General features: G+C 37.7%; 3 protein-coding genes across 8 annotated transcripts; 2 read left to right on the top strand and 1 right to left on the bottom strand.

Moving 5' to 3' along the window:
* Positions 1-1405: 1405 nt before the first annotated feature.
* On the top strand, positions 1406-8728 carry auh (AU RNA binding protein/enoyl-CoA hydratase). Of its 2 annotated transcripts, XM_003439453.5 has the most exons (10): positions 1406-1678; positions 2255-2322; positions 2998-3085; positions 3519-3605; positions 3970-4062; positions 4836-4892; positions 5144-5331; positions 6073-6123; positions 6303-6350; positions 7417-8728. In XM_003439453.5, exons 1-10 carry the CDS (start codon positions 1450-1452, stop codon positions 7492-7494), a joined length of 987 nt encoding a protein of 328 aa, XP_003439501.3. In that variant the 5' UTR covers positions 1406-1449; the 3' UTR covers positions 7495-8728. The 2 variants fall into 2 exon arrangements, with proteins under 2 accessions (XP_003439501.3, XP_025764970.1); XM_025909185.1 differs by lacking the exon at positions 4836-4892.
* Positions 8729-23742: 15014 nt separating this feature from the next.
* On the bottom strand, positions 23743-43782 carry syk (spleen tyrosine kinase). 5 transcript variants are annotated; one of them, XM_005449417.4, is made up of 16 exons: positions 43579-43782; positions 42958-43029; positions 39283-39412; positions 35474-35946; positions 34513-34673; positions 29889-30027; positions 29670-29751; positions 29463-29518; positions 29069-29122; positions 28191-28260; positions 27141-27300; positions 26428-26637; positions 25864-26053; positions 24996-25136; positions 24392-24504; positions 23743-24285 (listed from the first exon to the last, which is right to left on the bottom strand). In XM_005449417.4, exons 4-16 carry the CDS (start codon positions 35873-35875, stop codon positions 24213-24215), a joined length of 1851 nt encoding a protein of 616 aa, XP_005449474.1. In that variant the 5' UTR covers positions 35876-35946; positions 39283-39412; positions 42958-43029; positions 43579-43782; the 3' UTR covers positions 23743-24212. The 5 variants fall into 5 exon arrangements, with proteins under 5 accessions (XP_005449474.1, XP_005449475.1, XP_005449477.1 ...); XM_005449418.4 differs by lacking the exons at positions 42958-43029; positions 43579-43782 and adding an exon at positions 39473-39628 and having other exon boundaries at positions 39283-39370; XM_005449420.4 differs by lacking the exons at positions 42958-43029; positions 43579-43782 and adding an exon at positions 39467-39601 and having other exon boundaries at positions 39283-39370.
* Positions 43783-44490: 708 nt separating this feature from the next.
* Positions 44491-71419, top strand: chd1 (chromodomain helicase DNA binding protein 1). Its single transcript, XM_003439452.5, has 36 exons — positions 44491-44924; positions 46317-46434; positions 48603-48810; positions 50654-50773; positions 50966-51156; positions 51329-51603; positions 51831-52056; positions 52659-52759; positions 52851-53029; positions 53136-53260; positions 53398-53614; positions 53736-53825; positions 53975-54165; positions 54633-54821; positions 54974-55136; positions 55818-55970; positions 57432-57503; positions 57575-57724; positions 58086-58234; positions 58354-58450; positions 59497-59592; positions 59700-59876; positions 60107-60267; positions 60372-60413; positions 60481-60614; positions 62106-62244; positions 63659-63809; positions 67174-67296; positions 67592-67735; positions 67843-68130; positions 68219-68350; positions 68491-68669; positions 69014-69113; positions 69200-69251; positions 69342-69588; positions 69901-71419. Exons 2-36 carry the CDS (start codon positions 46382-46384, stop codon positions 70160-70162), a joined length of 5376 nt encoding a protein of 1791 aa, XP_003439500.2. The 5' UTR covers positions 44491-44924; positions 46317-46381; the 3' UTR covers positions 70163-71419.
* Positions 71420-72089: the final 670 nt, after the last annotated feature.

The following is a 72089-nucleotide window of genomic DNA, read 5'->3' as shown; positions in this document are numbered from 1 at the left end:
GTGCATTCACCCATTCACACCCATTCGCACAAGCACATTTGTCTAAGTGCTTCTTTTAGCTAACATTCACACACATTCATACTCCGATGGATGCATCGGAGAGCAATTTGGGGTTAGTATCTTGCCCAAGGATATTTGGTATCCAGACTAGGGGAAGCCAGGAATCAAACCACCAACTTTCCGATCAGTAGGTGACCGGAACTATGAAAAATAGATTCCTAAATTGTGATTGCTGCAGTAAATGATGGGGAGATTTCATCCCCACTGTGAATTAAATGTATTGTAGAAGCAGGGGTGTCTGGACTCCGGGTGGGGGTAATTCCTGAGCACAATAATGATAATTTGAAGCTGGGGTGAACATAAAAGGTACTATTTCAATCTGTGAAAATCATAGAATTCAATGCAGTACACATACTGCAACTATCACAGTCAGATAATCAGACCCAACCAATATCACCCGCCCCCCCCCCCCAATAAAAATATGAATTATCTTGCATAAATAGGCTGTTGATTTTCTTTACTCATTTAACTTATTACAAGCAAAATAGTTGCATGTTTAATCATCTGTGAATTGACCCAGATTTATTTATTTATTTAGACAGAGATCTTGAGCCCCCCCCCCCCCCAATGTTCAGCACAAAGTTAGGCCAATGATGACAATACAGAAACAGTACAACTTACAAATGATTTGCTTTCCTGCTTTTGACAATATCTCTAAAATGAGAAGCATGCTGTCTCACAGGGGTGATGAAAAACTACTTCATGCATTTTTTAATTTCTAACCTGGACTATTGTAATTCATTATTATCAGGTTGTTCTAAACCCTCCCTGAACAGCCTTAAGTTGATCCAAAATGCTGTAGCGAGAGATTCCCAGCCAGTCGTGACAGATGCTGCAAATCCCTGAGCCTGGTTCTACTGGAGACTTCTTCCTTAAAAGGGAGTTTTTCCTTCCCACTGTCACCAAATGCTTGCTTAAGGGCCAGGTCTTTCTTGGAGATGAGATTTAAATCTCAATGACACTTTTTACTTGGATAAATAAAGGATACGAAGAATAAAGAGGGATGTCTGACTGCTGGAGTTTTCTCTGTGTTATTGTAATGTCTTTTGCCTTGCAAAATAAAGCACCTTCAGACAACTGTTGTTATCTTCCTCTATAAATAAAGTAAATTGAACTTTTATTGTCTATATAAACAGGGAATCGTATGAATCAAGTGTAAAAAAAAAGCGAGTTATTATTTTCATCATATTTACTATTGGGTTTTTAAATTAGTGATATATTTTGCACCACATTCATAAATTAAGACAACAATAAATTAATACAAAATAAAATTAAAAATTAAATTCAATATTTTTATTTTTTTCCCATGCAGACCGCAAATAAGTCATGTGATCTCATCACGTGACTGGGTTCAAAGTTGAAAGTCAAACAGCATTACAGCTCCTCGGTATGGCGGTCTTGGTAGGTTGCAGATCCTTTTGGCAATCTTTTCGCGTGCAGTCAGCGCATCGACAAAGTGCGTGTAGGCTAGCCGCTGCCTTCTTCTCCAGACGGTATGTTCTGTCTAACAGAGTCGTGCTTTGTCCTCGCCTGAACGGCCACGGTGCTGTTACGCGATACTACAGCTCCGACTCAAAGGATGACCTGCGCGTTAGATACCTGGACGGAGAAGACAGCGGTAAGTTCTTGTCACAGGCTGCATTACCTGGAATGCGAGTTTGTCAGGAGAAAGCTGGTGTTATTGTCGACACGGAATTCCAAAAAAGTCAAAGTAAAAGGTGGCATTCACATCACTGTGTAACATGATGTCATCCTAGACCGTAGCAAAAACCAGAAAAGGTTCAAATTAATTTAATGCAGGTACATTTCCAAAAATTAATTTGATAATCCCTTACCTTTAAGGCGAACAGAATGCAGTTTTGACATTGTTTACTGATAATGTTTAATAATTATGAGGAATTTCAAGTTAGTCGAATTTTCTCGAAAAGCTAGTGATAAATAAAAAAAATCATCATTGGTAATTAAATTGAAAAAAATATGTTCATAAGCTCTCTGACTATCTCGGCTATGTCTGGCAGAACATTTGTCTATTTAAAAATAACAAAAAACAATTAAGCCGTTTTATTTATTTTGGTATGTTCTTTGTAGTCATTTTATGTAGTCCTATGATGCGACTATATACGAGCGATTCTCTTTTGGTGACATAAACGTGTGTGTTGTGGTCAGTCAGCAGGATGTCACATCTGTCTTTCAGGTATTGTCGTCGTTGGAATAAATCGACCAAAAGCCAAAAATGCCATAAGCAAAAATCTTGTGAAAATGGTATGTATTGCTATGTTCCCTTTTTTTTTTTTTTCAAATTATGGTTAGAACCAAGCAAACAATTCCCAAGTTTCATCTAGGATTCTACTTACCTGCACTAGACATAGGCTTCTTTGTGCTTAGGTCATTCAGAGAGCTTGGCTACTTGGGTTATTCATTATATGTAGTTGTGGGTCATTGTGGCTCAGGGGTGGTGATCTTTCTTCATGTGTGAGTGAATCTAGTGTAAAAATCTTTCAAGTGGTTAAAGATTTAAATGCCAATTAATACTACAATTTCCTTTTCCACTTTGAATCTCCTCTAGTCACCACTTCTATAAATCAATTAACTTTCTTGATGTACAGTTTTAAAATTACACAACTTTAAGATCTGGAAGGAGTGCACACTTGTCTCTGTTCACCAATAACAGCCAACTATGACTAAGCTGTCCATGTTGTTTCTGTCCTCATATAACCCAGTAACAGAAAAATAGACTTCTGCTCTTTAAATATCTGCTGAGCCTAAGCACTCAGTAGAAACTGAAGAGCTCAAATCTATTTTTCTAAACTTTTAATATTTCTTAAGTACTAGTTTATCCTGAACTGTGCTTCAAGTTATTTATTTTCAGTTGTCATAATTTATAAAATGTTGACAGACATTTTTTTGTTGTTGTTGGAAAACTTTTTTGTCTTTCAGATGTTTGAAGCTGTGGAGGACATCAAGAAGAATAAAAAAGTGCGCAGTGTAATTTTATGCAGTTTGGTTCCTGGTATATTTTGTGCAGGTATACTGTCCTTGCTAATTGGGCTATTTTCTTTTTGAACCATAATTGGAATAATAATAATGATAACAATAAAAATGCTCTACGTTTTACGTGTCATTCTTCAGTTGTTGATAAATTCCCACATCACTATGATCCTGAATCTGAATTACCCATCTTGGGTCTTGTGAGCGAAATTCAGCTTTAAACTCAGAAACGGTAGCAGATGCCAAAACTCTGTGTGCTGGTAATGTACTCCGCTGCTGTATGCCTCACAGGGCTCGCAAAATCGCTACCAAAATCTATCTCAGCCCTGTCGGGCAGGGCTGAGATAGATTTTGGTAGCCCGACCGGAGATATCGCTAGCCCCGGGACGTCGGGCTAGCGATTTTGCGAGCCCTGCCTCAGGAAGCCACTTACCTCTGGCTGAACGCTTTTCTTTTGTGTCTATTGGCAGGTGCAGATCTGAAGGAGAGGGCCAAGATGCACCAGAGCGAAGTGGGACCATTTGTATCCAAAGCAAGAGCCCTCATTACAGAGCTAGGTAAAGTCTGAATCATGCAAAATGAGCTCGTGAATTGTTTATTTATTGAGTTGGAAGTGCTTTAATGGTTGTTTGAGGTTCATGCCACACTTGTGGATTTAATGGCTAAGGACTGCATTTACAAATAGCGCTATGCACAAATCTCTACTTAAACTGTGCACACAAATAATTTATGGACAAATCCTACATCCATCAATATTTATTTACCAAAATTTGTAAGTAATGTGAATACATTTTGTTTGAACCAGTACTTTTCTTAAATTCAGTTCACTTTTTGTTATATATGGCAGTTCCCAATGATGGTCTCTCCTGTATAAATACAGTGTGCATCTCCTTGATTGATAGAAGATCATTCTTTTCATAGGAAGCCTGCCAGTACCAACAATTGCTGCAATTGATGGTGCTGCCTTAGGAGGAGGTTTGGAAATGGCCCTTGCTTGTGACATCAGAATTTCCTGTAAGACTCAGAGGACTTTACTTTGAGCTTATAAATATGTCTGCCTGTGCCTGTGTTTACTAATATGACATTAGTAGGGCCCCATAGTAAACCTAAAAGGGCTACACTCAAAGGAATGTATGAAAATCAAATCAAATATATATTATGAAATGTGTTTGTAGTACTTCCAGCATTCCTCTAGTTTTACAAGTAAAGTAGATTTTTCCTTACTTGTGACAAATGGGTAATCATAGGTGTTGACCTAAAATTCACCAGTAGTATCAGCTCCTTGCTGCTCACCTCTTCCAGGGTGAGTGAGAACCTGAGTTATGGCATGCTGCTAACACGGATGCTAAACCTGCAGTAGAACATATTTTAACCAACTTTAAATTCGAGCCACAGTTAAACTGATTTTTAAGTTTACTTGGCACTTTAAGCTTTACTTTTATGAAGATCTGAAGCACTATTGGTCTCATTAAAAATAAAGATATGAAAAAAAAGTGTAATAAATGCTTTCTTTACCCGATGTGGTTGGGAAATTTTGCTGCACGTTTTCCAAAGCCACTAAATGCTACTAAGAAAAGTAGTAATTCTACTTCAGGATTGACCACTTGTGATTAGTTTATGTCACTCTTAAAATACATTAATATGCTGAGATATCTGGTACAGATGGAACAGAGTTGCAGTTGGGTTGCAGTTTTCACTGTTATTCACTTTAGTGGTTTTAATGTTGTGTGTTAAAAGCGTGCATCAGTAGTAGTGGTAGTAATAATTTTTCTCTTTAATCTTTCTAGCCAATACTGCAAAAATGGGACTAGTTGAGACTAAACTTGCAATTATTCCTGGAGCAGGTACAGCATGTTTTATTTCATTTCTTTGTAAATTTTGTAGTTTCATTTTAAATTATGGTGTCTATAAAAATGTAGTGTGTAGAGACAGACCACTAATTAGATTTAGAAACCTTGGGAAAATAACTTGGGGGATTGTTTCTACAACTTTATTCCTATAGTTTCTCCACAAGGTGGTCATTTTTACACTGAATTGCTACTGTATCAATGGGTGAGGCCATATCCTATCCAGGTTTCTCCTGTGTCCTGTGCAGGTGGTACACAACGTCTCCCTAGGGTGATTGGCGTCTCTCTTGCCAAGGAGCTCATCTTTGCTGCACGAGTGGTTGATGGAACACAGGCACAACAAATGGGTCTTGTCAGTCATTCTGTGGAGCAGAATGACAGTGGAGATGCTGCCTACTTGAGGGCTCTGGAGCTTTCACGGGAGATTAACCCCCAGGTAAAAAGATCATGTAACTGATAAGCAGATCTTTGTATCAGTAATTTCAAGACCCTATTTTTAAAATGTACCCTTACCCAACTGGACACTACTCCTTCAAGGTCTGCTTATTGCAATATGTGAGCACTCCATTGCGACTGTTATTTTTAGCTCTCTTTCATGATTGCTATAATAAATACCTGAATATTCACACTTGTGTTGCATGCCAGATTTCATACTCTCTAAAAACAGAATCTCTCAGTTTGACTTTGGGAAAGTGGACAGTCTCAGTGATTCAAATCACAGATAGTGAGCGGTCATTGTGCTGGCATGCAAAATCTTCTATTTTACTAATGTAGTGAGAGCAGTTCAGTTCAAGCTGTTTCACCCATAGTTGTCCCCTAGAACTCTCATCATGTTGCAGTGGAGCTCTTACAATGTGACCTGTGGGGATGAAATTATGGTGCACAACCCTATGAATTTGTAAGAAAACTGGTTGGGCTTCTGCTCAGTTGTACCTTCTTCAGGCTATGTCCCTGAACACAGCAGGTTAGACGTGGTCAAAAAAGGGCTTGAGGTGTTTAGTGCCAAATTGAAAGGATTCATTTTTGTTTGCTTTGATCGTTCATATTTTACAACAGAACATTTTGTGCAAAACAACCTGACTAAAAAAAACAGCAAAACATTTTCTCATATTAACCATTTCAACCATAACATATAAAACTTATATACATTTTGGATTTTTTTTTTTTGACTCCACAGGGCCCAATTGCAATAAGGATGGCAAAGCTGGCAATTAACCAGGGGATAGAGGTAAGTGTGGTCAGTGGAGGGGTGCCTTTACATATCTTTATTTTGTTGTAATTTTGTAATAAAATGTACATTTTCAAAACTTTACACCTTTTAAAGCTCTTCAGTTTAACTCTTTGTGGACAAAGATATTTTTTGGCTATATTGCAACCCTAACTGAGAATTGCAACATTCCCTTTCAGGTGGATTTATCTACAGGTCTGGCAATAGAAGAGGCTTGTTATTCCCAAGTGAGTAATGAAAAAGTGTGATTGTGGGGGTTGAAGATTGTTGGCATTAATGAAAGGTAGAATGTGAGGGTCAGGAAAACCTCACTTATGTTATTCATCTCAATTATATAAAGTAGAAGAGATCATTTTGAGGCTATATTGCGCACCCCTAACAGAGATGTCTCTTATTTGTTATTACAACCAGTCAGGTTATTTCATGCAGTAAACTGAGCAGTTTGCAATGTTACAGATTTTTAGTCACATTCGTACCTGGAGATCTGTCCATTTAAAAACAAAACAAAACAACAACAAAAAACAAAACAAAAAAAACCCAGTATAGAGCACAAAGATCTCTGTACCTTTATATACCAATACATTTTAAATTAAAAACAAATAATAAATAAAAAAGAATAATAATAATACTGAAACAAGTCATAAATCAGTCATCCATATAGATGCATGTGTGATCAGTGTGGCCTTGTCCAAAAACCCCCCCACAAGACTTCTGTTTATCTCTTAATCATTGTTTCATCATTGTAACTGTATTGTTATGATACTGTTTGTTTCTCTTTTTTTCATAATGTCTGACCTTTGCAATATTGTTTGGTTTCTTTTTCTTTCTTTGATCTTCTATAAAAATACATTAAGATCATTCATTTCAGAAGTAGAATTGGGTATCTTTATCAAATGTTGAAAGAATTTATTAACTGACCCTAGATCGTCCAATTAATCTTGGATATACAAATGTAGTTAAATAACAGCTTGACTACACAGAAGGCAGATCTGTTGTTTCTGGCAGAGCCATTGTGTCATTCACGTTTTAACCTTTGCAGGTGCAATGGGTTTTGCTTGCATACATGTATGACCCCAACTGCAATTTTTAGTTGTAATTCCTGCAGTTTTACATATTAACAGAGTGATGGTGTACTTGTTCTGAGTGTTGGCTAGGGAAGAAAACAACCTGTGTAACCAATAGGGTATTGTGAAACCATTGGGAGGGTAATTTGTGTCTTGTGTATATACAAGAACACAGTAGTGGCCACAGTGCATGGTTTTTACTACTCACATGCTTTGGGTGTTTTTTAAGGTGATACCAACTAAAGACCGTTTGGAAGGCTTGGCTGCTTTCAAGGAGAAGAGGCAGCCTCAGTACAAGGGGGAATGAAGTCATCGTTCCAGAATCGATCAGTTCTGCCTTCAGCTCTGCTACTGTTCCACTGCTTCCAACATAAATTATGGGTCAGACTGAACTCGCCAACACATTAGCCCATACAGTACCCATAGGATAGTTGACACCTGGACCTAAGGGGTTATTGTGGGCTGGTGTTTCAGGCTAAAGCACTTTCTGACTTTGTCAATTCAATTCACTTTTATTTATATAGTGACAATTTATGACAGCAGTCACCGCAAGGCGCTTTAAATTGTAAGGTAAAGACTTTACAACTAACTACATTAAGATTTGGAGAAACAAAGCAAACTAACCCAGCTAAGTTAAATGTGCACTGCTGTGTTCATGTCTGCATAAAACAGTTTTTGATTTACTTTACCAAAATGAAGTGAATGGAGATGGTTTGATTTCTTACTTTTGGGGCCTCAATGTGCTAGTAACAAAAAAATCCTTCAGATTAACTGGTTGAAAATCATTAATTGTTATTTTTCTGCAAGTCAGGTTTTGGTGCCAAATTAATCTGATTAAAAAACTTATGTCAACTCAACTATAATTTGACAAAAAAAGATCTGAGCAACTTGATTACTGCTCAGATCTTGATACGTTTCCTCATTTGTTTCATAGCAAACATAACCTAAACTATTTTGTTTACATGTCATCTTTACTTGCTGTCCCATTTTGTTATTTACTGAAGACAACATCATATTAAAGTTGTTGTTTTTTTGTTTTTTTTTAATATTTAATATAAACCTTCTTAAAACACAAGGGGTGCTTAAAGCTTACGTCGTCTGAAATGATCTGAAATCGGCTTGTCTCCCTTTACAGCAACTTTGTTCTGATTGGCTATTCCTTGAACAGCACAACAGTGGAATGTGCTTTTCTGCTGAGAGCCAGAGCCACACCTGAGATAACGATATAAGGATATCAGCTCTGGCATCATACAAAGCTAAGAATAGAGCAAAACTCCTCAAACCAATAGTTTTTAGTAGTCTAAAGCCTGATCTTTTGGCTTATATTGATTAAAATAATGGGATATCTGCTGTCCTCATTATTTGTAACTGACCATGTTCAATATGACTGTCGTAAGTAGTGAATATGACAGAAAAGAAAAAGCAGAGTAAGTCCCGTGGAGACCAGAGAAGCAGCATGTTGAATGTGAATTTAAATGCATCACAGAGCTCACTACGAACTCAAAGTCACTTAATTATTTTTAACGTATACTACATTGAAAGATGAGTGGTTTTTCTTGCAGTATACATCTGTCAATAGTACTGCTGGAAAGGTCAAAAGCGTGGGATTTGAATGACTCTACAAACATCACAAGTCTGTTTGGTTTTTAGTGTATCTGCAGAAATTGAATACATTTTCAGTTTGAATTGAGAAATGTGAACTACACTTAAGCTTTTTTTATTTCAGAATACAATTAAAAAAAGTTTTATCAGTGTAATTTGTGTTATTGTGGTTTTTTATATAAATGATATTCATTTTAAATGTGCATTAACACAGAGTTTTGTTAATCATCAACTTTTTGGCTGCTACCTTCAGGAGTTGTCACAGCGGGTCATTTGCTCTCATCTCACCTTATCCTTAGTATCCTTCCTTGTTACACCATCCTTCTGCATACCCGCTGTCACCACATCCATGAATCTTTTCTGTGAGCCCCCCCCTCCACTTGAGCTGTCATATTGATATACTCGCTTTAAATTTTGTAGGCTCTTTACCTTATAATATAAAGTGGCGTTAGGCAACTGAAAAAAATTGAATTGTCCTGTCCATCTTGATCGCTCACAGTGAGTGTCTTAACATTTTTAACTCTTGCCTCAAACTCTATCTTCTGACTTTGGGTCAGTGCCACCATCCCCACACCATGCATCATAGGTGTCCCTCCCATCTTGTAAATCTCCCTTTCACACTTGCTGCTATCCTTCTGTTGCAAATCATCCCTGCTGTTACTACAGATCAGAGTGGTGCTTATAAACACCTTAGACAATGGAGACTCCTGCCTGAGTTCATCTGTCAGCCTGTCCAACACCTTTGCAAATAAGAAGGGGTGATGATGTAATACCACCTAAACCCTGAACACTTATGTCACTCCTACCACACACCTCACCACTCTTTCACTGCTGTCCTCATACAAATTTCTCTGCTACTACTGATTTTCTAATGCGCCACTGCAGTTCCTCTCTTGGCACCCTATCATATACTTTCTCCAGATCAATGACAATACAACTCTTTCTAGCCTTCTCTATACTTCTCTATCAACACACTCCACCTTTCTTCTTAACATAGCTTCAACAATGCTTTCCCAAATTTCATCGTATGGCTCATCAATTTTATAACTCTGACCATTACTAGATCTGCTTTCTGGACCATCAGATGCTGCCTCTCCTATATGGTTTCAGTTTGTGAAATAGTATTTCTTTCTTGATTTCTATTTTTTTTTTTTTTTACATTTTTTTATACTTGCCTGTTTCAGTTTATCAAACAAATTTTAATATTAAACAGAGATAATTTAAGTTAATATAATGCAGATTTTAAATGATGATTTCATACATTAAGGGGGAAAAAAAGCTCTCCAAGCCTACTTGGCCATATGTAAAAAGTAATTGCCAACCAAACCTAATAACTGGTTCTGCCATCCTTCTAAGCAAGAACTGCAATCAAATATTTGCAATACCTGGCAATGTGACTTTCACAGTGCTATTGGGGAATTGTGGCAGACTCTTCTTTATTGAATGTTTTTACTTGGTGGTGCGTTTCAGGTCACTGTCCTGCTAAATAAACCAAGTTCACTTGAGTTACAGGGCATAAACTGCTGGCCAGACATTCTCTTTCAGGATTTTCTGGTAGAGAGGACAATTCATGGGATGCAAGTCATCCAGGCCCCATAGCAGCAAAGCATAGACCATCAAACAACCACCACCATGTTTAACCATTGGTGTGATGTTCTTTTTCTGAAATGCTGTTAGTATTACACGAGATATAATAGGACACAAACCCTCCAAAGAGTTCAGCTTTTGTCTCATCAGGCCACAGGATATTTCCCCACAAGTACTGGGTATTTTGAAGATGTTTTTGCAGTAGCTGTTGCCTTAAAACTCTCCCATGAATGCCATTTCTACCCAGTTTCTTACTTTTGAATCATGAACACGGACCTTAACCTGAGGCCTGCAGTTCTTAAGATGTTGTTCTTAATTCTTTTGTGACCTCCTGGATGAGTCATTGATTACTCTTGAAGTAATTTGGTAGGCCAGCCACTCAAAGGTTCACCACTGTTCCAAGAATTCTTGATTTGTCCATAATGATCTCACCTTAGTTCACTGGATTCCAAAGATTTAGAAAGGTTTTGTAAACCTTTCCAGACTTAAAGATTTCATTGACTTTGTATCTTATCTGTTCATACCATAATCTAAAGAAACTAATGATGTGTTACTTTGAGATGGTGTCAGTGAGTGTGGCTGGCCATCATCTGTAACCTGTTCTCTTTATGGCCACTCAGCGTACATCTGTTTTGCTTTCTTTTCATTTATGACCACCAACTTCTAAATATTTTAGTCACTGTTGAAGAGTAGTCCCAACTGGTCCCAGGATATCAGCAATTTTGTATTGAACTTGTGCTAGCAACCATACCTATGTGTATTTGCCGCAGTCCAGCTTGCCTTTCTTTCCACAACAAATACAGAAGATGGGGAAAACACTGCGTCATTATCCCCTGGAAGTCCCTGAGTTATCAATCGATGCCACCTGTGACTATGCATCTCATTGCCCAGCCTTCACAGTGTTATGTGCAATCTCGTGGTTGTTGGTCTGGTCCCTTGGCGGTTGAAGTCAGGGTGGGCTCCGGTCTCTTTAGTATGGGAGAGGGTGTCTATGCTGGGTGTCGAGTGATTCTCGGGCGCCTGGGGTCCTGTGGCCCTGATTTCATCTCCCACAAAGATGACTGGCCTGTGGTTCTCTGGTGCTCTTGCCCTTTGGCTGTGAGGGATCCATCTAGGGCCTCCCTTCCTCTAATGCTGGGGTGGACGTGCAGCTTTTATCAATATGTGTGGCCTGGGGTCTTCAGTACTCTGGGGGTGCTGTGGATGGCCCAGGTCTCTTGGGTCTTTTTTCTGTCTGCATCTGGCTCCTGGGGGGGCATTATTGTGGCCTCACATCTTGGTCAAGTTACTTGAAAAAAGTAATCAGTTGCTAATTACTAATTACTTCTCCAAGAAATTAATCCCATTACTTTACTGATTACTCATTTTCAAAAGTAGTTAGTTACTTTATTACTTCATTACTTTAAAAACATGATACACAACCTGAATAAGTTATAAAGCAATAGCCCTTTCAGGCCAATTCTATTTTTTCTGCATAATCCATAATCCATAGACTAATTATATTTAAGATTGAAGCATTAATTAATGGCAGGACTTCTTTGGGCAGTTTTGTAGGAATGGGGTCTAAAAGACACATTGATGATTTGGAGGAAGTAATTATTGAAGTTAACTCAGAAAGATCAGTTGGAGAAAAGGACTAAATGAATATCAATGGTACTGAAAGTAGCTGTAGATAATGTTACATCTGTGAGATGATTATGAGTAACTTTTTCTCTAATGGTTAAAATTTTATTTGTGAACAAGTTCATGAAGTCATTCCTAGTTGGTTGGCTCAACAGCCTTCTGACTTTTTGTCAGCCTGGTTACAGTGCTGAATGGAAACCTAGGGTTGTTCTTATTTTCTTCAATCAATGATGAATAGTAAGATGTTGTAGCCTAAGGGAGGGCTTTCTTATAAAGCAAAATACTATTTCTCCAGGCTAAATGATGATCTTCTAAATTTGTGATATGCCATTTCCTCTCCATTTTACGAGTTATCTGCTTTAAGCCACGTGTTTGAGAATTAAGTACTTGTGATTTGAGGCCCTCTTTTCCACAGCTGTGCCACGCAGTGTGAAAACCACACCTAACCACTGCACCAAACTATATGTTGCTTTATGAAGAAGAAACCTGGATCAGAAATATTTATCCTGGGACAGGTTATTGATGTTGTGGAGGAGTACCTGAGCATCCACAGCAGACTGAACTGGAAGACCAACACAAAAGTGGATGAGCAGGCTCTATTTTTTTAGGAACCTTGATACTTCAATCCTGCAGGAAAATGTGAAGATTTCCTATCAGTCTGTTGTAGTAAATGTGGTTGTCTCTGAAACAGGGACAACAGCAGATAGGAATATGAATAAACTGATTCGGCAGGGCAGCTCTGTCAACTGGCTGCATGAGCATCATTTGCACCACTTACTGGACTATAACTGGAGAACTTTCTCTAACAAACAGATTGAGCTCCTCTGCCAGAACAGATACAGGAAATCTGTCATGCATTATACAATATCTCTCTACAGTGCAGCAGATTATCATCTTGACTCCCACTTTAACCTTATTTTTTCCCTTTCTGATTTTAAAATATTTTGCTATGATGATAATCCTTATTATTACTACTATAGCAAGAGAATTTCCCAAATCTAGAATAAATGAAGTAGATCATATGTTAATTTCAGCTTTTGCGTACATATAAAAGGCACTGGTTTTTGTCCGCTAGAGTGGGATTTTCACAGCATATTCTGCACCACATCTCTGTGCATTCATCATTTGTTTGAAGCCAGCTCACCTCCTGCAACCACTTTTCCGAGAATACGCGCTTCTTTTGCGGTTCGGACTACTTCTGACATTTCTTTGGAGGTGGAGGAACACCAAAGTAATTGCTTAAAGGAGCTTGCTTCTTCGACATCTTTAAGAGTTCTAAACAAATGTCTGTCCTCCAGAAAATCTTATGTACGCAAACACGCGTTGCAACTTCTTATCTGGTGTGTGTCTTTTTTTTTGACAGCGGATGCACCCCTGCTTATAAATACATATGCCACAAGACCAGCCCCAAAAATACTCCTGCTCAGAAGAGGGGTCGCAAACCTGACACTGTGCCTTTTTAGCAAATCCAAGTAGCTTTTTTTTTTTTTTTTTTAAAGAAGGCTTTGCACTACTGCAGGTGTTAGTAAATCTGGCCCTAAATCTTTGTTTAAAAAAAAAAAAAACGTTGCACACTGTAGTTTCAACATGGCGGCCATCTGGGACTGCATTGTTAAGGAGACTAGTGCAAGGTTATTTGGATTCTTAGCACACGGCATGTTTGTTTTCCTAAATCCTTATCAGTTTTCTTACCTACCTTTCCTTGGTGACATTTTCATTCAAGTCATGGAAAAGAGGTTAGGAAAAGGAAGTAGGAGGGACTTTTGTAACATACCAGACTTTCTTTTACAGACTCTGACAAACATGTTAGACCTGTTTGTGCACCTAATGTTCTAAATAGAATAGCCCAACACCACTGCTGTGTTAGCTGAATCTTCTCGCAGCTTCTCAGTAGGGTTTGCCCCCTTCCTGATTTCCTGTTTTTTTTGGTCACACTTAAATGTTTCAGATCATCGAAAAAATGAAATATTAGACAAAGATAACACAAGTAAATTAAAATGCAGTTTCTAAATGAAGGTGTTAAAAGGGGGGGAACCTCTAAAAACCTGGAGAAAAAACTCCAACCCTACATGGCCCTGTGTGAAAAAGTGATTGTCTCCTAAACCTAATAATTGGCTGGGCCACACTTAGCAGCAACAATAGCAATCAAGCATTTGTGATAACAGGCAGTGAGTCTTTTACAGCCCTGTGGATGATTTTTGTCCCACTCATCTTTGCAGAATTGTTTGAGCACGAACCATCTTTTAAATTGTTAAAGGTCATGCCATAGCATCCCAGTTGGATTCACGTCAGGACTGCAACTCATCAGTCCACAGAGTATTTTCCCAAAAGTATTGGGGATCATCAAGCTGTTTTCTGGCAAAACTGAGAAGAGCCTTTATATTCCTTTTGTTCAGCAGTGGTTTTTGACTTGGAACTCTGCATGCAGGCCATTTTTGCCCATCTCTGTCTTATGGTGAAGTCATGAACATCGACCTTAACTGAGGCAAGTGAGGCCTGCAGTTCTTTGGATGTTGTTCTGGGTCTGGCTTTTGTGACCTCTTGGATGAGCTGCCATTGCCATTTGTGGATGATGGCTCTCACTGGAGTCCCACAGCTCTAGAAATGACTGTATAAACTTTCCCAGACTGAGAGATTTCAGTTACTTTGTTTCTCATTTGTTCCTGAATTGGATCACCACATGATGTCTGGCTTTCGAGGATCTTTTGGTCCACTGAACTTTGTCAGGCAGGTCCTATTTAACTGATTTCTTGATTGCGAACAGGTGTGACAGTAATCAGGCTTGGGCGATACACCACAGTTTATTTATGTTGGGGGCATTTCCTTTTTTACACAGGACCATGTAGGTTTGGACTTTTACCTTTTAATAATAAAGTCCTCCATTTAGAAAATGCATTTTGTGTTTATTTGTGTTATCTTTGTCTAATATTAAAATTTGATCTGAAACATTTAAGTGTGGTAAACATACAAAAAACGAAAACAGGAAGGGGGAAAATACTTTTTCATACCATTGTATATGGTGGTCTCGCTTTGCACAGCAGAATTTGTCATTTCCGGACCTGTAATCCATACTTTGCTGTCTGTCATGAAGTGCAGGTAAATTAAAACAGAACAAAACCTCAACAGGAGAACCATATATGAATCTACACAATCAATACATTTTTCTAGTACAATGATGCTGATCATCGGGCTCAGTCTAGGGGTGACATCACTGCACTTGCAGCCATGTCTTTTTTTCTTTTGCATCTTGTGATTAGGATTTGTTGTTTAGGGTTAAGTTAGGCTGAAGGTAGACATGCATTGCTTATGATATAGAATAAGGGTAGTCATTTGTGCAAGGCTGTGAACAGACTGTTGAGGCCCTGGCCAGCAGTTATGTGCAGACCTGGCCTGTGGCTTAATGCTGCTTGCTCAGGGCCTGACAACAGACTGAACATCCCCACTGTGGCTGGCCTCCTTCCGGCAGATGTCCCAACTCTAAGCCGGGGGGAATCCCACCACAAGTCAGAGTTGCGTAAAGAAAGACCGGTTCCCCAATACTGGAAACCTGCACCCCAGACGCTTCTCATGGGAAACATAGAAGGTGCAAGTGTAACGGCATCCTTCATAGATTTCTTTTCTTTTTTTTAAGGAACAATTTTTGTCACCGCAGGACAGTTTGGAAGATGTGGCTCTTCCTCCCTGAGCATGTTTTGTGGGGCTGTTTGCAACTGTTTCTTAACATGTGGTTTGGGCCTCAAATAGTTGAATTGAAGGCCATCTCAACAGTATTTACACTGAGCAAACACTTTAAAATTTTGTACAACCGAAGTAAAGCCAACATTAGAAAATATCTTTAGGTAGAACATAGTTAGGTTTGTCATGTTAAATAAAACTATCTGCACCAAATTTCTCTAGAGGGAAACATAATATTTGTAATTTTTAAAAATTGGATGAACTGAGTCCATAAAACTGGATTAACTACAGATTATATCAGTTGCCAAGTTATGAGTCATTAATAGGTGTGTCATGTATTATTGATGTAAAGGCAATAATAAAGTTATGAGGAGAAGAACTCTGGAGCTCCTATTAGAAGGAATTCAAAAATCAGGGCTCCTCTTTTCTAATAAAACAAAGGTAAATTTTAGAAAGCCACCTGCAGTTATAAAGGGCAACACACTACCTTAAAAGCAGTTATAAATCTTAATTGGGATCAGGCAGCTTCTAGAAGTTCACAGATGAGTTAAAAAGACAAATGAGTACATGAAAACCCTCAGTGACATTCATAGAGAATGAAGCAGTCCTAGTTCACTGGAATTGAAATGGGTCAGCAATCTGACATGACCGTCATTTCCGATGTGCAGCTTAATGAAGATGTTTAATCTGTGCAAAAACCTACTACTTAACATCCTGCTTTTGAAATCTCAATGACCTGATTTAAACAAGCAAAACAAAAACCAGTTGATGGATTTTTCAGAATTGCAAATTGTACACAAAATCCACACAATCTAGTCTCTCAGTTTAAATTCCTGTCTTCTTTAAGCTCTGTTTAAAATACAGAGTAGATCTGTCTAATCTACATTTCACCAAGTTTCTGGAACTAAACATAAGTAGCAGTGTCGCAACAGATGGGATAGCTTTTTACTCGCACCAGCTTTTTTAGTGGAAATGCATAAAATTCCTGTGACCTGATTTTCCATTTCACCATTTCACCCATCTTAAATGATCTTACCCATTTTTGTTTCTTTGACAGCTTGCAACAGCTGTGGTGTTCAGGTTGTCAGTTTAATCAAATTTGACTCAAGCATTTACTTGAATTGATAGAGTCAATAAAGTTTGATAAGAGGCAGTGTGTAACGGTTTTCTGTTTCTGGCAGAAAATGAAAACAACAACAAAAACAAACATATAATAAAAGGGCCAACAGCTGGGCTACTATACAACCTACATAGTAAATTAGTTGCATCTCATCACTGGTCATTTTGAATAAGTAGATTGTCAAATTTAAGTACACCATAAAATGTATGTGCTTTATCATTTTATTTTACAAGTGTTTGCCAGCTCTATATATGCCAGCTAAAAAAGCTTAACAAGTCCACCCTGACTATCTCCACTGAAAATCTATATTGAGTATTAAAACAAAACATATCTGAGTACATCCTGAGCAGAGACTAAACTGAGAAAAAATCGAGATAGCTTTAGTCACTGTGACCTATTGTTTTTTTTTAGAGCAGAAAGAAACCATACTGCTAAATCTCCAAAGTTGATTCTGTTCATCTGGACGTAGCGTTTTCAGTGGGAGAAACGTTTCGTCACTCATCCAAGTGACTTCTTCAGTCTCAGCTGACTGCAGGTTTCCCCAATCTTATAAACAGTACATTTGCATAATGACTGAAACCAGCCCACTGAAGGAACAAAGGGCTGGGAGGTCAGTTCCTTGGAGCTACTGACAGAATCAACTTTTGGAGATTTACTTACCTGGATGATTGAGCAGGCATCAAGACATACTGCTAAATAAACAAACAAATGAAGAGCATTACATAATTCCTAGTCCATTTTCAAAACTGACACACATTAAATCTTAAAGCAGGCCATTTTATTTGTCTCAATAATATCCAAAGGAGTGAATTATTAAAAAAGCAGAGGGCGTCAGTCTGTTGTCACCTTAATGCTGATTGTTATGAAGAAGTAATTTATCTATAGAAATCAATGGTGTTCCATTGGCACAATCAAGGTAACCAGTGCTTTCCTAGTTAAATTTAAAAATAGACACCAATTAAAATGTACCAAAGTGAAAGCTATCTATCTCCTCTCATCTCAAACAGTAGTCTGTCATCAAGCTTTTCGCCTGTTTTGGTCCGTTACATCACTCCATCTTGTGGTCGTAGTTGGCTATTGCGACTCGAATTACACTTGCCTTAGATCCCATTGGAAACTGTAGTATGTCTACTTTTCACAGGCATTTCAGTTTCACGTTATCAATCGCTTGTCAAGCTGAGAGCCAAGCAGCTTTTTCTGGTTGCTTGTGCAGGAGACTGATGGGAGATTAGCATCCTAGACACTAGACTTGTAGTCAAGACCACCTAAACCAAGACCGAGACCAAGACAAGACCAAGACCAAGACAGACCGAGTCAAGACCAAGACAAAGTCGAGACGATACCGAGACAAAAAAGTCTTTAAACTGCAGCCAGATGCTGCTTCGTTTACCTGTGTCAGGCATATTTATGTGTTTTTGTGATGCACTCACACAGCCCTCCTCACCGCTGTCTACTGTCTCACTCACTTACTGAGAGGACAGACACACGCTCCACTTGACTGTCGCGTCTCTCACCCTCTCTGTTTTTCACATAATGATATTATCCTGTATCCTCGCATGTGATTGGCCACAATATGGAGGGATTGGAGCATAGCTGAGCCACTGTGTGAGAGCTGAGCAGTGAAAGGAAATTACATGAGGATTCGGCTCCTGCTCAATGGGAGTCGACTCTTCTGATTCACTACAAAGCACTCTCTAAGCACGGCTCTTAGAGCTGATGCTTTTTCGCATGACACATTATCGAACATTACATTGTGTGTCATGGATACTGTTGACTCCAAATCTCCCGACCACTATGTCGATCTGAGAGAGCAAGACCGAGAGAGCGAGACCAAGACAAGACCGTGGGATCTGAGACCAAGACAAGACCAAGACCAAGACCAAAGTCCGTCGAGACCAAGACCAGTCTCGAGACTTCCAACTCTACTAGACACTGGCTCTACTTTTACTGCTCTGAGATCAGTTACAAGTAATGGAAACAGAACTACTCTTAGTAAATAGATGATCTTGTGTGATTTATCATAATAACAAATACGTCTTCTTTTACTTGGCCTTGCCCAAAATGTGTGTTATAAAAAACAAAATAGAGTGCAGAGTAAAAAAAAATATAGTGATTCTATTAGCATGTTAGCAAGAAAAGTCTTGATGAGGAGGAGAAGATGTCAGATCTTTAATAAAGCAGATAAGTGGAACAGGTGCAGGCACTCTGTCTTTGCTTGGCCTTCGGTAAAAGTCGTTGCATGCAAGCAATAGAAACCAGATCCATTTTTGTACCTGTGAGTCTGGGGATTAACTGGCTTTTCTGCCCATCCCCAAGTGTCTACTAGAGAAACTACAGGTTTTGGCTATTTTTCCTTTATTTAAGTTCTTGAGGTTGACACTTAGTTCTGAGCTGAGTGCCACTTAATGGCATTTTTTCAAGAGGAAAAGTGTGAAAAAATAGGAGTAATCCATCCATGTCAGCATATAATCTAACACTTTCCAAAACAAAAACAGTTTTATCTCATGCTGCTCATATGGCCTAACAGGAATGTGACTAGGGCAATGTGACTGGTTAAATAATAATGTAACTGACACATTTAAGAAGTTCAGCTGCATTGCCTGAAGATTTTAAAAGCTATCAGTGCAGACTGCAGCCTTCAGGTCATGGTGTTCTGGAAACTAATATTTTAATCCTTCAGAAGTGAGTCAGTGAGAAACTAAAATGTGTGAATGGAATTCAAGCTAATGACAATAACCACTTGGTAGCGGGTATGTTACCCAGAATATGTTGTGTGTGTGAGGTGTCCTCAGACACTTTTGTGGCTGCGGTCTTATCTGTTTCCAGTTGTCTTCAGCCTACAATATAATGGCACTTCTCTCTATAGGGTTGAGTGCTGTGTGACTGGATTAACTGTCAAGATCCAGAGATAGATTAAAAATTCAAATGAAAAATTGTATAACTAGTGTATTAGCAAAACACTTAATTAAAGCGGGGACATTTGGCCAACCAGGTAGGGCCTGCATCTTTTGAACTTGCCTGTTTGAAAACCAAGCATGGATTGAATGGGAATTGATAAGAATATAGCAATTTAAATTCAATTATCAAGATCACTTATTGATTTGATTCCATTATTGATTCTCTTATTGATTCTCATTGGGTTCTCATTAGCTCTGGTTTAAGTCACCACCATCATCATATTAAAGACATTACATTCATGCAAACTAATTACATGCTATGTGGTCAAATGTTTGTGTTGGTAATGAAATGTAGTGTACATATTATACAGAACACCTCTCTTAAAAGTAATGCAGTATGTTACTTAATCACGCCCAGGAGACATTAATTCATTGTACAACTTGTTATGTTACTTTTGCATTACTCTGTAAAATGTCCTGAAATGCACTGTCACATAATTACCATTTACCAATAATATAAAATAACACAAATCCCTATTATAATGAGGACACAGACATGATTTTTCACTCCAGTCGTTAGGTATGAACACAAAGCTGCCAGAGATGCAAAAGCAAAGCAAGGATGAAAACATGAACAGAGGCCTGACTGCTCATCAACTTGTTACCTGTCAAGGTCAAGCTCTGCTGCTGGTTTGGCATTTGCTCAGCTTTAGCATAGATCTGGCTTCTTGGCTAGCTTAGCTTTAGCATGCAGGTGTCTGTGCAGGTGCTTGCAAAGAGCCAAAGTTTTTCTGCTCTGGTTCTGTAATAAAAATGAAATTAATGTCCATATCCATACTGCAGACTGCAGGTGACACGCAAACTGAAATCAACTGACAGTAGCAAAGTCCAAGAACTGATACGTGTTTTCTGAATGCTTCTGCTATGATCATTTGTAATGTTTGGAGAGCAGCCAAACTGCGCTTTACACTTTGGAGTTGAAAGCACTGGAATCTTTATCTCTAATGGTGCCAGACTAATATAATGTAGTTTTATTATAGCAAAATACTACTTGGAGTGAATAAAACGAGGTAAGGACTTATATGTCATACTTGCTTTGGTCAGGTTTAGTTTATATGCGGATTATGAGCATATGCAGCACTGACTGCAGTTCACTTAGAAGGGGTGTCAAAGTTTTCTAGAGACTATACAGAGAGCACTGACAATGTTAAAATGTCCGGAGGTCTTTAAAAAAAACTTTTTGTCAGACTATATTGAAAAAATCTCGTTGTAGATTTGATCAAACCTTTTGATGTAAGCGCAATATTGACTTTTATTTCGACCTGATGGTGGCAGTGTTGCATCACCATTGCATTAGTTCCATCTAAACCCAGAATTCGTCTTTCACAAACAGTGCATATGCACAAATCTGTGTGCAAACTTTACATATGAATGTTTCATGCATAAATGCATGATTTATCAGTATTTTCTTATATTCATTTGTTTGTGCTCTACGAAGAACTCTGGAACTGCATTAGGCCATGTGTGCAAACAAATAATCATGAGCCAAGAGCTTTTGGGAAACAAAATCTCACAAGGACAAATCACTGCAAATAGACTGCATTAAATTCCCTTCCAGAGTCTCTGTCTGTGTGTTCTGCTGGGTTCCCTTTGAAGTCACAACTGTTATAGTGGCACAGTTAGCTCCCACTTGCCACATCCCTTAATTCTAGGAACAGTTTGGCCAATAAGTTAATAATAATTTAATGGGGTATTATTTAGGGATGCGCTCATAACTGCTAAGGACCTGTGATGTTTGTGCTGCACTCAGCTGTGACATGGGGTCGTCTGACACTGACTCAGGGGAGGAGGAAACGGTGAGCCCTTCTCAGGAGACCCCTGCTGATTCACTCCTTGGAAAATATTTCTACTGGACCAATCTCAGGACCATACTCTACACTCAGCCTTTGACTAAGTAATAATGATGGGCAAATTGTGCACCCTGATGTAGCACTGATATTTCCCAATTTCATAATGACTATATTATATATATTATTTTTATAGACTATATTAAGTGAGTCATGACACTCACACAGAGGAAGAGCATACCCAGTTGTTGGTGTCAAAAAGCTGCTGGGAAATTATTTTCCAGGTGGCTCACTAAAACCCAAAAGCAGTGAGCAGGGCATATGGAGTATGACAAAACTCTATGTTTAAGGTTAATGCCATTTTAAATATTTTATTTCTATTGAATGTTGAGCATCATATTCTATATATCACATTTGTGGTGACTGTCCTGTAAGGGCCAAATATCTGTGAAAAAGAATTAGTTGTTCATGAACTCAGAAACACAGGTCTACATCTTGATTTTTCAAAAAGTATATTAATATATAATTTTTTAAAAATCAGCTGAATTAAATGGCATGAGGAATGTGTGATGTGGTCAGTATTCACAGGTTAATATTCACAGGGAATTCAAAATATAAATGAAAAATGAGTGTTGCCAAAACAGCTGGTTAAGCTTATTACATTCAGCCATTCTCATTAATCTGCTAATCTGAAAGTGCTGATGAGCCTGGACCCACAACAGGTTTTTCCTGCTCCATCAGTGTGGTTAGCAAGATGAAACTCATCTGTTATGATGCCAGATTACTGAAACTTGTTTAGTTCCTACTGCTACTGTGTTTCCACACTGCTAGTAACTGATGACAGAACAGTGAAAGGAAACCAGCAGCAGCTTGCCTGGCACTCTGTTCTCCCATCAGTCTACCATAAAACACCAGAGGGTTATCCACAATGTGGATGCGCAAAAAAACCCAAAAACAAGCTGCTGATCTCTCAGCTTGCCTAGCTCCAGCTGTTGTTAACAGGAGACCGAGAGTGAGCCCTCAGAGGCAGAGATGACAGAGCTATGAGATGAAACGTAAAATAAATGCAGCTTTCAGCAACAATAGCCAAGTCTGGCCACAAGATGGCAGTATTGTGCATCCTCTTTAATGTAGTCTCCAGGTTGAAGCGATTTGTCAAGTCACTAACTGACTGCAGTAGATAGCTGCCTCTCCCTGAGCCTGGTTGCCTGTGTAAAATCAAACACCTAGGCATGCAGACTGCTTCCACAAACTCCTGTGTAAGAATAAGTCACTCTCAGGAGCTCAGGGAATTACAACATGGAACACAATAAAGTGTGGTTGCTTACTCATCTACCTCGTCTGACCATCTGAAAACAGTCATCTTTGTTGTTTTCAGGAAGATTACTTACCTTGAACCTTGCCAGATGTGATTTTGTAAAGCTATGCTGATATACTGCATAACTGCACACTGCATAATTCAACAAGTCAATGGTAAACTGCATACTGCATCTATTACAACAGCATGACTTCATAGTAGAAGAGCCTGGGTACCCAGCGTGCCCACCTCTGGTGTATCATGAAACAAAAATGGAAGAACTGGGATTGTTGAGCAGCTAGAATCCTATATCAGACAAGGACGGAACGATATTCCTCTGCCAAAATTCCAGCAACTGGTCTCCTCAGTTCACTGATATTTATAGATCAAGAGGAGGTGGAGCTAAAGATAAACATGTCCTTGACCTAGCTTTTCTCAGTTTAAACATTTGATATAGATAGAGAGCTTATCAGAGTTATCACCTTGATTTAATCAGAAGGGTTGTGTGATGTGTTGCTGCCATGTTTCATTTCCACCAGTTTTTTAAAGTAATTTGTTCTGGTTTGCCACAATCATCCGTACCAGGTATAGAGGCTTAAGTTTTTGGTGCCTAAATAGTTAGGTTTACTTTTGAAAAAGATTTGTAATGTATTTTTTACTAAGCTCTAGCTCTAGTCATTTGTTTGCCACTGTTTTTCTGTTCAGGAAGTGGCTCAACAATCCATTTGAATTGTTCTAGTTTATTGCTCTTAGCTGAGGTTTTTGTAAACAGCTAATGTTTCCTGACATCTCAATAACCAAAAGCTCAAAATAGCAACAAATCCTTTGTCAGATTTTGAGTTACTCTGTTTTAAATGTCAACCAACCACTTGGTCACTGACTTTGACAATGAATATATATAAAATAATTTGAAGGCACATGAATATAATTTATTCATCTTAGAATTGTTTATGCAAGTACAGAAACTCAGAGTGCTGAAGATGCTTAAACAAGATCGGATTGTATGTTTATATGTTTCATTACAATGACAATGTGATCAAACTACATTAAAACAGATAATGCCCTGATATTAGGAAGCTTATAGGAAAACAGTAAGTTATGTAGTTTTTAGGTATAACATCAGTGGTTGCTCATGAAATAAGATAGACTTGTAACAGTTTATTATCATTTTCATATGGCTTACATTCAAGAACAAATAAATGTAATAGGAATTATATTTGCATAATCAGAGTTTATATTAAAAGAGAATATATTCCAGTTAAAGTCTATATTTTACAGCATTTATTATCCATAACAATCTCTTAACCAATACGTGTAAAAGCTAATTTTCATCATCAGCCACTAGTTTGCATAGTCTCATAACATTCAAGTGAGCAATCACTGTGCAATGTCGTAGTAATACTCTCGTAGTCTTGGCTCAACAATATTAAATCCAGGCCTCTCATTTGCCCTGGAAGACATGAAAATAACATGCAATAATCACAAAAGATGTCCATAAAACATAAACCAGTTTGCTGTTTGTTCAGCTAATGCCTTGTGATGAACATGTCACTTACTTATATGTCCAGCAGGTCTTCATGAGCTCATACATCTCCAGTGGACACTTCTCTGGGGAGTCCATACGCTTACCACTTTCAATCATCTGCAGGACATCATTTCCTTTCATTCCCTGTAAAGAGTTAAATATTCAGAAAAAATAGGATGCCATCAAATAAACAAATGTAAAGGTGTAGAGATTATCAAAGTCATAATTTTTCATGAAAATTTTTTTTTTTCATGGTTGCAGCAATTTTTTTGTTGCAACCATTATTTTTTTTAATAACAATAAGAAGCTTAGTACATAATTCTAAAGTCACACACTAAGATCATTATGATACATGCAATTCATAGGTCAAGATTTCATGGGTGGACAATGAGTACACATTACAAAATTATTCTATAAATTACAACTAAACAAATCTGAAACATTTGTTTTGTAGTCATTTAGTATACATAAAACAGCAACTATAAAGAATAAAAATTGAAAAAGTAAAGGCTGCAACAGCTTTACATTTTTGACTGTAGCTGCTAATAGTCGAAACTAATGTTCAAACAAAAACACAATGTGTGAGTGAGTGAGGTGACATGTCTCATGTATTTTCAGTGAGCTATTATTAATACCTTGTATGGCTTCTGGCCATAGGAGTAAGCCTCCCACATGAGCACCCCGAAGCTCCACACATCACTTTTGGATGAGAATTTGAAGTAGTTTATACATTCAGGCGCGTACCATTTCACTGGCCACTTCCCATGACCTTTAGCCTAAAGGGAGAAACACACAAACATAACTTGTAATTTCGTGCCACACTTGTCATTTTGCAGCTTCAAATAACACAATGATTAGGACTGGTTCCTGGCAGTAGTGTTCACAATATGATAACAGATACAAGTAAGGCAGATTGATTGGTGTTAGTGTTACAGTTATTTTAATGCTTTACAGCAGGGGTGGGCAACTCCAGGCCTCGAGAGCCAGTGTCCTTCAGGTTTTAGATCTCACCCTGGGTCAACACACCTGAATCAAATGATTAGTTCATTACCAGGCCTCTGGAGAACCTCAAGACATGTTGAGGAGGTAATTTAGCCATTTGAATCAGCTGTGTTGGATCAAGGACACATGTAAAACCTGCAGGACAGCCCTTGAGGCCTGGAGTTGCCCACCCCTGCTTTACAGTAACACTTTCATTGAGATTGACTTACTTTTTTTTTTTAAAAATCTTAGAGTCTTGATGCATGCTCAGTCATGAAGATAAGGAAATCCCCAAAAGTTTGTGGGATTCTGTTCATGACGACAGCATTTTCAGTGGGAGAAACGTTTTGTCACTCATCAAAGTGACTTCTTTAGAGAAAATGTTTCTCTCACTGAAAACACTACGTCCTCATGAACAGAATCAGCTTTTTGGGAAAAATCTAAGACGTTCATAGAGATGGACCATCAAGGTTTTTTGAGAATATAAAGACAGATGACGTGTCATCCTATGCCATATGTTACCTTGTAGTAGTTTTGATCCTCAGCAACAGCTTTAGAGAGGCCAAAGTCACTGATCTTGGCATAGTGCTGTGTGACCAGCAGTACATTCCTTGCAGCAAGGTCCCTGTGGACAAAGTTATGCTCTTCCAGGTACTTCATCCCCATAGACACCTGATGGACCAGCTCTGTGATATTCTTTATGGTCGTTTGCCTGGAGATGAGGAGTTGTTGTTACTTTAACTCTGAGAACTGTATTTTGAAATCTTTGATTTCTTTTATATTCTGCTATTTTGAAAATAAAACCTATAAATAACTTCACATTTAGAAAAAAACAAAACAGAGTGATTTGTCACTTTAATCTCCTAAACTGGAAAGCTTGTGGAAAGATCAAAATTGGATTTTTGATGAGTCGGTTGGATGGCTCCATTCCATTGTAGAATAACTCAAGTAACTTACCACAAAACAGTACCTTTATAAATAAAAATTCAGACTCTATCACAATGTACTTGCATTAATGTGAAAAAAAAAAACAATGTTCAAACACACCAAATTGAAGAAAGAGCAAGGCCAAGTCGCAGTACATACTTATTTTTCTGCAGGAACTTGTGGAGGGGTCCCAGCTCAGCCAGCTCCATAACTAGCATGAGGTTCTCTGCTTCACAGATACCAATCATCCGGACAATATACGGATTGTCCAGCTGCTGCATTACATTGGCTTCCCGCAGCATTTCGTCACGTACTGACTGGTTGTTATCATCATTCTTCAAGATTTTGACTGCAACTGTCTTCTCTGTCCTAATATGCAGCATGGATTAGTGTAAGTATTAATGTTACTACAACAGAAATGCATTTTTCAGACATTTTGACTCATCCACAGTCAACATTCATCATCAGCAAAACAACATAGTGGTACGGATATCAATAGACACAACTGTCTGGGGGGGGGGTTGCTATAATGAAGCCATCTTTTAATGAATGCAGGGACCAAGACTGTGATATTTGTGTCATGTGGACTTTGCTTGGTTTTAATTTGTATGATATGAGCTGTGTGTTTTTGGAATTTGAATAACTGATTGAATATTTCTTTGGGAAAACAATGAAACAAGATGTGCTGAACTCATATTTTATTTTTTGGGTTATATCAGTGAATCACTGACAATAGAGTTTGCCTGCTGCAGTCAGTAAATCATAAATATCATTTATGATAGGGAGAATATTTTAAATTTGTAAGTCTGATCATTTAACAAAGCATTGTGGTGCAGTGTTTGTATGTAGTGATATGATTTAATGTAGCATACTTTCTCATCTTGTAGGTGCCTTTCATGACGGTACCAAAATTCCCAGAGCCCAGTTCTCCATCCTCCAAGAAAAGATGTGAGCGATCCACTGTAGAACTCCGCAGTTCATCTGGATCTGCATAAGGACTCTCATATACCTCTGTGTCCATTGGCATGGCCTCTGATGAAGAATTCAAAATGTCAAAATTAGGAAGCAGTGGAATATTAAATGAAAACGTGTAAATTTAGATTTTACAAGTGGAGAATGTTCTCTGGTCAAATAATAGCTAGATATTCTGGTAGATTTTCCCCATTCAGATTTATCATTGTTGTTAAGTCTATCTGTCTAGTATGTCCCCTATAGGAAAGCATAAAACTGATTTTACTTTCCTTTTGAAAAACTGTAACATTGTCCTGGAAAAAGTATTAAGGGAGGGCTGTACCTCTAGCATCACTCAAAAGTGAAAAGAAATGTATTTTTTAAATCAGATTACCATAATCCAAAAAATCTGTCATTCTGACAAATTAAAGTTCATCCTAATTTTCCTCGAAGACTGGTCATCTCTAGTTACATGTTCAGGGTAAAGGAATAGTCTTGGTTTTTGTTAAACAAACAAAAATTAACAGTATCCCTTGTCCTGTCTCATGGATATGCTAGAGATATTAAAATCATTATGTAGTCTGGAAAAATTGTTTGCTGCATTTTTTTTTTTTTTAAAAAAGCCCTCATCAAACTGGAACATCTTAATGCATGCTCAATCATCCAGGTAAGTAAATCTCCAAAAGTTGATTCTGTTCATCTGGACGTAGCGTTTTGTGGGAGAAATGTTTCGTCACTCATCCAAGTGACTTCTTCAGTCTCAGAAGAGACTGCGGACCCCTGATTATACATGCTTCCCTTAGGCATCAGAAGGCATAGCATACATTTTCTCTGCTATGCAGATGACACCCAACATGATATAGAATCTATGCTAAATAATATGCACAGTCTAGGGCACATGCACAAGCAAGTTCGCAATTGAACAACAGTACAACAATATAGGGTTTGACAATGCTATCTAAATAACTTACCTTTACCGGGTATCCTAGTTTCATAAGGATTGGAGCAACCTGTAGATCTGGTACGAGATGATCGGCCCTGCTATCATCAGAGGAGACAGTGTTAAAGAACATTCATTATGAGAATGCATAAAGTATATCTGAATAACACTTACTGCTGAAAGTAATCTGCAACAAGTGAACACATAATTTCAAAGAAGGGGTTTAGGTTTGGTAGTTGATTTACTCTCCACATATGACATGTCCCACACACCTGCTTTAAAAGTTTTATAAATATCCCAAATTGACTGTAAGTCAGGGGGTATTTTGACTCTCAAACATCTCAAGCATAAAATCTCAGAAAAATTTAGAAAGAAGGCAGAATTCAAAAAGGGAAGAAAAAAAGACATCTTAAACCTAACTGTGACAAAGCCAGGCAAAAAAACAAGAATAAAAAAGCAAAAGAAAAGAAAAGAAAAGACAAGACAAGAAAAGAAAAGAAAAGATGGCAGAGGGATTTTAAAGGATGGAACATTACATGTGGACAATAGACAAGTAGACAATATTATCACAAGCACATATAGAAAGCTACCAAATGGCTGCTTGTGGTTAGTAATGCAATTGCACTTGGTAACCTCTGGATGGTGTTAGAACATAGTTACAAATACACCAACTAAGATGTCACACCAATTCAACAAGCGTGTGTGCACTGACATCCATTATCTACTTGGATGTGAGATCTGTCATAGGGATTAGAAAGGACATAATTCAAAGGACCAATATTGCAAGAAAGAGTTAGTAAATAGCAATCCACATTCCATTAGTGAAGAAGTGCAGAGGGAGAAAGAAGTTGGAGGTTACACACTGCTGTCAGCGACTATGACTGAGGAAACAGGATGTGTGTAATGCACCTTTGTTATGCCAGGTATGTTGATCTTGCCGATTATTTTTTCTGCCGCACTTCCCTGAAAATCAAAATGTCAGAGAGGTTTTCATTAATGGTAATATTAAATTCATGCATGAAATTATTACAATAGGAAAAAGATTTATTGAAAAAATAGCTCCAAACAAGAATGTGTGAAGTCGTCTGACAGACTCATTCATCTACAAATTACAAGAAACATTTCCATGTTTGTTTTACCATACAGGGCTTCCTGAAGAAGCCATATCATTCTAATAATAAAAAAAACAAAACAACCCTTGTCGTAATGGTTAATGGTAACCCATACAGGCTGACTGCTGAGGCAGATTTAACCAGCGTTTCCGTTTCAGTTGAATGTATTAATGCACATAGACAGAACTTACAATGGTAGCAACAAATCTAGGATGGCCCGGTGGAAGAAGAGGCCGTCCTATCAGCCCTGTGAACATGGAATAAGACAAATGTTAATCGGCTGTGTATACAGTGTTATAATTTAGATTATTAGATATTAGTTAACATGCAGTGAAATTTGCTTTCAATGAAAGTCTTGCTGTAAACACATTTCGATTAGTTGCGTTTGTGTTTCTTACCAATATCTCCATCAGGCCTTGGACAGGGCTCTGTTAGCACTCGCAAAAGACCATCTGGTTTGTATGAGTAGTGCTCCACCAGCTGTGTTTAAGCAGAGGTGTAGGCAGAGTAAACACATAAGTTTTACCACCTCACCTTGTAATACATTATACAATTTCTAACAGATTAAGATTGTTGAAATGGTCTTAGCCCATAAATATAAAGCACACTGGGATAACCTGCCACAAGGTGTCAAATTTCTTGCCCTCTGGAATGGAGAGCTTGCCAGCCGAGTCCTTGTCAATACGATAATGCATGACTTGTCCTTCATGCAGTAAACACAGAGCATAGGATCCATTCGCATCTCTCTGCCGAATCCTTCACACAGAAGAAAAAAAAAGGAAGACTCGTTTGAAACAGTTTTTGTTTTTGTAGTTCATTATATACATATATACCATTAAATAACTACAAAAATGTTCACATCTCACTGCAAACTGTGAATCAGTGATTAGTATTCCTTGGTGGTTTTTCAATTCATCTGATAGCTATTACGGAACGCAAAAGCAATGAATATATTTTTTACAGTTTCAAGATGTATTAACATTATTCATGCACAATATTTCAAGGTCACAAGAAAAAACGTCTATAAATGTAAAAAAAAAAAAAAAATCATGTCATTTTCTTTTGAATAGGCTCAGTTCAGAGAAATGTATCTTCAAAATCCTACTTATTGTAGAGTCTTTACCTTATAATAGAAAGCACCTTGAGGCAACTGTTGTGATTTGAGGCTATACCAATAATACTAAACTGAATTGAATTAAAATCCTAGTGCTTTAGTGATAAGCACTCCAGTGTTATCACTGGATAACAATTTAGTTTAACTCATGAATTTGTATATTTTTCTGTTTGTTTTCATTTATTTATTTTGCAAATTTACAACTTGAATTCAGAAAATTATGAATATTTTCCACTGCTGCGTCTGTATTGCTTTTTATTTATCTATGATGGCTCACTAAGCACAATGAAACCAAATATTAGCCTGAATTTTCAATTGAGAAATCATGTTGCCCCGCCTATTACCACTTACTGTGTCAGATGTGATAAGTTGTGGCTAAGTGCAAATTTTTTCATAGATTAGCATTTGAAAAAAAACCCCATCACATGGAGACATTACAGTAAATAAGAAGTAAGGAGAACTAAACAGGAAGTAAAACTAATAGCCTGTGTGCTATTATCAATAACTGTGCTCCAGAATGCTATGTGTGCAGTATGTGATTCACTCTTAACAAAATTTCAATAAAATTTAAAGACATAAGCATAACATGATGATGTGTTTCAGTGGAAAGTAAGTTTCCTGCTAGATGTTACGTGAGAGAAGGGACAGAACAGTTACATTTTGCCCTGCTGTTAGTCTCCCTCTTGTTTGGCTACTTCAGGAAGTCCTTTGCAAACTGCCAGAGCGGAAACCACAGTGTGTGTGTGTGTGTGTGTGTGTGTGTGTGTGTGTGTGTGTCTGTGTGTGTGTGCATGTGTATGTTCCTCTCTCTTTCTTCAAGCGAGACCACAGCCTCTCAACTGAAGCTTGAGGTTCTATAAATACTTTACAAACTTTATTCAGTGGTTTCAAAGCAAAAAAGACATTTTACACATTTGACAAATAAAATGTAATAAGATGGAATGGAAGCAATACAGTGCTAACATAGCTGTGTTTGTTTAGACTGTTGCTTTTGTAGGATTTCATGTATTTCACTACTCACACAGTTACTTTATTTGTAACCTAGAATTCTGGAATCTTGCTACGTAGAGGGAACACAACACTGTTCTGCTAGGAGTCTGCTGATGCCATGGTCTGAATCTCAACAATCTTTGTTGGTCTTGAGAGTGTGTGTGTGTGTGTGTGTGTGTGTGTGTGTGTGTGTGTGTGTGCGCGCGTGTGTGCGCGCGCGTGTGTGTGTGTGTGTGTTAGTAACAATCAGCTTAAAACCACTCTTTTCATTTGCAGAACCAGCTCTCACTGAATACAAGTATTAATTAAATTACAAAACCATATTAGAAAATCAAATTTAAAAAATACTTTAACAACAAACAAATTGACAAAATATGTATCTTTCAGTCTATTCTCCACCTTTTTGAGAATAAAAGCTACATAAGAGAACTAGTCAATAGGAAATACTTACAAGTTCTGCCCCAGAGGAAAGGAAATTTCTAAATATCTTCTTTGCCCAACCTATTTCTCAGACACATAACTGAACTAAGTTTCATGTCATTTTGAGAGTTTAATCATTTACTATCTCTGAAAGGCAGAAGCTCCTGGAGGGAAAAAAGCTACTCTCAACTTTAATAATTTCTTTGTTTTTCTTTTTCTCACTTCACTGATCTTGATATAACACTCAGAAAATGCGCGAAAAAAAAAAGGATGACACTGCACAATCTTAGGAGTTTCAGTCCTGTACTTTGTACCCTGCTTGATCTTGTGTTTCTTCAGTATTTGGATGTTGTATGTTGTCTGAGACTGATGTATTCTTTTGCTCATTAATTTTGTAAAGCCGCAGAAAATATTACTATTTTACTTTTGCTGCTCACCATAGTCTTTCATTTGTCTCCTCTGAAATAAACATTTAGTTAAGTTAGGTAAAGTAAAGGCAAACCAAAAGCAACATTAAAAAAACACCTCATGAGGTTATTAAAATGTCAAGTTCTGAGAGGTTTGGGTTCTTGAAATAAATCCAGATCACTGTCTTTAAAACTGTGAAATAAAGAACTGACTCACTCCACTTCCAGCTGATGTAGCAGTGTTGTGTGTATAATGAATTTAATTTACTGTTTTGGCCAGACCTCAGCAATATGAATTAAGACAATGAATGTGAATAAGACTTCTACTGTCATTGAAACAGCTGAACTTTTGAGTCTGATTTCACTGTTTTACAGGGTTAAAAAAAACCAAAAAAAACAAAAAAAGCATCCTTTTCTGAATGAATTAATACATTAATATTAAATAATAAATTAATTTACTGTGCATGAGCCACTTCTAGGTTTTGTCACATTTCTCCCAATATGGTAATGTTTACTCTAGTTTATTCTATTTTGCAGTTAGGAATGCTATGAACGCTATGAACGTAGTGAACGTTAAACTAAAATATTTTAAAAATGCAAATGTAGTTGAATGCTTTTTTTTTTACCAGCTGACTTCTTACAAAGTGAAGCTAAGAGGAACTGAAATATTAAAACCACATTAAACCAGTATTATTTGTTTGTAAAACAACACCTCATTACATTTTTCAGGGTCTTGCCACATTGTTTCTGTGGATTATGTCTCTCTTTATGTAATCAAAGCTCTAAGCCTTAAGGCTGAGATCAGGGCTTGGTAGGGAGCACTCTGACATAACTTTGGCTAGATGTTTGGTCTTCCTGCTGTAGAATGAGACGTCTCTAGGATGTGTGATGTAGACTACTTTAAACATCTAAAGTTTTTCACATAGGTTTAGTCATTAACCGCCTTTGTCCTTGACTTACTCCAAACAGTACCACCATACTTGTGGAACAATGTTCTTGTCACATCTCATTTAAATAACTATAATTCTCTTCTCTATGGTCTACCTCATAAATCTCTCCATAAGCTGCAGTTAGCTCGAAATTCAGCTGCTTGTATTATATGCAGAATTAAATCCACTGAACATATAACACATGTTCTTAAACAGCTCCATTGGCTTCGAGTTCACTTACGTGTCAATTTCAAGATCCTGCTTCTTACGTTTAAAGCCCTTCATTACCTTGCTCCTCCATATTTATCTGATCTTTTCTTTACATCTGATATGCACTTACCCTATCATACACTCTGCTCTTCTTCAGGTTTCCTCTGTCTGTTCCACCTGCTTACCTGATTACCATGGGACTCAGAGCCTGCCCCAAGACTCTGGAACGCACCAGATCACTGGACTACAAACTCTCTCTCTACTTTTAAATCACGTCTTAAAACCCATCTATTCAGAATTGCAAACCCTTCATTATGACTTGGTCTTTGACTGTTTTTATCTTGATTAGCTTTTATAGTTGTTTCTTATTTGTTTACCTTATGTTATTGTTTTTTTGTACGATTATAAGGTTGAGGGTCTTTAAAGGCGCCTATAAATAAACATTTTATTATAATTTTAGGTTAGTTTGATTTTCAAAGGTTTAAGCTTAGTTTTATTGGAATTTCTGTTTTATTTTGCTTTGTTTGGTTGGTTGGTTGCTTTCCTAGTGCCATGAGGGCCATTCTATCAGGGGCAAGAATGTAGAAGTTCAGTACAAGAATCATTGTATGAAAAATGCAAACAAAGCAATTGTAAAAGCAATTAATCCAGAGTCAGACAGACATTTTAATCTTTTGTTTTCCATCATGGGAGCTGTAGTCAAAGTCTCTTCAGCCGTGTCAATTCAATGCACACTATCTGCACAGACTATCAGTGGCAGGTTTCCCAAATACACTTGCATTAGTTCTTGGCAAGTGATTAACTTTATTGAGTAGAAAAATAATTAATACAAATATGGAATTATAAAGTCCATAAAGAAGTTTTCTTCCAAGCCATAACTGTAAATGTTCTTCAGTGACAACTCAATCTCTATCCATGTAGTAACCGCAAGAAAGCAGTTCTTTCAAACTATGTTTTAACGGTTTTCTAAAATTTAAATTGAGGAGGACTAACAAAACATGAACAATCCCCTGCCTGAGAGAATTTCTTCTCTTGACCAGACCCAAAAGATGCAGTGTAAAATTTTACCATGAGAGGAATGATAGTATTCTTCTGGCTTTTTATAGGATTTTGTACTACTGCCTGCAAACACAGCAAAATGTAATAAAAAGAGAATTAATATAATACTTACAGAAACTTTCCATTTGCACGCGGGCCACTTTGAAGCCTGGGCTCAGAGTCTTCTCGTGTTATTGTTCCATGAAACCAGGGCATTCTTTCATGAGCAGTGGTAGCGATGAGCTTCTCCAGCTGAGGTCGCTGGCTGATGATGGCCTGCTCCAAAGCTGCCCCCTGCAAACAGGCAACACACTTAGCTGTACTTCTAATATAAAGCTAGATTAACGCTGCCTATGTCAGCCCAGGGCACACTCACAAAACTCACTTTAACTACAGATTTATCCAGGTATAATGGCTGACTTACATATTGTGCCTGTCTAAGAAGTGGTTTTGTACATACATCCATGTGCAATTGAGCACAAGAAGTGATGCACAAGCAGCAGAGTCTGAAGAAGAGTTGAGATAACCATTTGTGTATTTTCAGTATGGAAGAGACAGATTGGATACCACTAGTGCTGTGGTGGAGATACTAGAACATCAACGCAACCTGAGCTATCAGTTGCTATTTGGGCATCCTGAAGTGAGCAATGCTTAAATGGAAATTTAGTTGATTCCCTTCAACTTTACTGGGAGTCCATGATGGTCTTATCTGGTCTGGTCTACTAATGAGGACAATTCTTAAAGGTAGCCTTTCGATCAAGATATAGGAACACAGTAGCATTATTTAAAAGAAGTCAAAGTAACATTATTACCAAAATTGTAGACGGACCAAAGTGACTTTCCTCTGACCTTCTGTACTTCCTGCAGTTATATGCTTTTCCTAGGCTTAGGGTTTATTAATGAAATTTAATGTGTGTAAAATGTAAAATACACCTTTAACATCTTAACAATTATGTTGGTGACTTTTATCATAAATGTAAATAAAGCCCAAACTGCAATAAACCATCATTTAGTTTGCTATGGTATTCCATAGAGTACTGACTTCTCATTTCAAATATGGTTTTCTTATATTATATAATAGAGCTGAAACTAACCTGCAGGTTCCAGGTCTGCTTTACATACTCCCGTATGAGTTTTTCCTTCAGGTCCTCAAACGGCCCAACTTTCGGCTGCATGTTCTTGGGCCTGTTACAAGGCCTCTTCAGTAGACACACAAGACCGTCTGTTTCTTGGGAATGGTAGTCGATCACATCAACGGGATTTCTGTAGCTCTTACCACCAGCAATAGCATACGTGTCATTGGGTTGTCTTTCAATTGTGTAGTGGTAATAACGGCCTGCATTTGACACAGACAGTGCAAAGCCTCCAAGATAGTTTCGGCTTTGCCGTAGGAGGTACAGGCCATTGCTTAGACCTGTCTGCCGCAGGTAGTCCTCTGCCTCTTCCCTAGTAATATTGCCATAAAAGAATGGCAATGAATTTACATTATCAGCCATACTGGCTTTTGGTGAGTGGCTCCCTTTAAGGAAGTCCCTTCACAAACTTCTTCCACTAGGATGAAATTCACCTAAAAACAAAAATTGGAAAAACAAATAGGAAATTAGACAGATGTTAGTAACATGTAATACCAATTCCTTAAGAAAGGAAACATGTCATCATGTGCTGCACATTTACACAGTAAGTTTGTCTTAGTGTCCTTAGTGTACAGCTGCTGCTCAGTCTCAAAAAATCACTCACAGCACAAAAACTGCCACACAAAGTAACCAGTGATACAGCAGGCCTTAAACTATTCTCAAAACTTCTGACTTTCATTAGCACTAACATGCTTGTTGCACTAGTCAGAGGAGCTACAACACAGCTACAGCAATATGAACCGCAGTGATCTGTCCAAGTGTTTGAGGTTTGGCCATTGTTGCAAGTTGTTCAAAATTTTCAAGTAGAATTGCATGACATGATAAATCATTTAGCGCTGAATCCCACAATCGAATCACAAACAATAAACAATCCAAGCATATAGTGACTTAAAAGTCAAAATATATGATGATTTTCTTAGTTTGGAAATGTGTATTCCATTTTGTCTTTTGAGTCTTTCATAATGCAAAAATGTTGATTAGTTTCTGCCTGTTTAAACACAGCAGTATTTTTGTTTCAGGGGAATTTTTTGTTTTGTGTTATTTTTAACTCTGTCTAATTTTGCACAACACAGCTGCTCTTTTGCATGAAAACCAAAATCTGAAAAAAACAATAATCTGACCATTTGAAGCACAATATTTAAATGTCTCAAGCTCACTTTAAGTTCCCAGAAGACATGACGTGATAGTGTTTACACAATTGGGATACTTTTTTGTTTTGTGTAGAAATTTACTGTGAGGTGACAGCTGCACAGCTGCACATTTGCCTACCTGCTTTGCAATGTAAAATAAAGCACATAAAGCAAGTTATCATTGGGTTTCAGCAGCATTGCTTTTTGAACACACAAAGGTCAGAAATAAGTCTGAGCTGTCAAAGGTTTCGACCATGTTTTAGCCGTAAAGACATCACATAGACACAGGTTCCTGACTTCTTCACCTATTATTGTCCTTACTGTGTTTTTAGGTTCTTATGTGGAACCAACCTGACCAAGTCATCAAAATATAAGGATTCATTTGCCTTTACTAACATTTAAAAGATACCAAAGTATATCCTGGACACCAACAAGCTATAGATCAACTTTGGGAAGAAAATAACTTTGACAAACCACTTCCTTCTTTGATCGAAATATGAATCTATTTTAATGCTGAATGCATACTGCAACTGAAAGTATGAAATATTTTTGTTCGTCAGACAGAACCATTTCAAATTCAGCAACCATTAATGTACACATAATGAAAACTAAAACTCAGCTGAAAATTGCAAGCATGGTGACCTTAAAAACCTGACACACACAAACGATTCTGCCTTTTTGCAGATCACTGTGCACATGGTCAGTTTCAGTAAGACAATTCCAGCTTTTCTTAAAGTAAAGTGACCACAGTGATTACAAAATGAAACCTTAGAGTTTGTCCTTGATTCCAACTGTAAATCAAATAGATAAAGGTTAATCCATTTGATATAGATTAATTTTTATTCCTTGATTACTCCTTGGTCCTAATAAACATTTCAGAATTCAAAACAAACTACATTTCCTTGCAATCAGTTCCCAAATTTGAAGCTCCAGACAACACAAATGTAGTCACAGAAACAGTTAAAAATGGTAAATGAACTGCACATCAATGAATCTATGGTTAAATATATAGAAAAACATGGGCACTGTTTTGTGTATTGCTAAAATTTTGCTCTTCTATTTGTTTTGTGACAGCTTTTTGCTCTTTTTATTTTATCAGTATTATATCATTTAAAAAGTAATTTCATCATTGCTTCACCCATTACCCATTAAGGGACTGATGTCCTCATTTGTCTATAATGCACATGCAGTGGGGACCTCTTTTGCAACAGACAGTGTTTTTCTGCATTTGTTCCTAATAAATAACACATTAAATAAATGAATAAATAAATAAATAAATACAAGGTTAAGAAATTCTTTTTAACTGTTGCAGATATTAAGACAGTGCGCTGACCTTGTTTTTATGACTCCATTGCTCCATTTTATACTTAAGAAAATTTTGCCTGTTTGTAATACACAACGGTCTAACTTTGAAAATAAAATTTTAAAAGGAAATAAGCTTCACATTTGTGACCTAAAATAAGCAGCTTCTGGTATTTCCTGACAATATCATCACGCTACAGACCTCTTGAACTCTGCTTCACATGAGAATCTACCTTCCTTTGAGACTGTTTGATGTTATTTTTGATTGAGTTGTACTTTGTATTTCTGTTTTCAATGAAATGCTAATCAATAGCAGTTAATCCTTTTTAATCATTTTACTTGCTAAGCAGGAATGTACAAATAGCTTTCAAAGTGCAGAAAAAAATTAAATTTAGCATCCATAACTTTGCACGCAGAAATAGATATATGGTAGAACAGCTACTAAATGGAGTAGGGTTTTCCTTTTCTTTAACAAAACACGAGGACTACAAATAAATTTCCCTCAAAAATAGAATTGATGTTAAAGTACTTTTCTACAAAAGCTGTCCTGGATGTCATAAATATGTCACACTAAAATGCTGTCACTGTCTCTGAAGACAGTTGAGATAGTTAACTATAACACTTTTGTTTACAGATAAATTTGATGCTTTAAAAAAAAAAATAATCCAAATTTCAGTACTGGGAATCCTTTAATGTGTCACACCCAAACTCTGGGTTGTCATTCAGTGGCTTATGCAGTTGGAAAGAACCCAAAGACACGTGCCAGAAAAAAAAATGCCATGCTAGACACAGTTATTTTTATTTCTTGATCAGTTTTTAGCTGAGACAGTTGTTTCAATGAAATCATGCTGAGTGTTTGAAATGTCTGGTGGTTTTTTTAGACTCTGAAGTGGAATTCAGCACTTTCGTTATATGTATTTTATTATTTTTGACAGCTGAAAAAAGATGCTAAAAGTGCCTCCTGATAATCTGACGCTGTAGTTAACATGAGATCCAGAACATTCTTTTCTCTTTTCTTTAAAAACACTGTTAGAATGGTAAAATAAGAAAACAATGGCCTAATCACTTAAATGATTTTAAATGTATTATTCATTGAACATAATTATTACTTCCCAAAACAAGGAAGCAGGCACAACAACTCACACTCTAGGGCAGATTTTTTTTTTCTGATCAAAAACAAGCCAGCAGTTAGTGAGAAATGGTAAGCCTCGATAAGACAGTAAAAAAACAAAAAAAAAGAGGAAGTATAATTATTGTCGGTAACAAGACAGTTAAACGTAGCTTAGTGGTAAATTTTAAACAGTCGTTTTTGAAAGAAGACACAAAGGCTACACTTACTGTAGATATTGTTGTAAACTAGTTCCACTGTTCAGCTTCAGAGCCCAGTTGAGTTTTTCAGCCCTTCAGTATATCAACTTCCAACACTCTGAGCAATACATGAACAGGTCATCTTAAATTCAGTCAGCTCCTGACAAACAAAAAAAAGTGTGCTGTCAATATCTCATAAAAACAGGGAGCTTACACTCACGGGTATCCTGGTTGTGTTTTCCAGCTGAAGCAGGTTAACCTTTACTTTAGGTACTGACACACAGTAAAGTGGTGGAGCTCTGAAGCTTCCTCATTTCAACGACTTCCTTGACAATTTAACTCTTATACTTCCCTTTTTTTAATCTGCACAGTGACCAACAAGACAGGAAATGATGTGGCAACACCAAAAACACAAATAAAAAGTGTAATTCAAATTCACCGTTAACTCGGGTGGAACGCTAATTTTTTGGGGAAATTACTGTTTGATATTTTCTTTCTGGCCTGTAAAAAATGTGAGATTATCTGACAGAATGTTATTGTTAATTACAGTTCTTTTTCATTTATTTCTTGTATTTTAAAAAATGTTAACATTTGGCTTATTTTGGTATGTGCTATGATGTATTTCACATCGTATAATGTATTTTTAGAGCTATTTTTTCCGAGCTTATTTAACAGTCTTGATGGGCCTTCAACATGTCTATGTCAGTCATGTTGTTGCATGTTATCTTAAATCTTACCATCTTTAGTTTTAAAAATTATTCTGGATAATATTATATAAATAGTTCTTCATAAGTGAGCTTGGATATTACCTGCATGTTTTTACTGTTACCTGTGCTCCTAATTGAGAGTTTTATGTATTTTTTTTTAAAAAAAGGTAATAAACGTAATACTCTGAGTTTTCTCACGTTAACACATTGAAACTCTCGATGCGTGTGTGTCAGTATAAAATAGCACAGGGTGGTGGAAAGCAGACAGGGACAGTCAGTCACTCGTGTTTACCACTCAGGAAGCGCCAGCTAGCTTTGGTGTGTGTAAAACTCGTCACATACTAAAACAAAGACACACATGCATGCATATGTACATCCTCGAATGTCCTTGAAGCTGCAAGCTCTGGCTGATGTGGTCATGGCCAAAGTGTTTCCAATCAGTTGCAAGTAAGCTGAAAGTTGCACAAAAATGTAAAATGCATCAACTACAACTGTAAGGAGGTGGTGTGGTTCTGTAACTTTGTAAAGACAATTTAAAACATTTCCTTTCAGAAGTTTAGTGTGATCACACCAAGTTTCTCACCTACTACTTATATTTATATTTCTCTCATCTCTAAAATGGGCTAGTTTAACTATCCTGTTTGACCTGTGGATTTTAATTGGAACAGAATGAAATATATGCCTATAGTTTAAAACATTATTAAACAAGGATGTAAATTTATGAGGTTATGAGGTTATAAAACTCTTTGCTATGTAGAGTTATATCACAGACTGTTAATGGGTTATGGTTTACACACAATGAAAACTTTACAGTACATTACAGTAAAAACCTTTGCAAACATGACTAAATTCTGAATAAATTTGATGCTCTACTAGACTGTAACTGGGAGGTCACCAAAATGATTTGAAAACAGTTATGCATGAAAATCATACCACAGAGCTAACTACTCTTTTAGTACTTAGTACCTTTATTTATCATAATGATCTTTATCTCTGCTTCTTTTTTTTCTTTCGTTCTTTATAATTTGATAGCACATATCAGAATGTATCTAACTAATGGAGTACAAAGGAAATTCAAGAGTGTTTTTGAAGTTATTGAAAAAATACCAGTCATGATTAAAATGAGCAGACATTATTTTTTTCATCAAGAAAAGGCTCATTTTGGTTTTGGGTTGCTTTTACCATTTCAGATAGTTATAGCCAAATAAAGAAGGATTTTATTTAAAAATAAAACTGTGATGTTACAAGTATAGAAAAAACTCTTTTTTTTATTTGAGTATCATCTGAATCACTTGATCCTACTGCAGTAATCTCTGTGACTGGGTCTGAGTAAAAGTAAAAGAGAGAAAGGCATGAAAGAGATTGTGTAACACTGACATTTCAAGCTAAAGTTGTTTCATGCAGATTTAACTTTAACTTCAGGGTTAGGTGGCTAACGTTCCTTTGGAGTTGATGCTCAGGGGAATGGAAAAAAATCTCAACCAATGATGTCAATTTTACATTTAGTGGTCTTTGTACTGTAACCTAATTGCAACTATGTCAAACTTATGTGTCTTACCACTGTGGAGGAAGTGAACTGACTTCACATTCTCAGCTGTTTTTACCTAACTTTGAATTATTGCCTTCTGGGTGTAAATTAAACATTAAATATTAAGAGTAACGTTTAAGTTCTTGCATTTATCCATTCAAAACGGTCAGGTAATACAAACGTGACTTCACCAGTACCTTCTGAAATGTAGTGACATACACATACATGCTTTAGTATGGATTCTGACCACCTTTAATTTTAGTAACAGTTGGAAGGTTTTATTTTGAAAGTTTGATTATCAAAATTCTATTAACATAAGCATCACTACTGGAAGACTTCATTTACCTATATACCATATGGCTCCACCTTGTGGAGAGCCACACCATCACAACATTGCAGAAACCTCATATATGCTAGAATAATGATGGATACTCTTTCGATTAAAAACCATCATACACGTTAGCACTACACTGAAAAAGTAATAGTGCACACTCGATTAGCTTAACATGCTCAACAAAAACTCAGTATCATGGTTATATGATCTCTAAATACCAAAAAACAAAGCTCAGCCTAAACCTTTAAATGTTTAATATCTGTCTAAAATACTAATGCTTAACCGGTACATCTGAACAGTGACATACTCATGTTCTTCAGGTTGGTCAGATAAAAATAAAAATAAATTTAAAATTAACTGGCAGCAGGTCTCTGCTTTAAATATCAATAGTGTCTACCACTCGTTTCCTCTGATGGTGTACTATAGTGTACTTTTCTGTATATTATTTTAAACTGTACTGTGATGGACGAGTACAAGAGTTGGTGTGCTTAACTTTGTATATGGCATAAATGCTTATTGAGTTCTTCAGCCTATGTTCACACTGCAGTACAGCTGCCTTATTTCATGTTGCAATTATGTTCTCCTTTTTGTTTCCATCAAGTTCATGTTTTCTATAATTAAACATTCTCAAATGGTGTGTTGCACCATGTCTTAAAGACACTTCTTCCCTTTTCTGTTCAGGCATCTGTATGCTGCATATTTAAATGATCATTATTATTTACCAAATTATTTTTTCTTATAATCATTTTACCTTCAGAAACAGATCAAAGAACAGTGTTTCTTAAGAGCAGTGTTGATCATTTATTCCCAACCTTATTATACTATCTCACAACTTGATTTTAAATACTTAAAAAAATTATAGGTGTTAACTGATTTACCTAATCTAACTCCACCTCATCCAAAACTGATCCACACCTTCAATTCCATAGAATAAAACTAAATCGCAAAGACCAGAACATGCAGTTGTAAAGGTGAAAGAAAGAATCTTAATTTATTACATCTGTAAGGCAAAAAAAAAAAAACCCTTGTAATTAAGGCAAAAACAGGAGAAACATGACCATATAAAATGGAGAAATGACAATTAATGTAAATTGTACCCACAATATGATCAATATCAACATCAATATGATTCTTACCGTACAAGTGTTCTTACTATGACTCTTGTCAGTATTCTCCACAAAATTTCCCTTATTTTGTTACTTCTGTATCTGTAACATACACACACACACACACACACACACACACGTGCACACACACACACACGTGCGCACACACACACACACACAACAGAACAGAAAAAATCCCAAGTGGGCCATAAAGACACAACTGTGTCATACTGTGGTATAAACGGATTACAGAAAGAGAATACAGAGAAGCAGCAAATCATGCGCAGTGGAGGAGCCCACAGTTCACTTCTGTGTTACTGGTAAACACAAGCTCCATTTTTGCATTTGTAACGTGGGTTCTGCTAAAGCTAAACTGTGATCCGTGCCTTTTAATCATAAAAATATCCTCACATGTGCGCCAGAACATAACGAATAATATGCTTGCCCCTGCAACAGAAGGGTTCACTCCAGTGATCTTTTGGGACACGCCTCTGTGTCACATTTTATCCGCATCATTTGCACGGTTGAATTCCTGTCCTGGGACATTATCATCAGGTCAACTCATGTCATTTCTGTCATATAAATTCTATCTAAATGAAGCTGTTACAAAGATGCGGCGAAATGAATCGATATTTGCGGTCATATACTCACCCTCTGGAGCACACTCCGTTTATCTTATCCATCAGTCACCCCATTGCTCTTATTCTGTTTGGTCGCCTATAATTTTAACATTACTATGCTGGATAAATTTGATGGTGATCTGTGGACACAAATGTGGTATCCTCGGAGCTCATCAGTAGCATCCTTACTGCTTTGAAATATTTACAGATGCAGAATATGAGCTTCCGGAGCTTCGCCATCCCTGGATCACCTCCTATTGGTCCATACCCACAAACACATGCGGTGATTCTGCCGACCTAATGCCCCCTGATTCCCTGAAGAAGATCATCTTGTTGTCAGACTTAACAGGCCTATCCGTCATATTTCTATCAGTGTATGCACCATCGACCAATTCATATCTGTTTAATGTCAAATTTGTTACAGAAGTAAAATGAGGTCCATTCAGCATGCAGTAGACAATGTCGCCAGCAGGTGGTGATGTTGCTACATAAGGGTTTAATTTTCTGCTGCTTTGGGATAGTTTTTCAGATAGCGCGCGTGCGGCGGTCACTGACTCTAAAACAGGCATGCTTATTTAAAATACTTTCTATTCTAAATAGCTATTGTTTCTGAAAGCCCAGGTGACTGTACGTGTGAGTTTGTATTGTAATCATGCACTTGTTTTTCAAAATGCATTTCTTATATATAAGGAACACTCGCCATAAGCAGAGAACGCACGTTAAGTGGACTAAACACACATACGGTCTGGAGAAGACCACAAACCGGCAAGTGCAAGGGTTGTACGTTTCAAACTACAGAAACTATGGTTGACGGCTATCGTAATTCCGTAAACAAGACGGACTTTTGTGTACGACCTTGTATATGTATAACCTTGCTGTTACGATGACCTAAATTGTCAGACTAGCTTTATTTCCATTTGTTCAGATAACGATAAAGACGACTTATGAGAAACCGACGTTTCCTGCTGCTACACTGGAGGAGTAAGGAGCAGAGTCGTTACGTCACTGTCCGGGGTTTCCTGGAGAAGTGAACCCTACGGCGTCATGGCGGAGGCCGGTTGTGGAAAGACACTGGATTGAAATGCTAGCTTTCTACAGTCGCTGCTTATCAACGGGCACTGTATTTTGTAACTTCTAAAACGGCAAACGGGACTTTGGTTAAGAAGAGGAAAACCAACATTCTACCAGTTCTATCGACCGGAGTCTTTCGGGCTGCGCTCCCTAACCGGGAGATAGCTAGCAAGTTTACGGTAGCATTAGCTACCAGCAGCTGCTAGCTCGCCAGTTAAATAAAAGAAGAAAGGACTCCTGGACTGGAAAGGCTGGTTTAGACAAATATTTTATCGGAGTTTCACGAGTAACATAAACTAACGACAGGTAACACACATCATTGAGTTACTTAGTCCTTACGCTAGCGAAAAGTAAGCTAACGTTGCATGTTGATGTTGTAAAAGCCGCGAGAAGTGAACAGCGAATGAAAACAAGATGGGAGAGGGTGAAGTTGGTTAGCTAATTTGGTTTTGTGGGTTTAATGATGAATACTAAATTTGTATAACTGTTCATCCCAATCCACTGATTGTGCATATATTTACATAATTAAATATTATTGACGATTAACTTTGAGTATCATCTGTAACTCTAAAGTTATCATTCTACTGGTTTCCTATTAGGGCAAAGTTTTCTCATTTTGTTAGCTTCTGTGCTAGCCTCGTGCTTCATAGCGTTAGCTAATGCTGTTTGCCTTGACAGCCCTTGTGATGGCCTGTGAGCCAGCTCTCCTCATGTTTATTTCACCCACACTGACACAAAATGAAACAAAGTACCAAAGGCATGTACAGTTTGAGCTACTTGGTTGCGGTGCATACCGTAAAGGTATAAAGTTAACAGTTGTCACGTGTAGGATTTTTAAATCCAGAAAACAATAGCACAACATAAAGCGGCTAGCAAACTGCAACTAGATAAACATAGCGAAGTGGTTACAGGTAATCAGGTGATTACAGGTTTTGTGCTGAATCTTATTCTGTATATTTGTTCTTTATAGCTGGCTATGTCTGCATAGGCTACTCCTGCCCGCCAATCGCTAATACTGCCATCGTTAGCCGGTAATAGCTAGTTAGCTTGAGCTACTTGCTAAACTGTAACCATAGTGATAGTGTACCCAAGTGATGACTTGAGGGTGTCCTGAAACCATTTATTCTGATTTTATTTTTATTGATTTATTTAGTTTTTCATCTTCTTGGGGTACACACGGAGCTTCATGTGTACATGAAAACACGCTGGTACAGTGCAGGCCTGATAGGCCTCTGCGGTGTGGGATAAATGACGTTCAGCCAAGTAGCATGACAGACAGCCATCCACACAGATCAGACTTTTCTAGTTTTAACTTGAAATAGTCATATCTCAAGACGTTTATCTGTGTTGCAGACGCGGTTCACTTCTCTTAGGATGAAACCACAGACCTGATAGATGACTTGAAATGGTTTCAATTGAAACTAATTTATCGAAAGTATATTTGCGTCCCTGCTTGAATGGTTCACAGGACAAGCTTTGATGCATAGGTTGTAGTCAGTCACGGATGGTACACTAAGCTCTGTTGTACTTTGCCATGTGGATCTGAGTTTTATCAAGCTCCACCTAATCAGATATCTTAATGCATGTTGTTGTGAAATTATATTCCTGATATTATTCTGGTTTCAACAAGTAATAATATAACCCCAAGTATTTGTTGCATACAGTTCTTTTTAAACTTACGTGTATTTTTGCTCACAGGTTAAACACGTGGACCATAATACTACAGGTTGCCAGGTTGAAGTCTATATATTTTTGACTTCAGCATGGCTGGACGCAGTGAGGATGAAAGTGTAAGCAACAGCAGTGGAGAATCCAGGTATTGACTATTTATTTTTTATCACAAATAGAAATAACAGCCTGCTGTTTACTTTTTTAGAACATCATCTCATACCTTACATACTATATTGTCACCATACACCTGACCGTATACTAACAACCGTCAGATGGTGTCTGTGATGGAGAGATCTAATTTTGGTTGTTCCCTTGTGACAAGGGGTTGCCACAGAAGGTAGCAGCACATGCTTGATTTGGCACAGTTTTTTCTGGATGCAACCCCAATCAAATCGAAAGCAATTTTTCGCTTGCCAGGCAAATGTGTAAAATGCTACACCATTGGAGGCCCTTTTTCAGTAGCCAATACAAATTTTTACATCATTTGTTATGCATTTTTTATTTTGTACTTGTTAACTGAAAAATATGTACACAATTACACATTTATTATAATTCAGTTTTATAAAATACTGTATATGTGAGTGTAGAAAGTAGTAGGGAAATGAATACCTGAAACCTAGCTAGCTTTATCTACAGTGAAGCACTTAAAGCTACATAGAGACAGTGTAGCATTTCTCTAATACTAATCTATAACTGTTGGTTATAGATTGCTTGTTAAAGCTACCACACTTGAAGTCATCCCTCAGCATCCAAACTCAGAAACCTTGGTGTGATTTTTTTTTTTTTTTTTTTGATTTATCCATGTCTTTCGAGAGCCATTCTCATGGATTAATCTGAAACTGTTTTGTTTTTTCAACTAAGAAATATTTCTAAGCTTTGAAGTCTTGTGTCAAAAGCTGAATTAAAGATGAGTACTCATGCCTTTATTTCAGCTCGTCTTGGCTAGTGTAACAGTCTGTTTATGTGTTTACGTAACCGTCTCCAGTCGGTACAGAGTGCTGCTGCTAGGCTTTAAACCAACATATGAAAGAGACTGCACATTACTCTAGTTTTAATCTCTTTACGTTGGCTACTGGTTCGTTTTAGAATTCATTTAAACGTTTTAGTCCTTTCTCTTCTTGCAGTCTGAGATCTTCCAGTCAAAGACTGTTAATGATCCCACAAACTCACTTTAAGACCAGAGGGGATAAATCCTTTAGAGCTGTGGCCCCCGGATTGTGGAATGCCTTACCTGCATGTTTGCGCTGTTTTGTTGATTCTTTTAAGAAGCAGCTGAAGACTGATTTATTTAGACTGGCTTTTAACTAGTTTCAGGCTGTATGCTGTTTTATGTTTTAATCTTCTGTATTTTTGTTCATGCCTGTTTTTATTGTAAAGTATTTTGTGGTTTTTGACCCGTGAAAGGTGCTGTATAAAAAAGGTTTACTTACTTGCATTATATTACATTACAAATTCCACACAGCTCTCGTTCTATGGGCATAGGATTGACCGAGTTCCTGTTTAACATAGTAGTTAATCAAGGTAGCACTTTAAAAAAAAAAAAAAAAAACTTTGTGTATTCTGTCTATTTATATTGTGTATTCTGACAAAAAAAAAGTTTTTGTCTAAGTCCGGTGGTTTTGACAAGACCATGAGAATCCATCAGGGCAGTTCATTTTTGTGTTCTTGGCCATTGTCCTGTCCCCATTCACATTCAGTGTCCATTTTAGCAGCATGCTATGATACTTTTGCCCTGGAAATGGAATCGTGTGCTTTCCTGGGTATTGGTATCAAACTTTAAATTCTAATAATGTGACAACCCTCATAAATTGTGTTGATAATGATAAAATCCTGATGCCCTTCCCTGTCACAGACAGGATTTCTTGTACTGCTTGACTATTGTCACTAATGGCTCTCTAAAGCTGCAGATATGAGTGATGCAGTTGGCTTCATATTGTGACATGATATATTTACTGGAGAAGCAGTTGATTATTGCTGTTTATGACAAAGTAGTCTTATTTATATTTGCATTGAAAAGCGTTCATGGTATAGCAAGAATGATTAAATATAGAATTCTTTTTAAGGCATTGCTGCACCTCTTTTTGATTCCATACACCTATGTGTGATGTGTCAAACTCCACCTTCAGGCTGAGCAGGAGAGGAGCTGGAGAGTGAGCAGTTGAGACTCTAAGGGCTTAAATGATTTCTGTTTCTGATATGGGGAAACCCAACTTTTGTTATGTCATTTCTGCTCAAGTATGTAAAACCTGTTGTAATGTTTTGCTTTGAGAATTTGATTCATCTATTAATTACTAATGTCTTTATATGTAACAGTAATTCTGATGATGAATCCGGTTCTGGATCGGGCTCAGCTTCAGGATCCGGCTCAGGCTCGAGTTCCAGCTCTTCCAGCAGCAGCAGCCAATCAGGGAGCAGTGACTCAGGAAGTGGCTCAGACTCTGGCAGCCAATCCGATTCTGACACAGAAAAATCAAAGGAGAAGATCGAACCACCAAATAAGTCAAACATTGATGGAGCTGAGGTAAAAATAAATAAAGTTTTAAATTCCCAAAAGGTGGGCTGCTATTTTCTATTGCATATGTACAAACATGATATTATTTTGACAAGTACTTGTAAAAATGTTGTCTAAATAGATCAAGCATCTCATTACATTGTGCTTAGTTTAGAGTACCCGGTAGCTTTTTGGTTCCCACTGTCAAGTTTACTTAAAAGTGAAAACCCTGCAGGCCACATTAGTCTCAGAGAATTTGAGACAACTTTGTTTTTGCTGTCACTGCAGCCAGGTTGGCAAATAGCTAGAACTAAGTTGATCACTATTTATTGAGTTTCAAGAATTATCAGTTTAATAGATGGCTGCAATTAAAGCATTACTTGAAAAGGCAAATCATCCAGCTGTCTTTGTTAATTAAAGATCATTTTAATAGCACATAAACAGTACTAGTGAAGGTCTTACTGCCATACTATCATACAGTGCTAGTATGATCTTTTTATGGCCGTTGACAGTGGACTTGTCTCTGTGCTTGTCCTACTAGAGGTCAGTGCAGCATTGGGCTAGGCGATAAAATGATAAAGATAATTATCACTAAATAACTTTTCCTTGATATAAATCTGAGACATGATCAATATAATCTGAACAGAACTCAATCTATTCGTGTTTTGACAGATGACATGACAGGCCAATAAAATAGTGATGAAAATAGTGCTGCAGGCACTTGATGACATGTCATTTTCTAGTTTTAAAATTTGAAGAAAATTAGGTTGTTATATTTGGCTCTAGCATTACCTTGGCCTGTACTATTACTGGGAGGAACCTTGAAGTCATTTTTGGCGAAGTTATCTCCTTTAACCTGCACATAAAACAAACTAGGACTTCTTATTGTTAAAAGCATCCGGTCTCAAAACTAATAATGTTGTGTTAGTAACAAAGTTACTAACACACTGCTCTAATGCTAACAAAGTTACTAACACACTGCTCTAAAAACTCCCTGAAAAGCATTCAGTGGGTTTAAAAGGCCTGTGCTAGGGTGCTATCGGATTTTTCCCATATTCTTTTCATTTTCTCCATGTTAAACCCAAAATTAATATCACAAACAAAGTCTTGAATTATAAGGTTTTATCATATCTTAAGGAGCTCATACAACTTGCTTTGTTCATGAGGTTTATAGTTGTACTCTACTACTCTACTCCCCTATTAGTACATTAATGGCCCTTTTCCATTAGTACCTATTCAGCTCAGCTTGGCTTGACTCCATTAGGTGATGGTACCTGGTACCAGTTTTGTTGGGGGGTTTTTTGTTTGGTTTTTTTTTTTTTTCAACACCTACCCAGCCGGGGTTCCGAAGAGTCTGAGGCAATCTGAAAATTTGAGGTCAACAGACTGCATGCTATAGATTGGTCAGTCAATGGCGTAACTTGATGCGTCATTAAAGTGACTCCTTCACTAAAATTAAACCTGCAATTCTTAAAACCCAACAATGAGGACAAAACGCACCCTGTGGTCCTTGGGTCTGACAAAAAGCCATATGCCAAGTAGTGTATACTACTGCCTTGGCATGCATGTGTTTGTGTACCATACAAATGATGCCATAAGACTTCTGGCCACATTGCTATAATGACCCTGCTCACATTAGCTGGTAATGAAAAATGAGTCGCGTTGAGTCAATCCGAGTAGGTGCTCACGGAAAAGGGCTATAGCTGTGTATCACCACACTCTGACCCTTGCATTACACATTAGCTTAGAACAGCAGGGTTGGGCAAAACCCTGGAACGTTCAGTAAAACGTAGATTTTATTTAACCGGTCTGGCACATTTGCAGTGTACTGTTGCTGTTTTTGCTAATCTTTGACTGCATTCATTGGTTGCAGTTCTGGAAGTCAAACCCAAGTATCCTAGCAGTGCAAAGATCTGCTATGCTCAGGAAACAGCAGCTTCAGCAGCAGCAGCAACAACAGAGACAAAGCTCATCAAATAGTGCATCGGATGAGGTTTGTTTTAAACTCTTATGGACCCTAACCCTTCCCCAAAAACATTTTTCTTGCTGTTCGAGTGGAAGCCAGTCAATATTAGATATTCCATAAGTGTACTTAAGTCAAATGATCATAATCTGACTTTTCATGCTTTTTTTTTTTTTTTTTTTTTTTTTTTTTTTTTAAATCTTTTGTGGTATGTTTTTCCAGGACTCTTCAAGTAGTGATGAATCTGACTCCTCCAGTGGATCCAAAATGAGAAGAAAGTCAGGTTCTTCTGACTCTGGATCAGGTTCAGAATCTGGTAGTGGTTCTGGGTCAGACTCATCAGCAGAAGAGTCTGAAACGGCATCAGACTATGAGCCAAGTCACAAAATCAAAAGCAGGAAGCCTCCAACCAAGTGAGTTGATAGATGGTCTTTAATTGTTGCTTAGATATGCTATTTTATACTATTCTTTTAACTATTTCATCACGGTAACTCACTTCAGCTGTTTAGCTCTGGATCTGATGCTTTGTTAAGGAATGTACAGAGTTAAACTTCACTGCCTCTTTATCTATTATTCATATCTCAGGATGAACTTTCGAAATGGAAAAAAAAGCAACACCCAGAGAAAAAAAGCCCAGAAAAGTTCATCATCTGACGATGAGGATGATAACTTTAAGAAAATTACATCTGGAGGGCCACGGCGGCAAGCCACAGTCAACATTAGCTATAAGGAGGACGAGGAGCTGAAGACGGACTCAGATGATCTGGTTGAAGTTATGGGTGAAGATGTTCCACAGCCTGAAGAAGATGAGTTTGAAACACTGGAGAGAGTAATGGACAGCAGGATAGGGAGGAAAAAAGGTAAGAAACACAGTCAAGATCAAATATGTCATACATTCTGGTTAAATTGACGTTGAAATAGGAATCGCCCAGAATTATCACAGTGGTTTTAAAGGTGCAAAGTCAGTGAGGATAATTTTATTATTTTGATCTTTTGTGTGACACAAACAGCTCAACATTCCTTATGGTCTATTCAAGTCTTTAAGTAAATACATTTTAAAACACTATTTCTTTATTTTTCCTAACAGCAACAGGCAGTTCAACAACTGTATACGCTATAGAGGCAGATGGAGATCCAAATGCGAATTTTGATCCCAACAAAGAAGCTGGTGATATCCAGTATTTGATAAAGTGGAAGAACTGGGCCCATATCCATAACACCTGGGAGACTGAGGAGACACTCAAGTTACAGAATGTCAAGGGCATGAAGAAATTGGACAATTTTAAGAAGAAGGACCAGGAGAAGAAAAAATGGTAAGCGTTTTAATTTGGCACTGCTGATTTAAGAAAGCTTTTAAAGAGCTCTTTGCTTGCTAAAGTGTTTTAAACATTGAGCAGCAGGAAAGATTGCTAGTACAAATGTCATAATCATATTATTGAATAAAAGACATCAATGTAAGTGAAAGAAACTGTTATTGGACTGAAAATTCAAAATAAACCTGTCAGAAAGATGGCAAAAATCACCAAAAGAAAGAAATACAAACACTTTAGCACTAACTAGGATGAGAAGAAAAAGAAAATTAGTTACTGTCTTGTTCTGGAAACTATTAGAAATAACAGTAATCCACCAGGTCTGCAGATGCCACAGCACTATATCAACTTTCTAAAGTTTCTTATTTTTTCTATGGGGATTAACACTGCTCACAGAAATTTGCAGTCTTTTATTTTGCTACCTTCTGAAAAATTAAAAGTGGAGTAGTGTTTATTGTTAAATTTAATTCAGTTTTATTTATACAGTGCCAAATCATAACAACAGTCACCTCAAGGCGCTTTATATTGTAAGGTAGACCCTACAATAATACAAAAAAATACATACATTGTTAAATTTCAATTGTATTTTTTTTCCATGTCACCAGGTTGAAGGCAGCGTCTCCAGAGGATATTGAATATTTCAATTGTCAGGAAGAATTAATGGATGACCTGCGTTCTCAGTACCAGCTTGTAGAGCGAATAATAGGTATTTTTGCATATATAAAGCACTCTGCTCTCAATATAAGCGACAACACTGGATGTGTATAGCTTAATAAGTCTTATTTTATTTTGACCAGGACATTCAAACCAGAAGTCAGCAGCTGGTTATCCAGACTACCTGTGCAAATGGCAGGGCTTACCGTACTCGGAGTGTAGTTGGGAAGATGGTGGTCTGATTGCTAAAAAATTCCAGAAATGCATCGACGATTACATGAGCAGAAACCAATCTAAGACCATTCCATTCAGAGACTGCAAGGTAACTTACTCCAAACTTTATTCTCTTACATTTTATGATTTGAAATATACTGAGCCTTGAGTTTTGGTTCAGAAAGGAATTATCCAACTTCTGTTCTGTCATTTAGGTGCTGAAACAGAGACCTAGATTTGTGCCCATGAAGAAGCAACCAGCTTACATAGGAGGTGATGGTTTGGAGCTCAGAGACTACCAGTTAGACAGTTTGAACTGGATGGCCCACTCCTGGTGCAAGTATGACAAATATCCAAGAAAACATTGTCATTATTTGGATTTTGGGGTTTCTCCTATATCCCCATCAAATTTTATTGGGTTATATTCTGTTCTTACATGCTGAATGTTCTATTGGTCTGCTCTGTCTTAATTCATAGAAGCAACAGTTGCATCCTTGCTGATGAGATGGGGTTAGGGAAGACGATCCAGACCATCTGCTTCCTGAACTACCTGTTTAATGAGCACCAACTGTATGGGCCCTTCCTGCTGGTTGTGCCTCTTTCAACACTAACGTCTTGGCAGAGAGAGATCCATCTGTGGGCCCCTCAAATGAATGTTGTGGTCTACCTGGGAGACATCAGCAGCAGGAATATGGTATTGTGGTTTAAACACCTGTTAAACGGGGCTTATCAGAGAAAAGCAATTGTTTTCTTGTTTTTTTTTTTTAAACTTCTACAATTTAATGTTGTATGGCTTCCTTTTCTTTTGTGAATAGATCAGAACACATGAGTGGATGCATTCTCACAGCAAGAGACTGAAATTTAACATCCTCCTTACAACATATGAGATTCTCCTCAAAGACAAGGTCAGCTGGCTTACTTCATTATAGATCCTAGGATCCTAGGTTGTGTATTTTGCCCATTTTTATAGTTGTAACACATGAAATGATAGAGCTTGACTCAGAAGATGTTATAATTACTTAAAAGTTGTTTTTAAAAAAAAATGTGTCTCCAGTCATTTTTGGGCAGTGTTAATTGGGCCTTCATTGGTGTGGATGAGGCGCACCGACTGAAAAATGATGACTCCCTCCTCTACAAGACAATGATCGACTTCAAGTCCAACCACAGGCTTCTAATAACAGGAACACCACTGCAAAATTCCCTGAAAGAGCTCTGGTCCCTGCTGCACTTCATTATGCCTGAAAAGTAGGCCATGGCTAATGTTACTTTTAAGCAATAACTCTTAGTATGTTAAGTATTTCTCAGTATGTGTAGTCCTTCTTGATGCCACTGTAAGCACTTTTTTTGTAAGTCCTAAAGCTCTACTAATTTAAGAACAGTCTAAGTTGAAATTAGAGTTTTGAATTAGTATGTCAGTACCAGTAAATTTGTTCATTTACATTAACTGCATAGGCAAAGGTGTGAGTTATATGTGCAGATAATGTTTATGCACTTTTTTCTTTGTTTACATTAAAGCAAAATAGTGGATAATGGTGACAGACAGGGCAAAATAGTTTTGACAGTGGTATGATAACAAAACAAAAACACAATAGAAAAAAATTTAAAGGCATTTACAAATGAAGAATAATCACACCTAACCAGTTTGTTCCTGTTTTTCTTTGGCTATATCACTACAAGTCAGTTGATTTGTGTAAAATTTGTCATTTCAAAAGGTTTCATTCGTGGGAGCTGTTTGAGGATGAACATGGGAAAGGTAGAGACTCTGGCTACACCAGTCTTCACAAAGAGCTGGAACCTTTTCTACTGCGCCGTGTCAAGAAGGATGTGGAGAAATCTCTTCCAGCTAAAGTGGAGCAGATCCTCAGAGTGGAAATGAGTGCCATTCAGAAACAATATTACAAGTAAGAGCTGGATGGTGCCTGCGTTTCAAGAAACATAGGCAGGGATGTCAAATGTGTAGCCTGGGGTCGGGGGCTCAAAGTTTAAGCATCATTTAAATATATTATAGCAGTAGTAATATATGCATGTATCCTGTTTACCTGTTTGTGTTCAGGTGGATCCTAACAAGGAACTACAAGGCTCTGAGTAAAGGTACCAAAGGCAGCACGTCAGGTTTCCTCAACATCATGATGGAGTTGAAGAAGTGCTGTAATCACTGTTACCTTATTAAACCTCCAGAGGACAATGAGTTCCTTAACAGAGCTGAAGCTTTACAGGTATGTTTTATATAGTAACAACATTAATATTGATGTTGAGGTTTTACTCATTAAAAATAAATACATTTACAATATTTAAATGCATTTAATTTTCCTAAATGTGTTACCACATTTAATCATTATATTCTTGGTTTTTGAAACCCGAATAAGAATCATGCTTACTGCAGTAAATGTTAGTTGTGCCTTTCATACGATAAATTCTATTCAAAACCAGATTTTGATTGTTTGTCTAAATGTCCGCAAAAGAGAAGAAGAAATGGACACGCTGCTCTAATTTAACACTATATGCTTTGTCAGCAGTGCAAAAAAAACATTTTTGCCATTTGAGGTTTGACTGGTTATCACTATAAACTAATTGTCTAACATTTATATTTTATGTTAGATATATAAATTATATCTAATTATATTTGCATGCGCATAATTGGAAAATATCGTACTACACATTTTCTTTTGCTTTCTTAAAAACTGAGGTAAAAATTCTGCAACTTACCATAATACCTTTTTTTTAAAGTTATTATTGTATAGAACAGTATGGATTTTAAATTATTTTTAAGGTGATAATGTTAGAATAAAAGTAACAACTAATTTTTATTCTGTGTTCCAGAAGTATATCAGGTAAACCATTACCTACCATATATTCAGTTTATGTCATGACTGTTGAGTGCTGTTGTCCTCCTACAGCATCTGATACGCAGCAGTGGAAAGCTGGTTCTCTTGGACAAACTTTTGGTGCGTTTGAAAGAACGGGGACACAGAGTTCTCATCTTCTCCCAGATGGTACGAATGCTTGATATCCTGGCTGAATATCTGAGGAGCAGACAGTTCCTGTTTCAGGTAAATACATGCCGTTTTTCCAATACCATAATACATATTGTACATACAGTTGTGGTCAGAACTTTACGTCAGTGACATATAATGTCATTAATCGTGTCATGGTAATTTGCTTTTAATGCTTTCTTTAAACGGTTCTCTTTCCAAGATGGAATGATTGCACAGCATGCATCTTTAAAGACTTTTTTTTTTAATTAATTTTTTTTAAAACAAGATTTATGTGAAATTTCAATATTTTTGGCTTTTCTCTAACCCACAGAAAGTCAAAAGTATGCATACATGCTCAAATATATACATACATTCACTTAAATCTTTCAATAAGTGGTGCTGAATGTTCCACAGTGTCATTTTTTTTTTCCTTCTCGACAGAGCCCGGGTGGGTTAATGTAATTAGTAATCATGATTGACTGCAACTGGTAGTCTCTTTGCCAGCATAAACATGATTTTATTAAAAGCACTCTTTGGATTGACCAGCAGTCAGAATAATGGGGAAGATCAAGGAGAATTGTAGATTCAGACAAGTTTGGAAGGTCTTTTGGAGCCATTTCCAAACAACTGCAGATTCCAAGATCATCAGCTCATATAGTTGTAGCAAAGCACAAAAATTTTCCAGACTTTGCCAAGGTCTGGAAAAAGACCTAAACTGTCAAACTCAGATAAGAGGACGGTTCATGGTCAGATAAGACTTAGACTAGTGGAGTAAAGGTGAGGCTTTTAAACCTAAGAACACTGTACTGTCAAACACGGTAGCAATATCATGCTTTGAGGATGTTTTGCTGCTGCTGGTTCTGGTACATTGCACAAAGATACTGAATGATGGAGGACTACGCCAAAATTCTTCAACATCACTTCAAATCAACAGCTAGATTTTTAAAACGTAAACACAGCTGGGTGTACAGCAGGACAAAGACCCCCAAGCACATATCAAAACTGGTTTTGCAATGGCTAAAACAGACCACTATTATGCTTCTGGAATGCCTAAAGCCCTGAGCTTAACCCTGAACTCAGCACCACTTCCACCAAGAAGACTGATCAAATATTCAGTCATAATTATGCCAGAAGGTTGTTGAAGACTACCAAAAGTATCTGGTCAAGGTGCAATATGTAACCAGTAGTAAAAGAGGTATATATTTGAACCTGCATGTATACTTTTTACCCTGTGTGGATTAGAGATGAGTTTATTTTATGTGTAAATTTATTTTTGAATTATGCACCCATGTATACTGTACAAAGATTAGTCTACGATGGAATTCAGTTCAACTTCAATTCAATTGTTTTTTATATGACACCAGGTCACAACTACAGTTGCCTTAAGGCACTTGAGGCCATGGCTTGACCTCCATTCCCATGATTAATGTATAGAAACTTCTGACCACAACTCTACATACACATAAAAATTGTGAATAAAATTTGTATATCCATTCTAAATATATTAATAATTTTGAATGTTGTAAATTTGTCTAGCGATTAGATGGCTCCATCAAAGGGGAGATGAGGAAGCAAGCATTGGACCACTTTAATGCTGAGGGTTCAGAGGTACAGTAACTCTTAATTATTTTAGATGCTGTTTAGGAAGACCTGTACCTAATATCAGTTTCTATGCACAGGATTTCTGCTTCTTGTTATCTACACGTGCTGGAGGTCTGGGCATCAATCTGGCTTCAGCTGACACAGTGGTCATCTTTGACTCAGACTGGAACCCCCAAAATGACCTGCAGGCGCAAGCCAGAGCCCACAGGATTGGACAGAAAAGACAGGTAAGAAGAAACTTAAATCATTCAAATTCATTATATTTCTTTAAACTGTATTTATATTTGTAGAGTTTCATACACTCTCACTAGTATTAATCAGTATCAATGGACCTAAGTCTACACCAAGCTGCAGCTGCTGAAAATTTACCAGTGAATTAAAAACAGTCCTTGGGCAAGAGGGTGACCCCGAGTTACTCTCTGTGTCCATAATGTGAATGTGTGTGAATGTTTGATGGCTACTTAAGCATAGAACAAAAAAGTGTTTGTGGGGCATGTTATGTAGAGCATAGGCGAACGCAATACAAAATCAGTCCACTTAGGCAATATAATGATAAAGAATAGCTTACCAATTGTTGTGGACCGGCAGGTGAATATCTACCGACTGGTAACAAAGGGTTCAGTGGAGGAGGACATCATTGAGAGGGCAAAGAAGAAAATGGTGCTAGACCATCTTGTTATTCAGAGGATGGATACGACTGGGAAAACTGTCCTCCATACAGGATCTGCTCCGTCCAGGTAAGTAACTTTATGTGCTTGTTACTACATTGTTTCTGGCAGCGCTGCCAAGTCCATTTCACCCCAAGATTTGAATGACTTAATCTCACATAAGAGTGTGTGTGTGTTACTGCATACAGTTCAGCACCATTCAACAAGGAGGAGCTCTCTGCAATCCTGAAGTTTGGGGCTGAGGAGCTTTTCAAAGAACAAGAGGGGGAGGAGCAAGAGCCTCAGGTTTGTACCACAGTGCTCTAAATGTATTTGAAAATCATTGCATGAAACTTGCTTGAAACAAATGTTTCATCTAAAAGAGAAAAACATATTTCAAAAGTATGTTAACACTCTTTGCCTTTAAAATAACATTGAATTAATTAATTTAATTTAATTTAATTTAATTTAATTTAATTTAATAAAACAATTTTCCCACGTGTAGGACTAATAAAGGTTATCTTATCTTATCTTAATTGCCCCAGTACACTTGTACATTGACCTACTCCAACTATCAACTGGCCAGAGACCAGAATTAGTCGATGTTCGACTTGGCCCAAACTGGAGACATAATTTATTCCAAATTGGTCCATTATACACATGCACAACACTTCATGATCCACTCTTGATCATGCAGCAACAGTACTGGCAGGGACTAGAAAGAGAGAGCATATTTCTCCTATATTGGCCTCCCTTCATTGGCACCCTGTTAAATCCAGAACTGAATTAAAAATCCTGCTCCTCATATACAAGGTCTTGAATAATCAGGCCCCATCTTATCTTAATGACCCTATAGTACTGTATCACCCCATTAGAACACATTGCTCTCACACTGCAGGCTTACTTGTAGTTCCTAGAGTATTTAAAAGTAGAATGGGAGGGAGAGCCTTCAGTTTTCAGGCCTCTCTTCTGTGGAACCAGCTTCCAGTTTGGATTCGGGAGACAGACACCATCTTTACTTTTAAGATTAGGCTTAAAACTTTCCTTTTTGCTAAAGCGTATAGTTAGAGCTGGATCAGGTGACCCTGAATCCTCCCTTAGTTATGCTGCAATAGACGTAGGCTGCTGGGGGATTCCCATGATGCACTGAGTATTTCTTCTTCAGTCACCTTTCTCACTCACTGTGGTTTTATACATCACTCTGCATTCAGACACAGTTTATTATTAATTTCTGGCTCCCTTCCAAAGTGTGTCCTTACCTTACAATATAATGCACCTTGAGGCAACTGTTGTTGTGATTTGGTGCTATATAAATTGACTTGAATTGAAGTCTCTTGTAATCAACTCTCTAGGAAATGGACATTGATGAGATCCTCAAAAGAGCTGAGACCAGGGAAAATGACCCCGGACCTTCAACAGTGGGAGAAGAACTGTTGTCTCAGTTTAAGGTTGGGGGGAGGAAATGTCTTTCTTCTTTCAGAAACTTGATAACCAGTATTCAATATGTTACATTATTAAAGTGGTGCGTGTATTTAGTTTGTGCAAATCTATGCAGGTGGCCAACTTCTCCATGATGGAGGATGAGGAAATAGACATCGACTCTGAGCGAAGTCAGCGGAGTTGGGATGATATCATTCCAGAGGAACAAAGGAGGAGAATGGAAGAGGAGGAAAGACAGAAAGAGCTGGAAGAAATCTATATGCTACCACGCATGAGGAATTGTGCCAAACAGGTACCCAAGGAGTCACAACAAATAAACTATATACTGCTGGAGAGAATAAAAATTAAGGCATCACATAAAATACTCAATGTTTTATCTTGAGCAGAAGTTAGAATGCGTTTACTCTGAAATCTTTCAGACATGCTCGCATCGAATCTGATCAAACTGTCAAGAATTGTTATGCTTGCAATATGAGACTGTAAATGAAATTCCAGTTGATTTTTAATGGTTTGTTTGAACAGATTTATCAGAATGCAAATGAGGGCCGGCAAAGTAGAAACAGGAGATACTCTGGTTCCGACAGTGACTCCACATCTGATCGAAAGAGGCCAAAGAAACGAGGGCGGCCCAGAACCATTCCAAGGGAAAATATCAAAGGTTTTAGCGATGCTGAGATCCGGAGGTAACGCTGTTTACTGTGTTGTGTGTGTGTGTGTGTGGTGTGTGTGTGTATATCTAATCAGCCTGACACATTCCTTTTTTAACATATCTGTAAACTATTGACAGGTTTGTCAAGAGCTACAAAAAATTTGGAGGACCACTGGAAAGGTAAAGTGCGCTACACTTTCATCTTGTTTACATAAATGGCAGTCTACTCAACATGTGCTGTCTTTAGGTTGGACGCTATTGCTCGTGATGCTGAACTCGTGGATAAGTCTGAGCATGACCTGAAACGCTTGGCAGAGACTGTTCACAATGGATGTTTGAGAACACTACGAGAAAACCCCTGTGGGCCAGAGAAAAATTCAGGTAACGAAACAAAACTTTTTATCCTTCTTATCATAATGTCTGTTCCTCTTGTTGACGTGTGGCATTCTGTATTCTTTTAAAACAAGACCTTTATATGAAAAAAAGTATATTAGAATACAAATTAAAATACTTACATTCACAAAAAAAAGGAGTCATTTCAAAGACTAAACAAATCAGTATTGTGTGGTTTACAAAAAAGACAATTATTCTGTTTTCAAATAATTTCAAGTTCTAAAACGGTTTATTTCTCTCTACAGAAAGATTTAAAATTGGAAATCTATCATTTGTTGTGTGTGCGTTTTGCTGGATACAAACTAAATGGGTAGTTTTGGGTTGAGTTAATTTCATTGAAAATATCTGTGCTGGGGATGTTCCTGCCAACAAATTTCTTGGTTGACTTTTTGGGGTTGAAAAAATGAGACTAACTGACTAGTCTAAAAATGACACTCAAGTTGCATTTGGGGCCCCTTTAATGGACAATCTCCAAAGCTGCATGAACAACAGCATGATGTGGTCATTTTGAGCCCTGGAATCGTGTATTCAGACTCAATATATATATTTCTGCCTTCAGCAAAACTCAAATATCTTCTGCATTGCTGTCATGAGCTGGTTGGTTTGTTTGTTTGTTTGTTTGTTTGTTTGTTTTAAACTGAGCGGGATCATAGCGCCTTTGGGTAAATGATGTCATACTAGTTTGCTGAGGTGGCTAACATTAGCATCAGAAGTCTTCTTTGCATGCAAATTAACATCCACATGCCTGTTGAGTGGTTATATGCCAGTTTATTCTGCTGTTTCCCGGACTGCCACTCCACCTAGTGGTAGATGGCTGCATGACATTTAGAACACAATACTTTACTCTCAACAACTACATTCATTGACTAGTACGGGTTGAGCCAACTAGCAACATCAGCATCATTTAGTTGATTAATCGCGCACATCCCTAATCTGTTTATTTAATGTATATATGTGTGGTATATTTTATTTGTAATGATAACATAGCTCGCGTTTCCTATTAATTTCCAGCCATTTGTTGAGATTTCAATTTGTTCCAAGCAATAAGGTTAAAATTTGAAGTCTGTGTCAAGTGTCAATAGTAGTCTTGTGAGTTGTGTTGTGGTTTTAAATTACAGCTATGCTGTAATAATTTAAGAAAATATTTGCATTCAGATTAAATTTGCACAGTATGCATTGCTGGGCTATGTGGGATCTTTCAGATATTTTTGTATTTGACATTTAGTCAAATATTAAGCAAGTCCTATATTAAACAAATGATTCTCCTCTGCAGTGTTTTTACTTTGTTGGGGAATAAAAACACAAAGTTTTAGGCCATCAGATCATTAAAGTTATTTTGAAATTGCTATGCTAGGATTACTGTACAAGTTATTTTGTTTAGCCACAGTTTAACTTCTTGTCATTGAAATTACATGGCATCACACAGGATTAGATGAAGAAATCATGAAATAGTTTCTGTTCCACTTCTTTGATTATCAGGGGGGAGAAGAGGGAAGGTGAAAGGGCCTACGTTCAGGATCTCTGGAGTCCAGGTGAATGCCAAGCTTGTGATCTCCCATGAGGAAGAGCTGGCTCCACTGCACAAGGCTATTCCTGCTGACCCAGAGGAGAGAAAGAAGTAAGACTGATTATTTATTTAATTTTATTTAGTAATTTTTTTTGCTCACTATATCTTTTAACCATTTTCTGTCACACTCACTCCTGATGCAAACATCAGGGTTCAGAACCTTGGGGCTCAGTATCTTTCCCAAAAACATTTCATATATGGACAGGAGGACCAGGGCTTCAGTCATTACCCTTCCGATTAACTGATCAAGTCTGCAACACTTCGTCCACTAGAGAAGCCATGATAAAGATGACTGGAGGAGCAGGCAGCTAAGCTTAGAAAAAATAATTTTCTGCATAGTGTGTACGTATGTGTCACATATCAGTATGTATTATTGTCCAGTGTGGAGTCAGTGCAGTATGCAGTCAGTCTTCAACTGAAAATGTTAAAGGTATTAACCTCCAGGGCATCAGCATTAAGATGTGATTAATACATAATTGAAATCAACTATGATCAGCAGGATTGATCATAACTGATTTTAGTTTTGAGAGCATTCTTCTCTCCATCACCTTGATAATTCTGCCTTCTTCATAAGTTTGTCTATGCTGTTCTTGTCTTCTGTGTAGACACCTTCTCCTCAACAGGCCACAGCAAAAAAACCGAGTCCTAGCCACCACTGTATGGTTCAATGACCCATAAAGAAATAAGAATGGATTTATTACAACAAAAGTGCTGCCAAAATCACGTTGGTGTTTTTCTAAACATAAAAACAGGTTTAGATCTTTCAGATGTCTAATGTCACATTACAATTCACTTAACCAATCCAACTAGATACAAACTGGCTGTATAGGTTTTTTCTTTTCATAAAAGGTCCCATTTAAAAGATCTACATACTTATGGATTTCAAAAAATAAGTTAAATATTTCTATTTTCTTTATTTAATAACTGTAATGTTTGCGTTCGTAATACACTTTATAAAAGAGAACAATGACCAACGAGTCTTACACTCCGGATTTTCCTCATCTGGCCGATTGTACCGAGCCACGCAATCAGCTGGCAGAGCCGATGTTTGCAACATGCAATCAGTGCTATTTCAATAAAACAGTCTCTCGTTTCCTAAGCACAACCAAACAGTTTACAACATCACAGTATTACATGTGCATCACACCGCAAACTTAACTGTTTCTTACTGAAACGCGACGGAAAATTCTGACATCCATCTGCATGTCCACAGGGGGGAAAAAATCTCCGCGTTGCACATTTGGGCAGTTTTACTGTCAAACCACAAGTATTACCAAAATGGCGCAGTCTGATTTGCTGTCTAAGCTGTTGGTCTTTTAAACATCAAGAATAAATCAGTAACACACAAATTCTCTAACAGGTTTTTCTGCATACACCAACCCTGCCCCTAGAGGTGACTAACTGTATATTTGTATGAATTTGTATATTTCTGTTTCTGTGATTTTAATTTTATATTTTTGAATAGGTATGTCATTCCATGTCACTCAAAGGCAGCACATTTTGACATTGAGTGGGGAAAGGAAGACGACTCTAGCCTCCTCATAGGAATCTACGAGTATGGTTATGGCAGCTGGGAGATGATTAAGATGGACCCAGACCTTAATCTCACACACAAGGTCAGTCCATGCACAATAAATGTCTAATCTCATGTATATAATTATTTATGAATACATAGATGCTCAGAAATAAGTGTACTGGGTTATTAATTAAGACTGCAATGATTCAAGTAATTAAAAATATTCAATTATAAAAAATTCTTGACACAAAATTTTTGCTTCGATGCTTCATTAAATACACAGCTTTGCAACGCGCAAAGTGTTTCACCCAGTGGCGTCGTTAGGCCTATTTTAGGGGTGCTGAAGCCTCCCTAAATAATTTGGTGGTGGGGGGGGGTATTTATTTTTTTAACTTATTCTATTTTTTTAACAGAACTTGCAGACAAATTCAATATAAAGATGCTGGAATATGAGTTTAAAGAAATAATAATATAAACCTGTCGCTATTCACATAAATATGATCATAACTCGGTTGGTCCCTTTCACTTTACACTGTTAAGGTAGCGTCAGTGCTTCGTTATCCAATCCGTTCCAGTTGTTCACAGGGGACATCACATTACTGAAAATCCAGTCCTCGTTTTCACTGCTACTTTACACTCCGCTCGTCTACACCTGCGGACATACTAGCGTACATGCTGCAAACTGCAAAAAAACATGGATATACGCAAAAAAGTAAGTCTTCATCACTGGCTGGTAGTAACAATTAGTTAGCTCCAGCTATCAGCAGAGAGTCCCATGTAATTAATGAGCCAGGTGCTCCCCATTTTGATAAATAAAAACCTGGCTAGTGCACTAAGTTAAATTGTTAGCATAATGTTAATTTCTGTCACTCATTTTAGCTCTGAAAAATGGAGCTGAGCTCATTCAGGTATGGTTATCATCAGTGGAAATAATAATAATCACTCCATCCCCATTAACCTGTAAGAGTCAGAGCAGAGGAGCACAGAGAGTGAGAGGGGAGAGACCTCTACTGGAGAGGTGAGTCAAAGATGTCACAGGAGGGAGTCATTTGTGATGCAGACAGTCTGATTAGAATTTTAGGGAACTCAATATGGATATGAAATATGAAACATTTCAGTCATGGTACAACATATAAGACCTGTTTAACGTGAGCTTTTATTTATGAGAGTCAAGGTTAGAAAGTGGAGAGAGCAAAGAGGTGTATATATATATATAAGTCAAATTAGCCTGACTCACATATTTTTGAGGGTTCTATTTTAATATTACTTCAGTTCAAGTGATTTAGTAATATTTTTCAGGGCTTTAAATTGCAACCATTTTAGTCACTTGCATGCTCAAAATGTAATGTTTGTAACTTCAAAATATTTGGGAGTAACAAATTACTGTGGCATGTGAGCAGAAGTCATGATATTAGCAATTTACATTACAATTCAGTATGTTTTAATGTATCTTGAAGGGGCAGGCAGAAGGAGAGGCTGAGGGAGAAAAAGGTCAACAGGCAAGTTCAAGTCAGAGAGAGCAAGGAGAGACAGAGGAGCTGCAGCAAATGGATTGAGAGGCAGAGGAAGATCAAGTTATTACAGAGAGAGGAGAGCAAATAGGCCAAGAGAGGGAAAATGATGAAGCAGCTGCAGCAACTCATTCTACTACAGGGTTTGATTTGGGTGACAAAGACACAGGGCCCAGACAGGTAAAGCTGAAGAGCTATCCACATGATACTTTTGGTACACAGAAGTGAGCATTTAACCACAGCTGGTTTGAAAGGCACAACTGGTTAGAATATTCAGTCAACCAGAATGCAGCTTTCTGCTTCCCATGTAGAGTGTTTGGCAAAAACATCAAACATGATAGTTTGGTCAGTGATGAAGGTGAAGACAGCCCAAACAGAGCTTTTACGTGCATGGAGCTTTTAAAGGAGTTTGATCCTTTTCTTCAAAAACATAATCCCCCATCAAATGCACAGTATTTCTTGCCAACATCCCAGAATGACACGATTGACTGTTGTGCCCAGGAAGTTACTAGTGTCATTGTATCTGAAATGACAAAGTCTAAAGTCTATACCATCATGGCAGATAAGGCAAGGAATGAAAAGGCAGAGCAGTTAGCTGTTTGTGTCAGGTATGTGTCAGAGGGGGCAGTGAAGGAGCGTTTCCTTGCACTTGCAGAGATAAAATCATTTGATGCCCAGTCCATTGCAAATGAGATTCAGCAGCAGATCCAAAACAATGGTCTTGCAGAACTTAAGTGTGTTTGTGCACAAACATATGATGGTGCAGCCGTTATGAGTGGCTCCACTGGAGGTGTTCAAGCACATTTTAGAAGGCTCCATCCTGATGCTATCTATGTGCATTTTTATACTCATCAACTCAACCTGGTTTTGTGCAATACTTGCAAGGCTGTCCCAGAGGCTGTGGAGCTTTTCAGCTTGTTGGAGTGTGTGCTTTCTTCAGCACCTCCCTAGTCAATCATCATAAGTTCATAAAGACTCAGGCAAAGCTTGGATTGACAAAAACTGAGCCTGTGCAACTTTCAAACACTCACTGGGCATGTCAGTTGCAATCAATCAGTGCAGTTCTTGAGACATTGTCTGCCATTTTGGAGTGCCTATCTGCAATTGGATCCCCCATAGCTGTTGGTCTCAGAGCAAAGCTCTAAAAGTTCTCAGCAGTCTATGCACTACTGATGTTTCAGTTGATTCTTTCTGTAACCGAAGGACTCCACAAATTCCTGCAGAAAGAGACTTTAGACCTGGCAGAAGCTTTTATCTGTAAACAAGCTGTGTATGACACACTTAAGGGCAAACACTCAGATGCATTTGGCTGCGTCAAACAATGTGTCAGAAAATACTTCACAGACTTGCAGTCATGTCTATTGAAAAAGACACGCTTCAGCGTCTGAGTCACAACATAGTGATTGACCGATTTGCCACTCTTAAAAACAGACGTCATTCTTTGATGCTTCCACCCACCAAATAACTGGTGTATGCAGCCATAAAAATTATGTATTTTTTTATTTTAAGTTTTTTTCTTGTTATTGATGCAGCAAACACATTTCCTCTGTTTTCTTGTTGTACTGTATTATAAAACAGACGGAAATAAAACAATAGATCAATTGGTGGCCTAGGATGTTTAATTGGTCCAAAAAAAGTAGTAAAGCAATTTCTCTGTCTTTTTCTGTTTGTGAAATTTTGTGCTCATTCACTACATTCGTTCATATCGTGTGCATCTCTTGGGGGCTAAGCCCCCCCGTCCTTAAATCCTAGTGACGCCCCTGGTTTCACCCACATTTGCTTCTAAAAACAGACCTGCAATATAAACAGCAGCGTGTGAATAAAAAGTGTGACAACATTAACACAGCCCCCATACATCAGCAACAATGTAGAACTTCATTACATGCATACTCTGACTTCCTAGTAGTGTGCAGTTTTCACTGGGGATATTTCACTGTGTCCATTGTTGAACAGCTCCTGCCAGATGACCCTGACAAGAAACCACAAGCCAAACAGTTACAGACCAGAGCAGACTACCTCATCAAGTTACTGAGCAAGGACTTGGCCAAAAAAGAAGCACAGAAACAAGCAGGAAATGTAAGTCTTCATATAACAATGCATGTCATCTGTGTATCTTGATATTTTATTTTATTTTAATTTTGTAATTGTTTTATAGATTAATTATATCTATCTCTAAGTAGTCTGACTTTCTCACACAGTCCAAAGACATGTTAACTTGGGTCAGGGCAATTGGTGATTCTAAATTAGTGCACCTGTTCAGAGTGTACCTCGCCCTATGGCAGCTGGGATGGGCTCAAGGCCCCCCCACCCCTCAGGATGGATGGAAGGATAATTAAGTTTTCCAGAATCTATAATGCCTCTTTGTATTTAGGCCAGCTCACGAAAGAGGAAACCCAGAAGTAAAAAGAGCAAAACTCAAAAGTCAACAAAGACAGATGAGATGGTTAAGAGCCCATCCTCAGATCTCCCATCAGACAAGAGGTCAGATGATGAGGATGAAATGGAGGCAGACAAGGTACATTTATTAATTAATTTATTTTGCTTTTTTTGTGCGCTGTGCCTAAAATGAATATATTGAATTTTCAGTTTGAAAGTAAGTTGCTAACCTGCTCTAATGATCAGGATCTGGCACCTGTGAAGCTACCAAACCGACGAAGCCGAGCAGACAGGTTGGTGGTTAAAGAGGAGGAGGATGAGGAAGATGACGAGGAAGAGAACTACGATGAGGAATGCGAGCAGGACGCTTCCTCATCAGAGGAGCAGGAAGTCAAAGAGAGGGAGATAAAAAAAGAAATCAAAAAGGAGAAGAAGGAGGAAAGCTTTGAAATTAAAGACACAAAGGAGCTAAAAGAGAAAAAAGAAACAAAACCTCTTGAGGTTGTACATAAACAAGAGGAAAGCAAAGAAAAGGTGATTGATATTTTATTGATTGATAATTATACTAAGAGTAGAATTGTAATTTAGTCAAGAATTAACTCTCAGAACCTTTTTACATCAGAATGAAGCCAAGAATGAGGTACGAGAACGGACAAAGAAAACTTATGACACGCCGGTCCATATAACGGCTAGTGGAGAGAATGTGCAAGCATCTGAAGATTCTGAGGAACTGGATCAGAGGACCTTTAGTGTGGTATGTTGGGCTAATAATCAAATCTCTAAATAGAAAATAATTTCATGATTAATGTCATGGATTAACAGATGAGCATGATTCAATTCCAGCAACAACATGGATTTGACTTCCTAAAGTGCATATTTGCTTTTGTGTTGCAGTGTAAAGAGAGGATGCGCCCAGTGAAAGCAGCTCTGAAGCAGCTGGACAGACCGGAGAAAGGGCTGTCAGAGCGCGAGCAGCTCGAACACACACGGCAGTGCCTCATAAAGATAGGAGACCACATAACCGAGTGTTTGAAGGAGTATTCAAATCCGGACCTGATCAAACAGTGGAGAAAGTTAGTTTACGTGGCCTCTTCTAATGAAAGTCTTCATTAACGTGTCAAGTTAAGCAGCTGACTAATGCCATTTGAACCTTGGACACTTTGTCATGAATCTATAAATCTACCATGTGGGTCTGTTTACTAAGTAAACATTTACAGCATTTACTAAGTAATGCCTGCATGGTAGATTTATAGCTTTGAATAGATTTGGACGTGTTTCTTCTTTTTTAAATAAATGTGGCATTTTTGTACATTTTAAGACTGTCATAAACACTGCTACACTCAGTGTCTCACACAAGTGTTATTTGAGTAATTTATATTTGCTAAGCAGATAGAAATGTTTTTTGTTTTTATTCCAGAAACTTGTGGATATTTGTTTCCAAATTCACTGAGTTTGATGCAAGAAAACTACACAAACTTTATAAGCATGCAGTAAAGAAAAGGCAAGAGAATGCCCAGGTATGTAAAAGCACTGTCATTTCTAATAATTATAATCTCTACTGACGTTAGAGATCCACAGTGATGATGGTGATGATTTTTCTTAGGCATTGGAGCAGAACACTAGAAGTATAAACGCCCATGGCTACAGACACGCAGGTATAGTCTATTGTCACACACACAAACACACTCAGAGAATAGGATGAACAGGTTGTCACAGCTGTCACTTTTTCCCTTATTTGTCTTCAGATATTGAAAGGCTAAAGGACAGCTCTCACCAGGACGAGAGCAGCAGGGACAGCTACAGCTCTGACAGGCATCAGCCTTCAGGAAGACACTTTGAGAGCAGCACCAGTAAGGAGAGACACAGCTCTGACTCCCACAGGAAATCCACAGCAGGAGAGTCCCGAAAAAGGCCGTATTCCTCTTTCAGCAACGGAAAAGACCACAGAGACCACTACAGACCAGACAGCAGGGATAGAGACAAACAGGACAGGTGAGGGATGAGAACTGCTCAAAGTGCTTCTTCCAGAGATAGAAATGTCCTCAGTTCATTTTACAGGCTGCACAAGTTCTTTAAGGCCCAAACATGAAATGCTCCACAAGTGAGCTCTCATTAAGTAGGTTTTAAAGAACTCAGAATTGCTTTTGCAAGACCTGCATATTCAGGGAGGAAGAGGGCCAGGTGGAAAACACCACTAAAATGCTTTGATTTGTATTGGAATTAGACTGAAGTTAAGGTCAAAGTGAAAGAAGTGGCCATTTGTGTTGTTCAGCCATACTGACGCTAATGTGTATGTATGCGCAGATACTATGACGACAGTAAGCACAGGAAGTTAGAGGAATTCCGCAGTAGCAGAGACCACCGGCTGGACATGAAGGATCATCACTCAGACCACCGCTCTTCCTACCGCTACCACTCGGAATGGCAGACAGAGCAGCGAGGCTCAGCCAGTGGGCCGCGCTCACCCTACGACTCCCGGTCACCACTGGGGCACCGCTCACCTTTTGACTACTCATCAGACCACAAGAGCACACCAGAGCAGATTTGGAGCAGCCGCAAAACATAACAGGAGTTGCCCAGGTCTGCAAGTAGCAGCCATAAACTCGGAAACACAGCAAATGCCTTACACAGACTGTGGACTCCAACCTGAAGCTGTTTGAAGCACTGCGTATCAGTCAGTTCAGCATGACTGTCATCTCCTCGCTTCAGCAGCAGCTCATCTCGGGAACCCGGCAGGGAGCGGCTCAAAGCAGGCAACAGATTAGAAAAATAAATAAATCAAAGCTTATTTTTGTATTTAAGAGTTTAAAGCTGTAGTGTCGTGTATGCTCAACAGCATGCGCCACAATTTTTGTTATTTTTATAAAACGTTTTTTTACACAAATGGACACAATTGACCCTGAGTGCTGCCTCATATGTCACCAACCTATGACACTGGATCCTGTATTTGACTGTTAGTTGTCTCTGTGTCTCAATCATTCTTAATGTGATTATCTACCTTATTTAAGTGTTAACTGAACAAGAAGTTGGTTGTCACATGAATAATGTTATAAGGTGATTTTTAAGGTGTCTGGACTCAGGCTCACCACCTGAAGTACCTCATTTACAGCATTTGTCATTTCCTCAGCAGTTTTCTTTTTGTGTGTGTGTTGTTTTGTAATTCCCCCACACCAGGCATGCATTATTTAATAACACATCTTAGCTGTAAAAAAACAAACAAAAAAAAACACCTGGATTCTTTTTTCCCCCCTTTTTTTAGCTATCATGTTTGTTTTCCTTAAATACTACTATTGTAAATTTTTTGTAAAATAGTAAATCGATGGTCTTTTTCCTCAGGCTCTTTGAATTTATTATGACTTGGCTTACCCCATCAACTCAGGCTTTTTGTCATTCTATAAATGAGTTTCTGTATATTTCTTTAAGAATGTAACTTTTGGTAAAGGGAAAGTTCTTTAAGCATACCCAGTGTTCATTCACTAATGCTTAGTTCTTTGATCTCTGTTGTGAAATGAGTGAGTTGGCAGGAACTGACTTGTCACAGTCTGGAAAATAGAAGCATCTGTTAGATGTTAAATAAAATATGCTTTTTACATGACTTTTTTTTCTTTACCTTTCATAGTTTATTTGTAGGCAATAATAATCTTTCTATGCAGCCAAGTATATTTGTGGTGAACCACCCAACTGAATGAAGTCACTGTTACAGTTCACGCTGTTGTAGATAAATTTTCTCTATATTTCCAAAAGAATTTACACTGAAAATGCATGAATTTTTATGGACTGTTTTATATAGTTGTTTATGAAGCCATTAAAATCAATCACTGTACTCCCTCCTACCACCTCAACAGTGTGTTACATTTTTGGTTCTGCCACAAGTTAGCCTTTTTTGGAACACACTATTACAAGACGTTGCTCAAAACAATAAATAAACACTGAAAATATCAGATCTCAATAGGGGGGAAAATTGCTTAATATCTGTTGATATGGACTGAATAGTGCTTTAGGAATGGATACCTGTCATGGTGACTGATGGAAATTTAAGTTACCAAACTACACATAGCTGAATTTAAATATAACCTGAAACTCAAAGAATGAAAAAATTATGCAGCAGACTAGTCCATTTTGCTGGAATTTTGTTGTACAAACTTAAACTGGTACTCAGTATGGACCCCATATACTTTTATGTAAGCCTAACAACACTGGAGTATGCTCCTAACAACATAACAGATGGTTTCCTGGGGGATCACCTCCCAGACCTGGATCAGAGCATCACTGAGCTTGATGGCGTCAGATGGACCAAGACGTGATATATCCCAGATGTGTTCTGTTGGACTTAAGTCAGGTGTGGGGGCAATCAATGGTGTCAATTCCTTCATCCTCCAGGAACTGCCTGCATACTCTTGCCACATGAGGCTGGGCAAGGAAGTCAGGTACCGCTGCACCAGTGTTGGTCTAGCCCTGGATCCAAGGACTTCATCCTGAAATCCAGTTAGTGT

Source organism: Oreochromis niloticus, linkage group LG7 (genome assembly GCF_001858045.2).
Source record: "Oreochromis niloticus isolate F11D_XX linkage group LG7, O_niloticus_UMD_NMBU, whole genome shotgun sequence".
Classification (NCBI taxonomy): domain Eukaryota; kingdom Metazoa; phylum Chordata; class Actinopteri; order Cichliformes; family Cichlidae; genus Oreochromis; species Oreochromis niloticus.
Note: the sequence above shows the minus strand (reverse complement) of the source record. Positions and strands in the feature narration are given on the sequence as shown.

Excerpts from the sequence above, each read along its gene's own strand:
- syk (XM_005449417.4), bottom strand. The coding sequence starts at position 35,875 with ATGGCTGATAATGTAAATTCATTGCCATTCTTTTATGGCAATATTACT. Across the intron at positions 28,261-29,068 it reads ACATACCTGGCATAACAAAG|CAGGGCCGATCATCTCGTAC; the intron begins GTGCATTACACA and ends CTCTGATGATAG. Across the intron at positions 25,137-25,863 it reads AGGATCAAAACTACTACAAG|GCTAAAGGTCATGGGAAGTG; the intron begins GTAACATATGGC and ends TTCTCCCTTTAG.
- auh (XM_003439453.5), top strand. The coding sequence starts at position 1,450 with ATGGCGGTCTTGGTAGGTTGCAGATCCTTTTGGCAATCTTTTCGCGTG. Across the intron at positions 3,086-3,518 it reads TCCTGGTATATTTTGTGCAG|GTGCAGATCTGAAGGAGAGG; the intron begins GTATACTGTCCT and ends GTCTATTGGCAG. Across the intron at positions 6,124-6,302 it reads CAATTAACCAGGGGATAGAG|GTGGATTTATCTACAGGTCT; the intron begins GTAAGTGTGGTC and ends ATTCCCTTTCAG.
- chd1 (XM_003439452.5), top strand. The coding sequence starts at position 46,382 with ATGGCTGGACGCAGTGAGGATGAAAGTGTAAGCAACAGCAGTGGAGAA. Across the intron at positions 52,057-52,658 it reads GACCAGGAGAAGAAAAAATG|GTTGAAGGCAGCGTCTCCAG; the intron begins GTAAGCGTTTTA and ends CCATGTCACCAG. Across the intron at positions 58,451-59,496 it reads GGGAGGAGCAAGAGCCTCAG|GAAATGGACATTGATGAGAT; the intron begins GTTTGTACCACA and ends TCAACTCTCTAG.